Source organism: Triticum urartu, chromosome 6A (genome assembly GCF_056163025.1).
Source record: "Triticum urartu cultivar PI428250 chromosome 6A, HENAU_Tu73, whole genome shotgun sequence".
NCBI classification, from domain to species: Eukaryota; Viridiplantae; Streptophyta; class Magnoliopsida; order Poales; family Poaceae; genus Triticum; species Triticum urartu.
Genome location: NC_141878.1, coordinates 556,513,302 through 556,585,390, shown reverse-complemented (window position 1 = coordinate 556,585,390; position 72,089 = coordinate 556,513,302). Strand labels below are relative to the sequence as shown.

At 45.7% G+C, this 72,089-nt stretch overlaps 2 protein-coding genes across 2 annotated transcripts; both read right to left on the bottom strand.

Moving 5' to 3' along the window:
* Positions 1 to 29,808: 29,808 nt before the first annotated feature.
* On the bottom strand, positions 29,809 to 33,111 carry LOC147966297 (uncharacterized). The gene has a single exon (XM_087528788.1). The coding sequence runs from the start codon at positions 32,135 to 32,137 to the stop codon at positions 31,535 to 31,537; it is 603 nt and encodes a 200-aa protein (XP_087384914.1). The 5' UTR covers positions 32,138 to 33,111; the 3' UTR covers positions 29,809 to 31,534.
* A 152-nt stretch (positions 33,112 to 33,263) lies between these two features.
* LOC147966296 (uncharacterized) lies at positions 33,264 to 36,955 on the bottom strand. Its single transcript, XM_087528789.1, has one exon. It carries the CDS (start codon positions 34,764 to 34,766, stop codon positions 33,477 to 33,479), a length of 1,290 nt encoding a protein of 429 aa, XP_087384915.1. The 5' UTR covers positions 34,767 to 36,955; the 3' UTR covers positions 33,264 to 33,476.
* Positions 36,956 to 72,089: the final 35,134 nt, after the last annotated feature.

Here is a 72,089-nt window from a genome sequence, read left to right as displayed (position 1 = left end):
ATAATTTCTCTTCTGGTCCAAAATTGCACTTTGTACAGCAAGTGTATTTTTCCTTGATCCTTTGGCCCTGATTTTTCTTGAGCCTCTTGACCCTCCTAAGAAAACCTTAACCCCAAGAGATCAGCCCTAATGGCCATCTAGAAGATATCCAAATGTAGTAGCCAACTTTCTGTCCAGAAGCTTGCCAAGATGGCTGGGTCACATCTGGCCGGCCTGGCGATGAGTCCTCAGCTTTCCTAGACCTATCACTACATGGACTTTATCCCAGACAAGGTTTTCCGGTCGTGGGTGATACGTCTCCAACGTATCTATAATTTTTGATTGCTCCATGCTATATTATCTACTGTTTTGGACTATATTGGGCTTTACTTTTCCACTTCTATATTATTTTTGGGACTAACCTTTTAACCGGAGGCCCAGCCCAGAATTGCTGTTTTTTGCCTATTTCAGTGTTTGGAAGAAACGGAATATCAAACGGAGTCCAAACGGAATGAAACCTTCGGGAACGTGATTTTTCTCACCGAACGTGATCCAGGAGACTTGGACCGTACTCCAAGAGAGCCAAGAGGCGGTCACGAGGGTGGGGGGTGCGCCCCCCTGCCTCGTGGGCCCCTCAGAGCTCCACTGACGTACTCCTTGTCTAGTAGTAGTAGTAGATGCTTAAAGCATTACTCTGTTTTTAACTTAATACTCTAGATGCATGCTGGATAGCGGTCGATGAGTGAAGTAATAGTAGTAGATGCAGGCAGGACTCGGTCTACTTGTCTCGGACGTGATTCCTATATACATGATCATACCTAGATATTCTCATAACTATGCTCAATTCTATCAATTGCTCAATAGTAATTTGTTCACCCACCGTAGAATACTTATGCTCTTGAGAGAAGCCACTAGTGAACCCTATGGCCCCCGGGTCTATTATCATCATATCAATCTCCATCACTTTATTATTGCTTTGCTTTTTTACTTTGCCTTTTACTTTTCACTTTGCATCTCTATATCAAAAATACCAAAAATACTATCTATCAGATCTCACTCTCATAAGTGACCGTGAAGGGATTGACAACCCCTAATCGCATTGGTTGCATTGAGCTATTGTTTTTGTGTAGGTACGAGGGACTTGCGTGTAGCCTCCTACTGGATTGATACCTTGGTTCTCAAAAACTGAGGGAAATACTTACGCTACTCTGCTGCATCATCCTCTCCTCTTCGGGGAAATCCAACGCAAGCTCAAGAGGTAGCAAGAAGAATTTCTGGCACCGTTGCCGGGGAGTCTGCACAAAAGTCAGCATACCAAGTACCCATCACAATCCCTATCTCTCGCATTACATTAGTTGCCATTTGCCTCTCGTTTTCCTCTCCCCCACTTCACCCTTGCCGTTTTATTCGCCCTCTCTTTCCCAACCTCCTTCTCCTTTTCCGTTTGCCTTTTTCTCGTTTGCCTTGTCATCATGGCTAATCTTATTTCTTCTCTGTTATCTCCCGAGAATGAAGTCCTATATTTTAAACAAAGGGAGGGAGAAAATCTGAAAGACGCTTGGTATAGAATTTGCAATGCTCAAAATAGATCTACCAGGAAGCAATCTACTTCAGTTCTTCTTTGCAATTTTTATGTAGGTGCTAGTCCTTGGTATTGATATATCCTTGGTACCATTACCGGGGTACCGGGGGGAATTTCTTGGGTAGCCATACTTTTGATTCTTATAATGCTATGATAGATTTATTTGGCTCACCACCTCTTTTGGTTAATGGAACTATGTTAACTTTGGAGCATGTTACGCAAAGGCTTGAAATTGTTGAAAACAAAGTTGCTACCATTGAGTCCATCGAAAATCTAGATAAAAAGATCAATAATCAAATTACTCAATATGGATCTAAGGTAGGAATGACTTTGAAAAATATTAAGGAGAAGGAACATATGGTTAATGAGAAAATAAATCTAGATTCCACTAGAATCGATAAACTTGAGGGTATCATTGCCAACTTGGGAACCACCTTTTCTCCCGTAAAGAATACTCCTAGTCCTCCCACTAAAATTGCCAAGCTTATGTATGTTCCTAAGAATCACTAGTAGAAAAGGGGGCAAAGGTCCAGGCCGGGTCAGCCCATTAGTCCCGGTTCAGTCTAGAACCGGGACCAATGGGGGCATTGGACCCGGTTCGTGAGCCCAGGGGGCCGGCCGGGCCACGTGGGCCATTGGTCCCGATTCGTCTGGACCTTTGGTCCTGGTTGGTGGGACGAACCGGGACCAATGGGCCTCGCTCCTGGCCCACCACCATTGGTCCCGGTTGGTAGCATGAACCGGGACCAAAGGCTCCCCTTTAGTCCAGGTTCATGCCAGCAACCGGGACCAGTGGTGGTGCCTATATATACCCCCCTCGCGCAAGAGCAGAGCACACTGCTCTGTTTTTTCTGGCCGAGGGGGAGAGGGCTTGGTGGTGCTCTAGCTCACCTCCTATGCACACAAGGTGTTCGATGGAATGCCCGAGCCACACTACTTAAGCTTTCTCCTCTCCAAGCCCGACCTCCAAGCTCCATTTTCCTCAATATTTGTCTAGGTTTAGCGGTCCGTCACGCCATGTCCCCGTCTTCACCACCGTCGATCACCCGTGTCGAGCTCATCATCGGCACCACCGTGGTGAGCCTCTTGTTCTTATCTTCTTTCTAAAAGGAAAAAATATTCTTACTTGTATGTTTACATAGATACTTGTATTATTTTCTTACTTTTATTATTGCATCTTATATAGTGCGATGGTTTTGGTATCCGCCCCCGTCAGCCCTCATCCTGTCTATGATTCGGATGTGGTATATATTATCTTTATAACTATTGGTTCATTTATTGTTTATGAAAATTATGCCGACCAACGTGACATAGATTTTATTTATCTAGGATGTATGTGAATCGGAAATTCCAACCGACCCTATTGTCGAGAGGTTAAATTTAGTTGAAGAAGAAAACAATTTCTTGAAGGAAAAAATAAAAAAAATTGAGGAGGAGAAGATGATATTGGAGTTGCATGTTGCGGATGTCGTCGATGATCACAAGATCAAGATGGATGCAATGCGCTTGAAGATTAGAAAATATGCCATTCATACCGAGGCTTGGTATCATTATGCCGTTGGATCAATTTTTACCTTGGTTGCGATTATGATCGCCTTTGTTTTCGCATTTAAATGTTTTACATAGTTTCAATGTATGGTTTAATTAATTAGATGCTCTGGAGAGCTATATGTTGTTAGATGAGAACTATGTATGTACTTTGGTTTTAATGTGATGATGAACTTCTATTAATTTGGACACTTAATTATATATAATGCACGCAGATGAACCGGCAATGGATGTACGGTGACAGACACACCTCCGAGTACACTAAGGGCGTGCATGAATTTCTCGATGCGGCTGAGGCAAACAAGAAGAATGGTTTTATGTGTTGTCCATGCACTAAATGTGGAAATACGATGTCTTACTCTAACCGGAAAATCCTGTTGGGGAACATAGTAATTTCAAAAAAATTCCTACGCACACGCAAGATCATGGTGATGCATAGCAACGAGGGGAGAGTGTGATCTACGTACCCTTGTAGACCGACAGCGGAAGCGTTAGCACAACGCGGTTGATGTAGTCGTACGTCTTCACGGCCCGACCGATCAAGCACCGAAACTACGGCACCTCCGAGTTTTAGCACATGTTCAGCTCGATGACGATCCCCGGACTCCGATCCAGCAAAGTGTCGGGGAAGAGTTCCGTCAGCACGACGGCGTAGTGACGATCTTGACGCACTACCATCGCAGGGCTTCACCTAAGCACTGCTACAATATTATCGAGGATTATGGTGGCAGGGGGCGCCGCACACGGCTAAGAATATGATCACGTGGATCAACTTGTGTTCCTCTGGGGTGCCCCTGCCTCCGTATATAAAGGCTCAAGGGGGGGGTGGCCGGCCTAGGAGAGGCGCGCCAGGAGGAGTCCCCCCCCCCAATCCTAGTTGGAATAGGATTCGCGAGGTGGAAGAGAGAGAGAGAGAGAGAGAAGGAGGGGGGCGTCGGCCCCCTCTCTCCTTGTCCTATTCGGACTAGGGGGAGGGGCGCGCGGCCCAGCCCTGGCCGCCTCTCCTCTTCTTCCACTAAGGCCCACTAAGGCCCATATAGCTCCCGGGGGGTTCCGGTAACCTCCCGGTACTCCGGTAAAATCCCGGTTTCACCCGGAACACTTCCGATATCCAAACATAGGCTTCCAATATATCAATCTTTATGTCTCGACCATTTAGAGACTCCTCGTCAAGTCCGTGATCACATCCGGGAGTCCGAACAACCTTCGGTACATCAAAACGTATAAACTCATAATATAACTGTCATCGAAACCTTAAGCGTGCGAACCCTATGGGTTCGAGAACAATGTAGACATGACCGAGACATGTCTCCGGTCAATAACCAATAGCGGGACCTGGATGCCCATATTGGCTCCTACATATTCTACGAAGATCTTTATCGGTCAGACCGCATAACAACATACGTTGTTCCCTTTGTCATCGGTATGTTACTTGCCCGAGATTCGATCGTCGGTATCCAATGCCTAGTTCAATCTTGTTACCGGCAAGTCTCTTTACTCGTTCCGTAATACATCATCTCGCAACTAACTCATTAGTTGCAATGCTTGCAAGGCTTATGTGATGTGCATCACCGAGAGGGCCCAGAGATACCTCTCCGACAATCGAAGTGACAAATCCTAATCTCGAAATACGCCAACCCAACATTTACCTTTGGAGACACCTGTAGAGCTCCTTTCTAATCACCCAGTTACGTTGTGACGTTTGGTAGCACACAAAGTGTTCCTTCGGCAAACGGGAGTTGCATAATCTCATAGTCGTAGGAACATGTATAAGTCATGAAGAAAGCAATAGCAACATACTAAACGATCGGGTGCTAAGCTAATGGAATGGGTCATGTCAATCACATCATTCTTCTAATGATGTGATCCCGTTAATCAAATAGCAACTCTTTTGTTCATGGTTAGGAAACATGACCATCTTCGATAAACTAGCTAGTCAAGTAGAGGCATACTAGTGACACTCTGTTTGTCTATGTATTCACACATGTATTATGTTTCCGGTTAATACAATTCTAGCATGAATAATAAACATTTATCATGATATAAGGAAATAAATAATAACTTTATTATTGTCTCTAGGGCATATTTCCTTCAGTCTCCCACTTGCACTAGAGTCAATAATCTAGTTCACATCGCCATGTGATTGAACACTAATAGTTCACATCACCATGTGTTTAACACCCATAGTTCACATTGTCATGTGACCTGTACTCAAAGGGTTTACTAGAGTCAGTAATCTAGTTCACATCGTTTATGTGATTAACACCCAAATAGTACTAAGGTGTGATCATGTTTTGCTTGTGAGATAATTTTAGTCAACGGGTCTGTCACATACAGATTCGTAAGTATTTTGCGAATTCTATGTCTACAATGCTCTGCACGGAGCTACTCTAGCTAATTGCTCCCACTTTAAATATGTATCTAGATCGAGACTTAGAGTCATCCAGATCTGTGTCAAAACTTGCATCGACGTAACTTTTTACGACGAACCTTTTTGTCACCTCCATAATTGAGAAATATTTCCTTATTCCACTAAGGATAATTTTGACCGCTGTCCAGTGATCTACTCTTAGATCACTATTGTACTCCCTTGCTTAACACAGTGTAGGGTATACAATAGATCTGGTACACAGCATGGCATACTTTATAGAACCTATGGCTGAGGCATAGGGAATGACTTTCATTCTCTTTCTATCTTCTGCCGTGGTCGGGCTTTGAGTCTTACTCAATTTCACACCTTGTAACACAGCCAAGAACTCTTTCTTTGACCGTTCCAATTTTTGAACTACTTCAAAATATTGTCAAGGTATGTACTCATTGAAAAAAAACTTATCAAGCGTCTTGATCTATCTCTATAGATCTTGATGCTTAATATGTAAGCAGCTTCATCGAGGTCTTTCTTTGAAAAACTTCTTTCAAAACACTCCTTTATGCTTTGCAGAATAATTCTACATTATTTCCGATCAACAATATGTCATTCACATATACTTATCAGAAATGTTGTAGTGCTCCCACTCACTTTCTTGTAAATACAGGCTTCATTGCAAGTCTGTATAAAGCTATATGCTTTGATCATCTCATCAAAGCGTATATTCCAACTCCGAGATGCTTGCACCAGTCCATAGATGGATCGCTGGAGCTTGCACATTTTGTTAGCACCTTTAGGATTGACAAAACCTTCTGGTTGTATCATATACAACTCTTCTTTAATAAATCCATTAAGGAATGCAGTTTTGTTTATCCATTTGCCGGATTTCATAAAATGCGGCAATTGCTAACATGATTCGGACAAACTTAAGCATAGATACGAGTGAGAAACTCTCATCGTAGTCAACACCTTGAACTTGTCGAAAACCTTTTTGCGACAATTCTAGCTTTGTAGATAGTAACACTACTATCAGCGTCCGTCTTCCTCTTGAAGATCCATTTAGTCTCAATGACTTGTCGAACATCGGGCAAGTCAACCAAAGTCCATACTTTGTTCTCATACATGGATCTCATCTCAGATTTCATGGCCTCAAGCCATTTCGCGGAATCTGGGCTCATCATCGCTTCCTCATAGTTTGTAGGCTCGTCATGGTCAAGTACCATGACTTCCAGAACAGGATTACCGTACCACTCTGGTGCGGATCTCACTCTGGTTTACCTACGAGGTTTGGTAGTAACTTGATCTAAAGTTACATGATCATCATCATTAGCTTCCTCACTAATTGGTGTAGTAGTCACAGGAACAGATTTCTGTGATGAACTAATTTCCAATAAGGGAGCAGGTACAGCTACCTCATCAAGTTCTACTTTCCTCCCACTCACTTCTTTCGAGAGAAATTCCTTCTCTAGAAAGGATCCATTCAAAGCAACGAATATCTTGCCTTCGGATCTGTGATAGAAGGTGTACCCAACATTTTCTTTTGGGTATCCTATGAAGACGCACTTCTCCGATTTGGGTTTGAGCTTATCAGGTTGAAACTTTTTCACATAAGCATTGCAACCTCAAACTTTTAAGAAACGACAACTTTGGTTTCTTGCCAAACCATAGTTCAGATTTTGTCGTTTCAACGGATTTAGATGGTGCCCTATTTAACGTGAATGCAGCTGTCTCTAATGCATAACCCCAAAACGATAGTGGTAGATCGGTAAGAGACATCATAGATCGCACCATATCTAATAAAGTACGGTTATGACGTTCGGACACACCATTACATTGTGGTGTTCCAGGTGGCGTGAGTAGTGAAACTATTTCACATTGTTTTTAACTGAAGGCCAAACTCGTAACTCAAATACTCTTCTCTATGATCTGATCGTAGAAACTTTATTTTCTTGTTACGATGATTTTTCACTTCACTCTGAAATTCTTTGAACTTTTCAAATGTTTTAGACTTATGTTTCATCAAGTAGATATACTCATATCTGCTTAAATCATCTGTGAAGATCAGAAAATAATGATACCTATCACGAGCCTCAATATTCATTGGACCACATACATCAGTATGCATGATTTCCAACAAATTTGTTGCTCGCTCCATTGTTCCGAAGAACAGAGTCTTAGTCATCTTGCCCATGAGGCATGGTTCGCAAGCATCAACTGATTCATAATCAAGTGATTCCAAAAGCCCATCAGCATGGAGTTTCTTCATGCGCTTTACACCAATATGACCTAAACAGCAGTGCCACAAATAAGTTGCACTATCATTATTAACTTTGCATCTTTTGGTTTCAATATTATGATTATGTGTATCACTACGATCGAGATCCAACGAACTATTTTCATTGGGTGTGTAACCATATAAGGTTTTATTCATGTAAACAGAACAACAATTTATTCTCGTACTTAAATGAATAACCATATTACAATAAACATGATCAGATCATATTCATGCTCAATGCAAACACCAAATAACACTTATTTAAGTTCAACACTAATCCCGAAAGTATAGGGAGTGTGTGATGATGATCATATCAATCTTGGAACTACTTCCAACACACATCGTCACTTCACCCTTAACTAGTATCTGTTCATTCTGCAACTCCCGTTTTGAGTTACTACTCTTAGCAACTGAACCAGTATCAAATACCAAGGGGTTGCTATGAGCACTAGTAAAATACACATCAATAATTTGTATATCAAATATACCTTTGTTCACTTTGCCATCCTTCTTATCCGCCAAATACTTGGGGTAGTACCGCTTCCAGTGACCAGTTCCTTTGCAGTAGAAGCACTTAGTATCAGGCTTAGGTCCAGACTTGGGCTTCTTCACTTGAGCAGCAATTCGCTTGCAGTTCTTCTTGAAGTTCCCTTTCTTCCCTTTGCCCTTTTCTTGAAACTAGTGGTCTTGTCAACCATCAACACTTCATGTTTTTCTTGATTTCTACCTTCGTTGATTTCAGCATCACGAAGAGCTTGGGAGTTGTTTCCGTTATCCCTTGCATATTATAGTTCATCACAAAGTTCTACTAACTTGGTGATGGTGACTAGAGAATTCTGTCAATCACTATCTTATCTGGAAGATTAACTCCCACTTGATTCAAGCGATTGTAGTACCCAGACAATCTGAGCACATGCTCACTAGTTGAGCGATTCTCCTCCATCTTTTAGCTATAGAACTTGTTGGAGACTTCATATCTCTCAACTCGGGTATTTGCTTGAAATATTAACTTCAACTCCTGGAACATCTCATATGGTCCATGACGTTCAAAACGTCTTTGAAGTCCCGATTCTAAGCCATTAAGCATGGTGCACTAAACTATCAAGTAGTCATCATATTGAGCTAGCCAAACGTTCATAACGTCTGCATCTGCTCCTGCAATAGGTCTGTCACCTAGCGGTGCATCAAGGACATAATTCTTCTGTGCAGCAATGATGATAAACCTCAGATCACGGATCCAATCCGCATCATTGCTACTAACATCTTTCAATACAATTTTCTCTAGGAACATATCAAAATAAACACAGGGAAGCAACAACGCGAGCTATTGATCTACAACATGATTTACAAAATACTACTAGGACTAAGTTCATGATAAATTTAAGTTCAATTTAATCATATTACTTAAGAACTCCCACTTAGATAGACATCCCTCTAATCCTCTAAGTGATCACGTGATCCAAATCAACTATACCATGTCCGATCATCACGTGAGATGGAGTAGTTTCATTGGTGAACATCACTATGTTGATCATATCTACTATATGATTCACGCTCGACCTTTCGGTCTCCGTGTTCCGAGGCCATATCTGCATATGCTTGGCTCGTTAAGTATAACCTGAGTATGCCGCGTGTGCAACTGTTTTGCACCCGTTGTATTTGAACGTAGAGCCCAAGGTTGTCAGAATCGCGATTCTGTTATACGATTCTACGACTTTACGATCCAAACTAACCCCTACGATTCTACGATTTTAGTTCTTAGAATCTACGATTCTACGATTCTGATAGTGAAGATTCTACAATTTGCGATCCTACCATCGAAGCTCCGATCCGATTCAAAATCGCGATTCTGACAACCTTGGTAGAGCCTATCACACCCGATCATCACGTGGTGTCTCAGCACGAAGAACTTTCGCAACGGTGCATACTCAGGGAGAACACTTCTTGATAATTAGTGAGAGATCATCTTAAAATGCTACCGTCAATCAAAGCAAGATAAGATGCATAAAAGATAAACATCACATGCAATCAATATAAGTGATATGATATGGCCATCATCATCTTGTGCTTGTGATCTCCATCTTCGAAGCACCGTCGTGATCACCATCGTCACCGGCGCGCCACCTTGATCACCATGGTAGCATCGTTGTCGTCTCGCCAATCTTATGCTTCCACGACTATCACTACCGCTTAGTGAGAAAGTAAAGCATTACAGCGCAATTGCATTGCATACAATAAAGCGACAACCATATGGCTCCTGCCAGTTGCCGATAACTTGGTTACAAAACATGATCATCTCATACAATAAAATTTAGCACCATGTCTTGACCATATCACATCACAACATGCCCTGCAAAAACAAGTTAGACGTCCTCTACTTTGTTGTTGCAAGTTTTACGTGGCTGCTACGGGCTTAAGCAAGAACCAATCTTACCTACGCATCAAAACCACAACGATAGTTTGTCAAGTTGGTGCTGTTTTAACCTTCGCAAGGACCGGGCGTATCCACACTCGGTTCAACTAAAGTTGGAGAAACTGTCACCCGCTAGCCACCTTTGTGCAAAGCACGTCGGGAGAACCGGTCTCGCGTAAGCGTACGCGTAATGTCGGTCCGGGCCGCTTCGTCCAACAATACCGCCGAACCAAAGTATGACATGCTGGTAAGTAGTATGACTTATATCGCCCACAACTCACTTGTGTTCTACTCGTGCATATAACATCAACACATAAAACCTAGGCTCGGATGCCACTGTTGGGGAACGTAGTAATTTCAAAAAAAATCCTACGCACACGCAAGATCATGGTGATGCATAGCAACGAGGGGAGAGTGTGATCTACGTACCCTTGTAGACCGACAGCGGAAGCGTTAGCACAACGCGGTTGATGTAGTTGTACGTCTTCACGGCCCGACCGATCAAGCACCGAAACTACGGCACCTCCGAGTTTTAGCACACGTTCAGCTCGATGACGATCCCCGGACTCCGATCCAGCAAAGTGACGGGGAAGAGTTCCGTCAGCACGACGGCATGGTGACGATCTTGATGCACTACCGTCGCAGGGCTTCGCCTAAGCACCGCTACGATATTATCGAGGATTATGGTGGCAGGGGGCGCCGCACACGGCTAAGAATAAGATCACGTGGATCAACTTGTGTTCCTCTGGGGTGCCCCTGCCTCCGTATATAAAGGCTCAAGGGGGGGTGCGGCCGGCCTAGGAGAGGTGCGCCAGGAGGAGTCCTACTCCCTCCGGGAGTAGGACTCCCCCCCCCAATCCTAGTTGGAATAGGATTCGCGAGGTGGAAAAGAGAGAGAGAGAGAGAGAAGGAGGGGGGCGCCGGCCCCCTCTCTCCTTGTCCTATTCGGACTAGGGGGAGGGGGGCGCAGCCCAGCCCTGGCCGCCTCTCCTCTTCTTCCACTAAGGCCCACTAAGGCCCATATAGCTCCCGGGGGGTTCCGGTAACCTCCCGGTACTCCGGTAAAATCCCGATTTCACCCGGAACACTTCCGATATCCAAACATAGGCTTCCAATATATCAATCTTTATGTCTCGACCATTTCGAGACTCCTCGTCAAGTCCGTGATCACATCCGGGACTCCGAACAACCTTCGGTACAACAAAACGTATAAACTCATAATATAACTGTCATCGAAACCTTAAGCGTGCGGACCCTACGGGTTCGAGAACAATGTAGACATGACCGAGACATGTCTCCGGTCAATAACCAATAGCGGGACCTGGATGCCCATATTGGCTCCTAAATATTCTACGAAGATCTTTATCGGTCAGACCGCATAACAACATACGTTGTTCCCTTTGTCATCGGTATGTTACTTGCCCGAGATTCGATCGTCGGTATCCAATACCTAGTTCAATCTCGTTAGCGGCAAGTCTCTTTACTCGTTCCGTAATACATCATCTCGCAACTAACTCATTAGTTGCAATGCTTGCAAGGCTTATGTGATGTGCATTACCGAGAGGGCCCAGAGATACCTCTCCGACAATCGGAGTGACAAATCCTAATCTCGAAATACGCCAACCCAACATTTACCTTTGGAGACACCTGTAGAGCTCCTTTATAATCACCCAGTTACGTTGTGACGTTTGGTAGCACACAAAGTGTTCCTCCGGCAAATTGGAGTTGCATAATCTCATAGTCATAGGAACATGTATAAGTCATGAAGAAAGCAATAGCAACATACTAAACGATCGGGTGCTAAGCTAATGGAATGGGTCATGTCAATCACATCATTCTTCTAATGATGTGATTCCGTTAATCAAATAGCAACTCTTTTGTTCATGGTTAGGAAACATAACCATCTTCGATTAACGAGCTAGTCAAGTAGAGGCATACTAATGACACTCTGTTTGTCTATGTATTCACACATGTATTATGTTTCCGGTTAATACAATTCTAGCAAGAATAATAAACATTTATCATGATATAAGGAAATAAATAATAACTTTATTATTGCCTCTAGGGCATATTTCCTTCAAATCCTTCACACCCACCTGCTTTACAAGGGTTTCATGCTACACTATAATGTTTGGACGAGGCACGGAGAAATAGGGGTTATGATGGAAGACGACGAATAAGAAGAGTACGATGACAACTATGTGCCCCCTGAATACGGTGATGCTGCAACGGGGGCAGCTAGTGAAGATCAAGAGGAACCAGACGATGTGCCCAATGATGCTGCAACGGGGGGAGCTGGTGAAGATCAAGAGGAACCAGACGATGTGCTCGATGATGATGATCTCCGCCGGGTCATTGTCGATGCAATGCAAAAGTCAAAAGGAGAAGCTGAAGTACGATCGCATGTTAGAGGATCAGAAAAAAGGGTTGTACCCCAATTGCGAAGATGGCAACACAAAGCTCGGTACCGTACTGGAATTGCTGCAGTGGAAAGCAGAGAATGATGTGCCTGACAAAGGATTTGAGAAGCTACTGAAAATATTGAAGAAGAAGCTTCCAAAGGATAACAAATTGCCCGACAGTACATATGCAGCAAAGAAGGTCGTATGCCCTCTAGGATTGGAGGTGGAGAAGATACATGCATACCCTAATGACTGCATCCTATACCGCGGTGCATACAAGGATCTGAACGCATGCCCGGTATGCAGTGCATTGCGGTATAAGATCAGACGAGATGACCCTGGTGATGTTCACGGCGAGCCCCACAGGAAGAGGGTTCCTGCGAAGGTGATGTGGTATGCTCCTATAATACCACGGTTGAAACGTCTGTTCAGAAACGGGGAGCATGCCAAGTCGATGTGATGGCACAGTGAGGACCGTAAGAAAGACGGGAACTTGAGAGCACCCGCTGACGGGTCGCAGTGGAGAAAAATCGAGAGAAAGTACTGGGATGAGTTTGCAAAGGACCCAAGGAATGTATGGTTTGCTTTAAGCGCGGATGGCATTAATCCTTTCGGGGAGCAGAGCAGCAATCACAGCACCTAGCCTGTGACTCTATGTATGTATAACCTTCCTCCTTGGATGTGCATGAAGCGGAAGTTCATTATGATGCCAGTTCTCATCCAAGGCCCTAAGCAACCCGGCAACGACATTGATGTGTACCTAAGGCCATTAGTTGAAGAACTTTTACAGCTGTGGAATGGAAACGGTGTACGTACGTGGGATGAGCACAAACAAGAGGAATTTAACCTAAAGGCGTTGCTGTTCGTGACCATCAACGATTGGCCCGCTCTCAGTAACCTTTCAGGACAGACAAACAAAGGATACCACGCATGCACACACTGTTTAGATGACACTGAAAGTATATACCTGGAAAAATGCAGGAAGAATGTGTACCTGGGCCATCGTCGATTTCTTCTGACCAACCATCAATGTCGAAAGAAAGGCAAGCATTTCAAAGGCGAGGCAGATCACTGGAAGAAGCCCGCCATGCGTACCGGTGATCACGTACTTGCTATGGTCAATGATTTACACGTAATCTTTGGAAAGGGTCCCGGCGCACTAGCTGTTCCGAATGACGCTGAGGGGCACGCATCCATGTGGAAGAAGAAATCTATATTTTGGGACCTACCCTACTGGAAAGACCTGGAGGTCCGCTCTTCAATCGACGTGATGCACGTGACGAAGAACCTTTGCGTGAACCTGCTAGGCTTCTTGGGCGTGTATGGAAAGACAAAAGATACACCTGAGGCACGGGAGTACCTGCAACGTTTGCACGAAAAAGATGGCATGCCTCCGAAGCAGTATGAAGATCCTGCCAGCTACGCTCTTACGAAATAAGAGAAAGAAATCTTCTTTGAATGCCTGCTCAGTATGAAGGTCCCGACTGGCTTCTCGTCGAATATAAAGGGAATAATAAATATGCCAGAGAAAAAGTTCCAGAAGCTAAAGTCTCATGACTGCCACGTGATTATGACGCAACTGCTTCCGGTTGCATTGAGGGGGCTTCTACCGGAAAACGTCCGATTAGCCATTGTGAAGCTATGTGCATTCCTCAATGCAATCTCTCAGAAGGTGATCGATCTAGAAAACGTACCAAGGCTAAGGAGTGATGTGGCGCAATGTCTTGTCAGTTTCGAGCTGGTGTTCCCACCATCCTTCTTCAATATCATGACGCATGTCCTAGTTCATCTAGTCGACAAGATTGTCATTCTGGGGCCCGTATTTCTACACAATATGTTCCCCTTTGAGAGGTTGGTGCCCCAGAATGACAATCTCGTCGACTAGATGAACTAGGACATGCGTCATGATATTGAAGAAGGATGGTGGGAACACCAGCTCGAAACTGACAAGACATTGCGCCACATCACTCTTTAGCCTTGGTACGTTTTCTGGATCGATCACCTTCTGAGAGATTGCATTGAGGAATGCACATAGCTTCACAATGGCTAATCGAACGTTTTTCGGTAGAAGCCCCCTCAATGCAACCGGAAGCAGTTGCGTCATAATCACGTGGCAGTCATGAGACTTTAGGTTCTGGAACTTTTTCTCTGGCATATTTATTATTCCCTTTATATTCGACGAGAAGCCAGTCGGGACCTTCATACTGAGCAGGCATTCAAGGAAGATTTCTTTCTCTTCTTTCGTAAGAGCGTAGCTGGCAGGACCTTCATACTGCTTCGGAGGCATGCCGTCTTTTTCGTGCAAACGTTGCAGGTCCTCCCGTTCCTCAGGTGTATCTTTTGTCTTTCCATACACGCCCAAGAAGCCTAGCAGGTTCACGCAAAGGTTCTTCGTCATGTGCATCACGTCGATTGAAGAGCGGACCTCTAGGTCTTTCCAATAGGGTAGGTCCCAAAATATAGATTTCTTCTTCCACATGGGTGCGTGCCCCTCAGCGTCATTCGGAACAGCTAGTGCACCGGGACCCTTTCCAAAGATTACGTGTAAATCATTGACCATAGCAAGTACGTGATCACCGGTACGCATGGCGGGCTTCTTCCGGTGATCTGCCTCGCCTTTGAAATGCTTGCCTTTCTTTCGACATTGATGGTTGGTCGGAAGAAATCGACGATGGCCCAGGTACACATTCTTCCTGCATTTGTCCAGGTATATACTTTCAGTGTCATCTAAACAGTGTGTGCATGCGTGGTATCCTTTGTTTGTCTGTCCTGAAAGGTTACTGAGAGCGGGCCAATCGTTGATGGTCACGAACAGCAACGCCTTTAGGTTAAATTCCTCTTGTCTGTGCTCATCCCACGTACGTACACCGTTTCCATTCCACAGCTGTAAAAGTTCTTCAACTAATGGCCTTAGGTACACATCAATGTCGTTGCCGGGTTGCTTAGGGCCTTGGATGAGAACTGGCATCATAATGAACTTCCGCTTCATGCACATCCAAGGAGGAAGGTTATACATACATAGAGTCACAGGCTAGGTGCTGTGATTGCTGCTCTGCTCCCCGAAAGGATTAATGCCATCCGCGCTTAAAGCAAACCATACGTTCCTTGGGTCCTTTGCAAACTCATCCCAGTGCTTTCTCACGATTTTTCTCCACTGCGACCTGTCAGCGGGTGCTCTCAACTTCCCATCTTTCTTACGGTCCTCACTGTGCCATCGCATCGACTTGGCATGCTTTCCGTTTCTGAAAAGACGTTTCAACCGTGGTATTATAGGAGCATACCACATCACCTTCGCAGGAACCCTCTTCCTATGGGGCTCGCCGTGAACATCACCAGGGTCATCTCGTCTGATCTTATACCGCAATGCACCGCATACCGGGCATGCGTTCAGATCCTTGTATGGACCGCGGTATAGGATGCAGTCATTAGGGCATGCATGTATCTTCTCCACCTCCAATCCTAGAGGGCATACGACCTTCTTTGTTGCGTATGTACTGTCGGGCAATTCGTTATCCTTTGGAAGCTTCTTCTTCAATATTTTCAGTAGTTTCTCAAATCCTTTGTCAGGCACAGCATTCTCTGCCTTCCACTGTAGCAATTCCAGTACGGTACCGAGCTTTGTGTTGCCATATTCGCAATTGGGGTACAACCCTTTCTTGTGATCCTCTAACATGCGATCGAACTTCAGCTTCTCCTTTTGACTTCCGCATTGCGTCCTTGCATCGACAATGACCCGGCGGAGATCATCATCATCGGGCACATCGTCTGGTTCCTCTTGATCTTCAGCAGCTTCACCCGTTGCAGCATCATTGGGCACATCGTCTGGTTCCTCTTGATCTTCACCAGCTCCCCCCGTTGCAGCATCACGGTATTCAGGGGGCACATAGTTGTCATCGTACTCTTCTTCTTCGTAAACAAAGGCGATCGTAATCGCAACCAAGGTAACAATTGATCCAACGGCATAATGATACCAAGCCTCGGTATGAATGGCATATTTTCTAATCTTTCTAATCTTCAAGCGCATTGCATCCATCTTGATCTTTTGATCATCGACGACATCCGCAACATGCAACTCCAATATCATCTTCTCCTCCTCAATTTTTTTTATTTTTTCCTTCAATAAATTGTTTTCTTCTTCAACTAAATTTAACCTCTTGACAATAGGGTCGGTTGGAATTTCCGGTTCACATACATCCTAGATAAATAAAATCTATGTCATGTTGGTCCGCATAATTTTCATAAACAATAAATGAACCAATAGTTATAAAGATAATATATATACCACATCTGAATCATAGACAGGACGAGGGCCGACGGGGGCGGATACCAAAACCATCGCACTATATAAGATGCAATAATAAAAGTAAGAAAATGATACAAGTATCTATCTAAACATACAAGTAAGAATATTTTTCCTTTCATAAAGAAGATAAGAACAAGAGGCTCACCACGGTGGTGTCGGTGATGAGATTGGCGTGGGTGATCGACGGCGGTGAAGACGGGGGTGGGGCGTGACGGACCGCTAAATCTAGACAAATCTCGAGGAAAATGGAGCTTTGAGGTCGAGCTTCGAGAGGAGAAAGCTTAACTAGTGTGGCTCGGGCATTTCATCGAACACCTCATGTGCATAGGAGGTGAGCTAGAGCACCACAAACCCCTCCCCTCGCCGGCCAGAGAAAAACAGAGCACTGGAGTGCTCTACTCGCGGCGAGGGTATATATAGGCACCTCATTGGTCTCGGTTCGTGGCATGAACCGGGACTAAAGGGCAGCCTTTGGTCCCGGTTCAGGCCACCAACCGGGACCAATGGTGGTGGGCCAGGAGCCAGGCCCATTGGTCCCGGTTCGTCCCACCAACCGGTACCAAAAGGTCCAGACGAACCGGGACCAATGGCCCACGTGGCCCGGCCGGCCCCCTGGGCTCACGAACCGGGTCCAATGCCCCCATTGGTCCCGGTTCTGGACTAAACCGGGACTAATGGGCTGACCCGGCCTAGACCATTGCCCCCTTTTCTACTAGTGACCCCCTGTTGACCAGTCAAACGTTGACTGATCAACTAGGACCCCTGGTTCACCTGTCAGCCACTGGTACACTTTTGTGTACCCGGTGCTGGGTGCCCCTAGCAATTTTAGTCTTTATTTTCGAATAAATAATAATTTTAGAATATTGCTAAAACTTCAGAAAATCATGTAAAATAATCCGTAACCCGGATGAAAATACTGTGTACATGAAAGTTGCTCAGAACGACGAGACGAATTCAAATATGTAGTCCGTTCTTCCGCCACACGTCCCTAGAATAGCGAACATGCAACAATCCACCTTCGGTTCATATGTCCGAAAACGTCAACACGGGGAATATTTTCCCGGATGTTTCCCCCCTTCGCCAGTAGCACCTAGTACCGTGTTAGAGCACACCCAGCACTATTATATGTCATGACATGCATCGTCATGCATCTGTTTGCATTGTATTCATTTTTTCTTCCCCCTCTTCTCTTCGGTAGACTACGAGACTGACGCCGCTGCTGCCTTGATCGACTACGGTGTTGACGACCCCTCCTTCTTGCCAGAGCAACCAGGCAAGTAAACCCCCTTTGATCAACCAGATATCGCCCACTCTCTTCTCTCTTATTCTTGCATTAGGTTCGCTACTGTTGTTGATTCAATAGCTCCTATTCTGTTGCATAGCCTGTCACTGTTGCTACAGTTGTTGATACCTTTACCTGCTATCCTAATGCTTAGTATAGGTTGCTAGTATGACATCAGTGGCCCTACACTCTTGTCCGTCTGCCATGTTATACTACTGGGCCGTGATCACTCGGGAGGTGATCACGGGTATATACTATACTATTACATACTTATGTTGATGATTCGGAGATGGGGGCTAAAGGGGCAGGTGGTTCCACCCAGGTAGTGGTGGGTCTGGGTCCCCGGCAGCCCCCAGATTGTTACTTTGTGGCGGAGCAACAGGGCAGGTTGCGACCACCTAGGAGACAGGTGAGCCTGGTCCCTGGTTACTTCAAAATAACACGCTTAACGAGATCTTGGTATTTGATCCGAGTCTGGCTACGAGCCTATACGCACTAACCAACTACGCGGGAACAGTTATGGGCACTCGACGTCGCGGTATCAGCCGAAGCCTTTGAGCGGCGCGCACCGAGTTGGACCGTGTAATGCAACATCCTTTGTAATGGAGGTTGCTAGGTCTGCTCACCGGCCGCGTAAGCAACGTGCAGTTGTGCAACGGGCGTTGGGCTCAGACCCCTGCGCGCTTAGGATTTAGACCGGCGTGCTGACCTCTCTGCTGTATGTAGGTAGGGCTGCGACGTGTTGATCTTCCGAGGCCGGGCATGACCCAGGAAAGTGTGTCCGACCAGAGGGATCAAGCATGTTGGGTAATGTGGTGCACCCCTGCAGGGAAGTTTATCTATTTGAATAGCTGTGTCCCTCGGTAAAGGACAACCCAGAGTTATACTTCGACCTTATGACAACTAGAACCGGATACTTAATAAAACACACCTCTTACAATTTCCAGATACAATCCGGCGATCATTTTCCCATAGGGCGACGAGGGGAGGATCGCCGGGTAGGATTATGCTATGCGGTGTTCCTTGATGCTGCTCTTGCTACTCTCTTCTACATGCTTCAAGATGGAGGCTGCCAGAAGCGTAGTCTTCGATAGACTAGCTATCCCCCTCTTATTCTGGCATTCCGCAGTTCAGTCCACAGATACTACCCGTTTCATTGTTACCAATGCATATGTGGTGTAGATCCTTACTTGCGAGTACTTTGGATGAGTACTCACGGTTGCTTTGCTCCCTCTTTTCCCCCTTTCCATTCTTCTCGGACGTCGCAACCACATGTTGGAGCCCAGGAGCCAGACGCCACTGTCGACGATGACCCCTACTACACCGAGGGTGCCTACTACTACGTGTAGGCCGCCGACGACCAGGAGTAGTTTAGGAAGATCCCAGGCCGGCGGCATGCGCCTTTTTCGATCTGTATCCCAGTTTGTGCTAGCCATCTTATGGCACCTTGTTTAACTTATGTCTATACTCAGATATTGTTGCTTCCGCTGACTCGTTTGTGTTCGAGCCCTCGAGGCCCTGGCTTGTAATATAAAACTTGTATTATTTTAATTTGTGTTTAGAGTTGTGTTGTGATATCTTCCCGTGAGTCCCTGATCTTGGTCGTACATATTTGCGTGTATGATTAGTGTACGGTCAAATCGGGGGCGCCACAGGTACAACACACTACACGAACGCAAGGAGGCGTGAACATGGCACCCGGAGCAGAGAGATAGGGGATGCTCGGCCCAAAGAGAGGAAACTACACAGCTAAGCGCACGAAGCCCCAGACAAGTGAGTCAAACCAAATAAGCAAGACATCCAAGTTTGATTTTAGACAAATCTAATATGCTAAGTGAAATGAAACAGAGGTAGTATTTCATGTATATACATGACCATGGTTCAAGAGTAAACATTGGCAATTGACCTGCCACCCAAAATTTGGCAGCTATAGGGATCTCAAAAGATGAAAATGAAATTATGTGGACCTTTCAATAAAAATAGTGGTATATGTGAGGGGTTGAAAAGATGGCGAGTGAAATCCAAAATTTTGAATCTCAAAATATGAAAATGAGAACTACGAGGACCTTTCTGTAAAACCAGTATAACTCGTGAGGGGCTAAAAACAAGAGTAAAAATTGGTTGTTGACCTGCCACCCAAAATTTGGCAGGCATAAGGATCTCAAAAGATGGAAATAAAATTATGCAGACCTTTTAATAAAAAAAATACTAGTATACGTGAGGAGCTGAAAATATGGTGCGTGAAAATCATAAAATTTTGGATCTCAAAATAAGAACTATGAGGACCTTTCTACAAAATCAGTATAACTCGTGAGGTGCAAAAAACAAAAGTAAAAATTGGCTATTGACCTGCCACCCAAAATATGGCAGCGGCTAGGATCTCAAAAGATGGAAAATGAAACTATGTGGACCTTTTAATAAAAATTGTAGTATACATAAAATTTTGGATCTCAAAATAAAAACAATGAGGACATTCCATAAAATCAGTATAGCTTGAGGGGCAAAAAAAACTGTCATCCTTTTTCTTGACAACCAATGTTGTGCAATCATCAAGGTACCACATATATTAAGCATCTTTATCGGGTGTCCCCGAAGGGACAGTACAAGTAGCAGCGCGCGGCTTATAAACCGGTCCTGCTCTACCTCGCTAGCCGATGTGGGACTAAACGAACTAGCCTTTTGTCCCTGGCCAGAAGAAGTGAAGCGGTCATCTCCGTCCTTCCCGTACACCCAGGATTAGCTGAGACAGCGCCGTATCACCACGCACGCCCCTGATCTGGACGGCACAGCCGAGTCCGTGGCGGCGTGGTCCTTCTCCCCAGGTCACTGGATCCAGCCGAGATTCATCCTGGATGCATCGTCCAGCCGCTGCCCTCGATGCCTCCGCTGCGTCTCTCTCCGTGGCCCAGCCGCTGCCCTCGAGTCACCGTCCGACAGCCTCGACACCTACCGGCAGTAAGAGCCCATTTTTTCTCCCGCGTCCCCCCTCAAATTATCTCCTTCTCTCCGCGGAATCACAGGCTGAGCCATTGTTGGTGGATTTTATTTTTGTCAGGTCGGACGGGCGCGCAGCCGCACCTGTTAACATCCAATTTCACAAGAAGGTGCTCTTGCAGGTAAGCACGATGGTTCTCCGATCTGCTGTACTTTCACTCAATTTTGTTTGGACGGTGGGTAATTCCTTTCATCTAGTCTTCAATAAACCAGATCAGTTTATACACGCAGGGGACTTTCTGGACTGGCGCTATGCCGCTCTAACCTTCTCTCCTCCTCTGTTCCAACTCCCCTCCTCCTCGTTCCCCCAATCTTTCCCTCGCCCTCTGATCTCTCTCTAATCCCTTGTCACATCTTCTTTCTTGTGGATCCTTTCTTATCAGCTGTCCTGCTTTGGCCCTCCCGGTCACTTGTGGTTCTGGAGGGGCGGGTTTCTAGCATAAAAAGAGAGCTTGCTCGTCCGGATGCGGACGAGCCTGGGGAAAAGAGTGTTAATCAGGTCACTCAGCTCTCTTCTCGAGCGATTGCGCCAGATCCTGGGATTGAGCTCACCATGCAAGCGCTGTCCATCAGCGAACCGGCGATTGTTTATATTCAGGCTGAACAGAGGCTTGAGGAGGGTCAGGATGCAGATTTCAATTTTCTCATGAAGCTTGCTTCTACAAGAGGTCCAATCAGAGTTCTTTCGGTTTAGGCTGTGCAGCACTCTATGGCTAGAGCATGGATGCTGTTATGTTTGTGATTACTCCTCAGCCTTGGAGCATGGGTTCGGATAACTTTCTGCTTGAATTATGGGTACTGCTATTATCAAGGCACCGCTTTGACTTTCTGCTTGAATATACCTTGATAATAGCTGTACCCATAATTCAAAGATATATATGTGTGTGCTCTCAGTTGGCACCTCGCTGCTACGACCAGTTACTTGAGATTGCGGAAGCCAGCGCCGGCCCGGATGGTCACCTCGATGTACCCATAATTCAAAGGTATATTCAAGCAGAAAGTCAAAGTGGTGCCTTTATGGGTACAGTGCTGCTGCCAGTCACAGTTAATCCAGAGACAGCCGCTGTTCGAAGCGACAACACGGGAGTAGCACAAGTTGAAACATTGCAGGCTCTAGGACAGCAGAGCGGTGCTATTTCGGACCCGGTGCAGATGGGCGGTGCTAAACAATCTGGGCCATTTTCTTAGGAGTTGCTGGGCCCTCTGTGAATATATTGAAGCAGTGATTTAGGCCAGATTTGGAATAAGAGGGATACCTAATCCTATCGAAGAATACGCTTCTAGCAGCCTTCATCTTGAAACATGTAGAAGAGAGTAGCAAGAGCAGCATCAAGGAACACCGCATAGCATAATCCTACCCGGCGATCCTCCCATCATCACCCTGTGGAAAAGCAATTACCGGGTTGTATCCGGAAATTGTAAGAGGTGTGTTTTATTAAGTATCCAGCTCTAGTTGTCATAAGGTCAAAGTACAACTCTGGGCCGTCCTTTTACCGAGGAACACGACTATTGAAATAGATAAACTTTCCTGCAGGGGTGCACCACATTACCCAACACGCTTGATCCCTCTGGCCGGACACACTTTCCTGGGTCATGCCTGGCCTCGGAAGATCAACACGTCGCAGCCCTACCTACACACAACAAAGAGGTTAGCTATGACGCCCCCGATTCAATCGTACACTAATCATGCACGCAAACGTGTACGATCAAGATCAGGGACTCATGGGAAGATATCACAACACAACTCTAAAACACAAATAAGTCATACAAGCATCATAATGCAAGCCATGGGCCTCGAGGGCTCGAATACAAGTGCTCGATCATAGACGAGTCATCGGAAATAACAATATCTGAGTACAGATATAAGTTAAACAAGTTTTCCTTAAGAAGGCTAGCACAAACTGGGATGCAAATTGAAAGAGGCGTAGACCTCCTGCCTGGGATCCTCCTAAACTACTCCTGGTCGTCGTCGGCAGCCTGCACGTAGAATTAGGCACCTCGGCTGTAATTTTTGAGGTGGTAAACGACCTCTGATGGAAATGAGCCCAAAAGCAGTCTTGACCTTCTCAACGAGACGAATAACTTTCATGTTGAATGTTTTTTGATCAGAGGTCATCTTGAGGGTCAAATCGGTCGCCCAAAATAGGCTATTATTCGTCCTGACAAGGCTGTATTCTGATGGCTCTAACTTTTGCGTACCAACTCGGATTGGGATGATTTTATATGAAAATCGACCGTTTTGACGAGACGAAGACAATTCGTGTAGAAACTTTTCTCATATGAGGTCGTCTTGGAGTCTTAATTGGCCGAACAATACTTTGAAAACAAAATCTTAATACTTTGAGCATAGTTTCGGCCCTTGAGATGAGGTCGGATGGCGATGGCCCAAACTTCAAAGATGTTCACGTTGACAATACGAAACTTTTTCTAGTAGATCACTTCTCCATTTGAGACCATATTAGTTAAGTTCTTGACCGTGCCAAAATCTGGTGTCAACACTTGCCCCTCTGTTTTTGGCAAAACTTGTGTGCCGAAAAATAACTTGCACAAAGTTTGTTCTAAGTGCGATGTCAACACTTCATCGGCATCCGTACGTGCTTAGGACGATATGTATATATCGGCCATTTAGATTAGAAACAAAAGTGAAGCTAATCGAACATATAATGATTTGGTAATACCCCTTCATGATGTAAGAAATTATATTGCATCCATGGATTAAAATAAGCCCATTGAGGGTAACCAATCATACTTGATGACGAATTCCATGGCATAGCCATCAACGGCATAGTTGAAGAATATGAATAATGTGTGGACCGAAGATGTTGAAACCTTCGGCTTGGCCCTTCATAGTTTTCACTCTTTTCCTTCTTCATCTTTGCCGCATGTCATGTAATGGATGCTTTCACATAATTCTTATTTTGAGTGGTTCCTTTAGAAACCCATGCCATGTTTCTTTCTTCAAGTTTTTGTGCACTAAGTTTTTGTAATTTCTTTTTTTGCCGATATGATAAGCCGAGTGAGCACCCCGGCTGTGATTTTGTTTGAAGTAATGGAAATTATTTTTTTACCTTGCGCACTCTCAACTTCTTCTCTTCAGATTTGACACTTGATTGACTTTCCTCATTGCCTTTTGTAGCCAATGTCAACACTTTAATTGGCTCTTTGTTATTTGAGATCAAATCTGAAGTAACAGACTTATGACCATCTCTTTTCATGCGGTAAACTTGCTTGACCACCTCTTTCTTCTTCCATGAGCTCTGGACTGATTCCTTATGATTGAAACGGTCTTTGACGTGTGATTTTTCAAATGTTGATCTTCTTGAAACTGCATAGTATTGGTGAGATGGTCTAAAATAAGATGGAGAATGTGCCCTTGTATTATACATGTCCCATGATGGATATGGATTAACATGAGCATAAGGAGGTATCCATGACATTGGCATTAGTGGCCCAAAGTAAGGACATGAATATGCTGCATAGAGATTTTAGGGGGTGATCTTGATGCTTCTAAACTACTTGACCGATAAGCACTTTTCTCTTCACTCTTTTTTTTGATATTTATCTAATAATTCAGCAAAGGTTATTTTCGATCTCTTACCCTTGCGCTTATTTCGGTCTTTGTTTTTTTTGTTTGCTTTCATTGATCATAGGATTTGCATGTTGCCCCCCAGTCCTTGGCGTCTTTACTGTAACTTCAATAGAACTCATGCCTTCAAGAATATTTTCATTGTGCTCTTGAACAACTTCTTTACTTGAAATCTTGATCTCATCACCTGCAATTTTTACCTTCTCTTTAATGGATTGGCTTGAAGCAGCCGATGCAAAAAGTTTTTGCCATCAGGACCAATTGGAATAGACTGGTCATCTGTTGGTGTTTCAATAAATTTCAATCGTCCTTTATCAATGACCGATTTAACTATTTGACAAAACATGTTGCAATCCTCGAAATTATGCTTGGACAAATCATGCAACTTGCAATACATTCGTCCCTGGATGGATGGCTTGACATAGTGATCAAGAATTCTAATGTAATTATTTTTCAGCAACAAATCAAATATTTGATCACACATGCTTGAGTTGAAGTTATACTTCTTGTTTTCTAGCCGATCTTGGTGTACGAACGGCTTTGGAGGTAAGCAAACGAATGGTACAGATTTGGAATCTCCCCATTCGGCTATGCATTGTGTTTTCCACTCTAAATTCGATGTCTTTGGATAAGATATTATATTAGCATCGGATTTCTCAAAAGAATTTAACATTGGCTTTAAATTTTTGAAACGAAAATAGTTAGAACACACGTGTCTCAATTGAGACCAAGTGAAAGCCAATTATGAAACAAGCAAAGCTACCCCCTTAGAGATAAGTTTTCAGTAAAGCAATGGGGAAGCCTTTGGCTGCAATAATAAGTCACTATCGGTCTTTATGAATGGGACAATAGGTTGACCGATATACTTTGTAACAATTTTGTTGCTCACAAGTAAATTATCCTTGGTCATTGGTCCTTCAAAATTACTTATAAGATTTTTTCTAATAGATGCATCAACAATAAAGTTGTGACCAAATCTGAAAATAGGTAAATCACTTGGTAGACATACCTCTTCATACACATTGGGAGAGCATGATGGTTGTATCACTTGAATAATACTATGTTCCACTTTTGAATAACTGTCCAATGCCTTGGCATCCTCTTTTTCTTCGATAGATTCGGTACACATACTATTTGATTCGGCTTTTTCAATAACCGGATTTTCTTTGTTACCTGAATCAATACTTTTCTCCTTTTGAATTTGCAAGCCTTATCGCTCTTGTCTTATTTTAGCCCACATCTCAGTTTGGCGAGCTTTAAACTTTTTCATCTCAATTTGCATCCACTCCTCATGAAATTGCCCCCCAATGCTTTGAGACTCTTTCAGCAATGAGGTGCCGAAACTTTGCAATTGTTTAGGGGGGACATTGGTTGCTACAGAACTAGGCGAATGCATCATTTGCACAACTCTTGCTTTTACAGTAGCAAAGTCATGAGGCTTCCCGCCATCTATTAGTTCCTGGCGAATAGCGTTGCACAAATCCCAAGAGAATGTAAGCTTTTTCTCAATTACCCAATCTGGATATGGTTGCCCCCCGATGCTTTTAGACTCTTTTGTCAATGAGATGTTGCCGAAATTCTGTAATTGTGTTGGGGGGACATGATATGCCACGGTAGTAGGTGAAGGCATTTGTGCTCCTGTAGAAGTTTCACTTATTCGGCCATGACCATGAAGGTGCGGAGCCGAATTATGGACATCAACAGTTGCATATGGTGCCAGAAAATTAGTAGCATGAGGTGTAGCATATGATGTTTGAGGGTATTGGTTGAATAACTAGTAGTAGCATGTCCAATTCCCCTATCCACCGACACGTTTGGATTAACATACTGCAAGTTATTTGCCGATGAATAAAAAGTTGAAACACCTTGTTGCATACTATTGGAAGTTCCTACATGGTGTGTCTCGACTTGATTAAACAAACTCATCATGTTGTTCATCGGCATATAGATTTATGGGGTTGCCGATGCATGGGAGTTGGGATACATATCTTGCATGTTGCTAAAATTATATGAAGTTGAAGCATGAAGATTATTCTGAATCGGCTGTTGCGAATAATTAGATGCATAATTGATAAAACTAGGGCTAGCCGATACATTATGCTCATTAAGCGATCTGGCAACAACATATGCATTATTTGCATCTACATAAGTGAATTGGGTATTCATATTACCTTTGTAGATTACAAACCCTAGATGACGATCTCTTTGTAACAAGAACGGGCTGGAGACCGTTCAAAGTTTCATCCCCAGCGGAGTCGCCAAAAAGTGTGTTCGCACATGAACACGTCACCATGTACGCTCGACGCCGGGGGTGATGCACCGCAGTTCACATCAAAGGAGACCTGCCAAAAGCGCGGTATGCAAGCAATCCGGTGGGTGCTTTTGAAGACCCGAAACCCCACGCACCCGGGAGGGAGCCCGTCAGGGCGCGCAGCGGCTATGGGCTGCCCTAGGTCGACCTGATCGCCCCTAGGGCCTCGAGGTTCGCCGCCCTGCAACAAGAAGAACAGACGAAAAACGAGGAAGAAAAAGAACTAGGGTTAAGGAGAAAAGATAAAAGATAAAAAGTGGTAGATGATTTGATCGTTGTGTGTTGTTCAATCGGCCGTCACCCCTTAGGTATATAAGAGGTGGCTAGACTTCCCGTGCAAGGAAAAGGCTTGGATTCATGTCCAAAACCCTAGTCAAATTCGGATTGATTTTGTCTGAACTTTCCAAAACTGTTCGGTTTAAACTGGCTGCACCTTGCGAGTAACTTTTGAGGTGGTAAACGACCTTGGATGGAAACGATCCCAAAAGCAATCTTGACCGTTTCGACGAGACGAATAACTTCCATGTTGATTGTTTTTTGATCAAAGGTCATCTTGAAGGTCAAATCGGTTGCGCAAAACAGGCTATTACCCGCGCTACCCATTTGACAGGGTGTCTGGTGGGGCGCGCCATTTTTTGCGTCCTGACAGGGTTATATTCCGATGGCCCTGTCAGGACGCAAAAAACGTTCCCATTTTCAAAATTTGTTGGCCAATTTCCAAAAAATGTTTATGCTTTCAATTTTTTTGGGAGTTTCAAAAAATGTTTCCATTTAAAGAATTGTTTGAAATTCAAAAAATATGTTCGTGTTTCAATTTTTGTTCGGGAGTTTCAAAAAATGTTCGCTTTTTAATAAAAAGTTTGAATTTTCAAAAAAAATTCTAGGTCTCGAAAAATGTTCCCAATTTCAAAAAATGTACGGAATTTCAAAAAATCTTCAGAAATTTCGAAATTGTTTGCGTTCTAAAAATATATTCTTTCTATAAAAAAAGCTTAAAATTTTTAAAGCACTAAAACTCGGTTGCTACAGGACACTGGACATACAAAGGCCGTCTGCTACAGTAGCCTACTTTCTGCAGTGGCCCCGGCAAACAGTCGATGAATCGCATAGGGCATAGCTGACCTGGGCCGACCCATTTAAGGCAGCGAGGCGTGAAAATAAAAGAAAAACTACGCCCCTGGTGGGAGTCGATCCCACAAACAGCGGCAAACACGACCACGCAGCTAACCAGTGCGACGAGGAAACTCGGCTAAGAAACGAAAGCCACACTATATCTTTATCTTTACCTAATCTTTGCACGGGGAAACTCTGTGTTTTAGTATTCAACCCGCAGTCCTTTATTAAGTGAGAAAAACGTTTCGTTCAGGTTGTTTTTCTAAACGCCCCCTGTAGTTTCCAATATTCAACCCTCGGTCCACAAGCAAAAAATAGAGCACGGGCTCTCCCTCACCTCCCGATCCCAGCCGCCAGGAGGCGACCGACCCCGGCGACGCTCGATCCGTTGCCGCGACGCGCGCCGGTCGGCGCCGGCGAGCACAGCACCCTGCACCACCGTTAAGCCTCAGATCCTCCTCTCCTCCACGCGCGCCCGAGCTCGTCACTGTGCGCCGCCCGGGAGGGCTCGCGGTTCGATGCAGAACGGCAGCGGACGGAGCTTGCAGGGCCCGGATCTGCCGGGGGGGGGGGGGGGGGGGGGGGGGTGCCGGTGACGCGGAGGAAGGCCGGAGCGCGCTTCCCGGTCGGCTCCATGGTGGCTCCTGGGCAGAAATCCATGGCGCTCCTGGGCAGAAAGGAGATAGGGAGGTGAGGGAGAAAGAAGGGACAGTGATGAGCTCCACACAGAAAAGGTTAGACACCTGGTATAAGCCTATCATTTCCTGAATCTTTCAATTCTGACGCTTAAATTGTTTGTCCTGATGTGTTTTCAGAATCTCATACTGCAAAGATTGATGGTCAGATCAAGTGTATTAATGAAATGTGCAACATGATGTCTCTTGATCTTAAGAAGACATTATATGAAGTTCATCCCAGCTTTGTTGAATTGGAAAGAATCAAATCCATGAGTATAAGTGATAGCACACTTGATAGGCTTGCAGGAAAAGTTCATGCACTAAATCAAGAAAAGAAACAGAGGCTCCGGAAGGTACTGGTGTTTGCTGTTCATGTTTGTCATTTAACAAAAGTATGGGTCTGTGTGTATCTTTAGCGTATTCACCTTAGTCTATATGTTTTACTGTTGACCTCCAGTATGGGCCTGTCATTGTGTTTGAGTAGTTGACCTGATAATATGATTCAGCTTAGCAAATCATATCATGATTTATTTTTCCTGAACTGTCGAATATGTTGTCTTGCTTGTAACTCTTATGATTCAATGTACCTGTACATTTAATAAAAGCAGGAGCATGTATCTATCTTACTTCAATGCTTTCACCTTGGCATATATTGTTTTACTATTTGACCTCCAGTATGCCAGTCATTGAATTTGAGACTTGACATTATAATGCGATTCAGCTTAGCAAAGCATATCATGAATTTTTCTAAACCTTTTGTAGTTCGATTTATTTGGTTTATGCCATTCCATTATGATTTACATACACTATACATGACATGGTTTGCCATCCTAATTCAGTTTTATTCCTGACCAGTGTATGGTTTACTGACTTGTGCATTTTAGCATGCTTTCCTTTCAACTTCTGCTAAATATTGTTCCATATTTCTTTGTATCAAAGATCCATATTGTTGAAATTTGCATTATCTATTGCAGCTACAAGATCATGGAAGCACACTCATTGAGTTATGGAGTCTAATAGACACACCATTAGATGAACAGAAATGCTTTGATCATGTTACTTCTTTGATTTCAGTCTCACAAAATACAGCGATGCCCAAGGATGCCTTGCACATGACCTTATTAAGAAGGTTAGAGTTGATTCTTGATTGTCTATTTATTTACTTATTTTCTTTCTATTTTCATCAAGCTAATTTCTTTAAATTATAGTAAATGTCATGTGAAATTCCTTTCCCCCGTTGTTTGGGTAGAGGTTGAGGTCAAGAGACTGAAGCATTTGAAAGCTCGCAAAATGGAAGAGCTTGTCTTAAAGAAAATGACTGAGCTTGAAGAAATCTACAAAAGTGTTCACATGTATATTGACAGCAATCATGAGTGGCAGATTCTCACTGAACTTATTGATTCTGGTTCACTTCTTTCCCATGCTTTTCATCCTGAAGATACATAACTGAAGTTATTATATACAGTTTTGTTTCCATTAAGAACTACCCGATGCATGATTTAACTGGTGCTCCTTAGTTATATAAGGTTGCTGTTTCTGTCTCATCTTAAAATTCTGTGAATTTCTTAGTCAAATGCAATGGTAGGTTCTGCAACTGTCTTTCAACTTTGTGCCTTCTAAGTATCAGCTTGAATATTTAGGCAGATCAATTTGGATACAAAAATTGAATAAGCTCTTATGAAAACTAAAAGGGAAAAAATATTGCAACTTTGCAAGTCATTGCGTCTCTCCTTCAGAGGACGATTGCGCATTCATGCTCTAGGATTTTTTTTTACTGAGCTCAAGGTTGTGAACTATATATTTCCATTTCTTTGGTAGTGATATTTGGTTAAACTGGAGGTCCTAGCTATAGAACATCAACAGTGTAAAGTATATGCATTGCTAGAGGGGGAGGGGGGATTTGGATACAAAAATTGAATAAAAGCTCTTATGAAAAATAAAAGGGAAAAAATATTGCAAGTCATTGCGTCTCTCCTTCAGAGGACGATTGCGCATTCATGCTCTAGGATTTTTGTTACTGAGCTCAAGGTTGTGAACTATTTATTTCCATTTATTTGGTAGTGATATTTGGTTAAACTGGAGATCCTAGCTATAGAACATCAACAGTGTAAAGTATATGCATTGCTGCTCCGAGGTTCTGTAGATACATCTTTGCTGATTTTTCATCTTTATCATGTATGCTTCAATTCTTGCATGCCAAATAAACATAAGTTCATGTTTTATTGTTTAGTTGTCTCATGTTCGCTCTTCATTATTCTATATCAAAGTGATGTCGTTCAATGCGTTTGTCCCTTTCTGATGTTGTTAGGGGCTAGGGTTCTGCCCGATCTTGGCCGTAGGCAGTAGGGGAAGGGGGGGGCTAGGCGTGGCGATGAGCGGCCGCGCCGGCGGCTGGGCGCCGTCGCGGGAGAGGAGAAGGGCGGCAGCTAGGGCTGTTGGCGGCTAGGGTTTCCGGCTCCTCAGGGATCCGGGCAATAGGAGATAATATTCTTCTTATTGCTTGATCTGAAAAGAGTCTTACAACTTATATTTATAACCTAGATAACTTGCACACGAATTAACCTAAGATAACTTGTGGGCTAAGATTGCCCGATGGGACTTCCATATGACCGGCTGGCCATAACACTTCTCCCCGCCTGCACAAACAGCTCGTCCTCGAGCTGTAAGGTGGGGAAGCGCTTGCTTGAACTCTTCGAGGGAATCAACCAGCGTCAAACACCTTCTTGACATCTGGGGCGGCCAGGTCGGTGGCGACGGCGTCCTCCGGACTGTAGTCTGCCACCTCCAGGTAGAAGAGTCGCGGGCAGGCGTGGCCGGGCTTGTAGGGTTCGTCGCAGTTGAAGCACAACCCTTGGCGGCGACGCTCGAGTATCTCAGGTGGGGTGAGCCGGCGGAACGGGCGCCCCGCGGTCGCGGCGAGGGGTGCCGCAGAAGCCTGCACGGGCCGACCCTGCGCGGAATCCGGTCCGGGTAGCGACCCAGCAGTCTGGGACGGTGATTCCTGCTGGATGGCCACCGCGCGGCGCTCGAACGTGCGGGCGTAATACATGGCCGACTGGAGATCCTGGGGTCCCCGAAGTTCCACGTCCACGCGTATATGGTTCGGCAGACCGCCCACAAATAACTTGGCGCGCTGAGTTGCGGAGACGCCCGGCGCGTGGCACGCCAGGGCCTGGAAGCGGTCGGCGTAGTCCTGCACCGCAGATGTGAAAGGTAAGCGACCGAGGGCCGCCAGTCGGCTCCCGCGGATAGGAGGCCCGAACCGAAGGAGACAGAGCTCCCGGAAGCGCTCCCATGGTGGCATGCCGCCCTCGTCCTGCTCGAGGGCGTAGTACCAGGTCTGCGCTGTGCCTCGAAGATGATAGGACGCGAGCCAGGTGCGATCCGAAGCGAGCGTTCGCTGCCCTCGAAAGAACTGCTCGCACTGGTTGAGCCAGTTGAGGGGGTCCTCCGTGCCCTCGTAGGTGGCGAAGTCCAGTTTGGCGAAGCGAGGGGGTGTCGGCCTGCCGTGCCCGGGGGCGGCCGCAGTCGCCGCCGGCGCGTATGCTGGGTCTGGAAGCGCCGGGGCGTAGTTCGCCGAGCTGGAGGGGTGATCAAACCGCAGGGAGGGCGTCGGGTGTTCCGGCGCCGTGGAGTAGACCGGGCCCGGAGACGAGCCGGTCGCCCAAGCGGGGATCGGCGATGGTGACGGTGGAAACTGCACCCGGTGCAGGGGCCGACCCGTAGCCCTAGGCGCGGGTGGTGGTACTGTCGATGGCGGCGGCGCCTGGTGGAGCTGCTGCCCCGGCGCCTGCGGCGTGGGGGCCGGCGGTGACGCCGGAAGAAGCTGCTGGGTCTGGCCCTGCTCCGAGGCGCCGGTGCCCAGGTTAGGGCTGGGTGGGGCCGGTGGAGGACCGTGCTCCGAGGCCGCTGGACGGTAGGGCGCGACGGAGGACGGCGCGGCCGGCGCGGTCTAGGGGGGCCACTGCGGCTCCGTGGTGGCGAGAAGTGGCGGGGCTGCCGGCGCGATCTGCGGCGGCCACTGCGCCCAAGGCGGCGGTGCGGCCGCTGGGGCGGGGAGCGCCGGGTGGCCTCCGGTGATGGCCCCCGGTGCCGAGTACCACGGAAGTGCCTGCTGACCCGCGGCCATGGCTGGATGGAGTCCGGTGATGGCCCCCGGTGCCGAGTACCACGGAAGCGCCTGCTGACCCGCGGCCATGGCTGGATGGAGTGGTGGGGGCGGCCCGTACGGACCTGCCAGGTAGAGGCGGGGCTCTGATACCAAATTGTTATGGCGCTGCTAGAAGGAGGGCGCAAGAAGGCCGGCCGGGGGCCTTTTGCCCACGGCCGGGCAAGATGGAAGGATTTCCTTCTTAATTCTTGCTTGATTAGATTGATACATCTCCTCTCTTTATATAGAGAGGTTTACTTGACTCCCAAGCAAGGCTTACTTGACCCCTAAGAAAGCGACTCTTATCTCTAATTAACCCTAAGACTAACGGGCCCATTAGGCCCATTACGTACTCTAACACTACACCCCACCTGGACATGCAGCTTGTCCTCAAGCTGCAGCCTAACCAACTTATAACCATGACTCGACGCAACCCAAACCTAACACCTAAAAACAAGCCTTTTACATCTCGGCTTGTTTTATTATTCTCAACCTAAAATGGACTAGGACGCTTTATTTTGGACCCCTTAACAAAAAGTGGACACCATCCGCACGTCGGACATGCACGTGTACAGCCACCTGGATCCCATGGACACCATCTGGACAAAAGGAGTGCATGTGTAGGACCACCTGGAAGTGGTCGCAAGAGTGACCAGCAGAGGCGCCCTTGCGGCGCCCGGTGACGGAATGCAGTGGTGCTACGTGGTGCGTTGTTGTCGGTGACACCATGCCTTCTTCCTGCCGGACGGCTGTTGGTCTGCACCGCACAGGGAAGAGTGGTGGGCTTGCGATGGAGAATGACAAGGAGGGGTGCGCCCCCCCAACCGCCAATGTCGCAGACTTGGAGGTCGCTGCCCGTGGGGAAAACAGCATGCCCAAGATCCCCGACGCAGTGGACGAGATCGAGGTCCTTTGCGCAGCGAAGCGCAACTGGGAGGAGCGGCAGCTGCAGACCACGCAACTCCCGCACACGCCGACGCGCTAGGAGGCCGCGTGCAGCAGCCTGCAGCCTCACCGTCGCCGACACGTGGCGGGTAGTGATCCAAGCTGGAAGCGGTGACGGCGACGGCGGAAGCTTGATCTGCTGGATGGGGACGCCCTGGGGAAGCGGTGATGGCGACGGCGGGAACTTGATCTGGTGGATCGGGACTCCCGTCGGCGCGGTCGATGCGGGGCCGGAGCTGGCCGGTGATGGCTGCTGCAGTTGCAGCGGCTGCTGCGGCGGAGCGCCGGGCGCGGCGGAGGTCGCCAGGAGCGGTGGCTGCCACTGCAGCCAGGGCGGGGCGGTGGATGGCAGCTGCTGCAGCGGCCCGATGAGCGCGGCGGAGGCCACATGGTGCGGCGGCTGCCACGGCAGCCAGGACGGGGCGGTGGTGGCGGTGGATGGCAGTTGCAGCGGCTGCTGCAGCAGCCCGACGAGCGCGGCGGAGGCCGCCTGGTGCGGCGGCTGCCATGACAGCCAGGACGGGGCGATGGATGGCAGCTGCAGCGGCTGCTGCAGTAGCCCGGCGAGCGCGGCGGGGGCCGCTTGGTGCGGCGGCTGCCACGGCAGCCACGGCGGTGCGGTGGCGGTGATGGGAGGCGCAGCCGGGTGCGGCCCATAGGACCCGGCCAAGAATAGGTGGATCTCCTGGACCGCCTGTGTTAGGTCCCGCAGCGCCCCGGACACCTCCGGGGTGAGGACGACGGGGGCGGGCGCGACGGAGGATCCCGGCGCGGGCAGGAGCGGGGCGACGGTCGTGACCGGCAGCGGAAGAGACGGGTTGGGCGGCGGTGAAGACATGATCGAACCGAAGCTAGCTGATACCAAGGTGTTAGGGGCTAGGGTTCTGCCCGGTCTTGGCCGTAGGCAGTAGGGGAAGGAGGGGGCTAGGCGTGGCGATGAGCGGCCGCGCTGGCGGCTGGGCGCCGTCGCGGGAGAGGAGAAGGGCGGCAGCTAGGGCTGTTGGCGGCTAGGGTTTCCGGCTCCTCAGGGAGCCGGGCAATAGGAGATAATATTCTTCTTATTGCTTGATCTGAAAAGAGTCTTACAACTTATATTTATAACCTAGATAACTTGCACACGAATTAACCTAAGATAACTTGTGGGCTAAGATTGTCCGATGGGCCTTCCATATGACCGGCCGGCCATAACAGATGTAGAAATTGATTTCCATGAGGCATGAACTCAAGGTGCAACAATATCATTCTTCCTGGTGTTGCATTAAATATACCTCTTATTTGTTAAAAAAATCCTCTGGATTTGGGATTAGTATATTAGGTAGACATCTTTTGGTTAACGGCAGATTTGAGCGCAGGGTAGAATTCTTGGTTGATTCTAGAATTTCTTTGTAGATTAGCTGGCAGATTAGAACGTCTTTGGCAAGTTCTTTGTTGGTTAGGTCCAGCTCCCTTGGCACTGGACCCAGCAGACGTGTGTGCGTGTGCGGATCTCCCATGCATCCACTGCACCACTTGTTGTTGGGTGGCAGTGGGGTATCCAAGCGTCTGGAAGGCCTATCCGCCATGGCGGCGCAGCTCGGCTTCAAGGAGAACAGTTCCAAGGCCCAACTAACAGGCTACCACAATTCCTAGCCCAATCGCGGACTGTAATTAAATTGCTTTATTGATCAATCTATCAGTTAATCATAGGCTACAATTAACCAGTGTAGTTTGGATGTGCAGCACCAGAGACCATTTGATTGAATTGGTGGTACAGTAATACTAGCCTAATACAATTATCATATCCTTTTGTCCTGTCAAGCATATGGTCTTTTGTCCTGTCAAGCAGATGGTTAATTACTGGACAAGTAGAGCATTGCATTTTCTGTGTGCAATCCACACTGACAAGCCTGCAGAGGCTACTTCAAGTCAAGCGGCTTTAGAATTTCTTTACTATGTGTACTCATGTAGTATTTAGGTTAGAATAGTATCAGATTTGATTGGTCCCTCAGTTCATAACAGACATTGACCGGTTACTTCTTTCTGGCTTTAACTTTGAAGCCTAAATAACCACCTTTTGCTACTTAATTGCGCTTGCAGTCATTTGTGGTTCTCAGTTCATGAATAATATATGTTGACAAGACATAAATTCAGAACTTCTGGCACATATGTACTTTAATATACTTGCACGCTTTAATTTTGTCATTGAAATTGTTTCTTTGTTCTTCCAGGTTTTGGGTAGCCAGTCAAGTCATGTAATACTTTATCGTACCATTCCTTTTGATGTTAGATGTACAACAGTTTTATGCTCAAATAAAGATATATATGCATACAAATTAGTTGCTGGTTATTCCTCCATGATTTAGTTTTCCAGTTAAATGTAGTCTTGCCTCTTGCTCTTGCGCTCGTGTGATTGAAAACTAAGAGTACATGCATATGTGCATACACTCTGCCCCTCCTCTGTTTCCATTACTTTGAGCTACAGGAAAGGGAAATTACAGGTAGATGAAGTAGCATATGGGGGTAGCACTCACCTCTCCCTGTGAGGTTGCATCGAGCTCCAAACTTCAAGTGAGTCTTCACGAGCTTGTGCTGTATCTTGGGGTACCAGCTGACCGCCCCTGCACGCGATGCTATTTGACGGGGAACAACGGCATGGAGCAGCTGCCACAACTTATTTGGCGTGCCGGACGCAAGCGGTGCTACCCGCAATAGCTCTCGCCTTGCCGACGGCGACGGCCTTAGACGGCAGACAGCATCTCACCTTGTGTGAATCGTCTCTGAGCTCGAACTGAGGAGAACATAGACATGGGAGCAGCTGCCACAACTTAGGCCCGGGCTTGGACGCACCGGATGCGGGCCGTGCTACCCGCAAGGGATCCCTACTTGCCGCCGGCGACAGCGATGGCCCCGGCAGCGGACTGGCATCTCACCGTCTCACTTTGTGGGAAACGCCTCATTGAGGTCGAACTGAGGCAGCTAGAGGAGAGTCAATTACACCGGTGGTGCTTGAACTTGCCGCAAACGATCACTTTGGTGCTAGAACTTGTGGCATACATTGAACTGGTGCTGCTGTCAGTGAGGCCTTTTTAATTTTGCAACCCCCCCCCCCCCCCCCCCCCCCAATGAATTTGCATTTTATTTATCTTTCAGCTCTGCGAGAGGTGGGTGTTAGTGAAGTGTGAAATTGACGAAAAATGAAGCTCCCTTGTCTCGAACCCTCGACCATTCCTTGCACAGTAGGACGTAGCCACTACAACTTCTACTATTCACGTAACAAAATGGATAAACAATAATTTAGTGGTGTGACAAAATGGATAAATACACTTAATGTTTTTTTAGACAATCTCGCGAAGCTTTATTTAGATCAAAACGATGTTCATGGGTACAAAAGAGAGATCACCGGGGTGCCCTAACCAAACATGGCGGCCCACCCCTAAATTTGAACAATGCTTCGCTAGATTGTGAGCCTCGAAATTCGAGCTCCTAAATTCATGCACAAAGCTACATCTACTTAAAGAAGAGCTCTGATCTATTATTTCATGTAAGATCGCCCCATAGCTTACCGGGTTCCTTTGCTTAATATCATCTACCACCGTTCTGCAATCCGAAGCTACATGTGCACTTTGTATATTAAGATCTGCAGCAAGTGCCAATGCTTCCCGAATAGCCAGAGCCTCAACAGTCGGAGGATCAAAACTTCCTTTCACCACTAATGCTGATGCTCCCTGAAAGCATCCATTTTGGTCACGACATATCGTTGCTGCTATGCCGCGACTCCGGCTCTGGGGAACTGCAGCGTCGACATTGAGCTTGAACATTCCGTCCGGAGGTTTGAGCCACTGGTTCGGTCTGCTTTGTCGCCGTTCAGGAGGCTTGTTTCCTGTCTCCTCAAGTGTGTCAAGATCCCTCAGATAGGCTTTAATAAACTGATGTGTGGAGTCTGGACTTTCAAAGATACCTTCATATATTGCCTTACGTCTCGCCTTCCATACCGACCAGAGAGTTACAACCAAAGGCACAAAATCCCTTTGTGGTAGTTGATCATGCATTGCAAAGAGCCAATTCTGAGCATTCGTATCTGTGTTCATGCTAACTCTTTCAACCAAAGAAACCTCTGACAAAGACCAAATACATCGTGACATGGTGCAATCAAAAAGAGCGTGCCTCCATGAGTCGGCATAGCCACAGAGCGCACAAAGGTGTGTGGTCGCCATGTTGCGATGATGCAGTACATCCATGGATGGCATGGAATGTTGCGCAAGTCTTCATAAGAACACCCTCAGTTTTGCTGGGACTTTAATGTGCCATAGATCATTCCATGCTTTTCCTCTTGCAGGAAAGTCAGATGCTCCAGCATGTTCCTCTATCCAGTTCTCTCTATGGAATTTTTTGTTCATGACCATCCGGTAGCATGATCTTACTGTGAATCTCCCGCTCCTCTCGGCCTCCCAGGCCCAAAAATCATCAATTACCCTGGTGCACAACGGGATGGACATAATGGCGTCAGCATCAAAAGGTATAAAATTTTGCTCTTATCAGATCTTCTCTCCATGTTGCTGTCGTTGCATCAATCAGTTCAGAGACAAACACCGGAGGATTATCTGATCTAGATATTATGGGGCGCAACGGACCAGCCTTAGGTATCCAGTTTGTCTCCCAAATATTTATAGTACTTCCATCTCTGACTCGCCGAATAAGTCCTTGCCTTAATACATCTCTTTCATCAATCACAGCTCACCAAATTTGCGAGGGGCGGTTCCCCAACTCTGCTTCCAAGAAACCACAAGTTGGGAAGTATGCAGCTTTTAATATTTTTGCACTTAAAGAGTTCGGATCATCCAGAATCCTCCAAGCTTGATGGGCCAACAAAGCAAGGTTGAAAATTTCTATGTCTCTGAAACCCATACCTCCCATGTATTTTGGTTGAGTCATCACATCCCATGCTACCCACGCTGGCTTCCTCCTTCCTTGCTTACTTCCCCACCAAAATTGCCTAATTATTGAGGTAATATTTTCACACAAACCTCGGGGTAACCTGAAACAAGCCATAGAGTAAACTGGGATAGCTTGGGCCACTGACTTGATAAGTACCTCCTTGCCTGCTGTAGACAACAATTTCTCCATCCACCCTCTGACTTTCTCCCATACTCTGTCTCTCAAATATTTGAACCTGCCCATTTTTGATTGACCCACATCAGTAGGCATCCCAAGGTATTTCTCACTCAAAGACTCATTGTGCACGTTCAAAGTTTGTTTTATGTTATCCCTCATCACCTGAGGACAACCCTTGCTGAAAAAAATGGAAGATTTTTCATTATTTATCCATTGCCCCGAGGCTTTGCAATAAGTCTCCAATAGGTTTGACACCGTCACAGCTCCCTCAACACTTAATGTAGCGGAACAAACATGCTTGTGGAGCTGAAATGGACTGTGATGAGTGCGGATGCGGCCCATTTGCACCTGTTTTCTTAGAACTTTTTAAAAGGTATGTAAATTATGATCTCAGTAATAAAAATAACGTTTAATTATTCATGTCGTATAAATATTATACATACAAACTAAATAACTTACGTTTCAGAATTGTTCACGTATTATTTTAAAAATATTAATATATTTAAAATGATATTCATGAATTCTTATTTTTTTGGATAATTAATAACAAATCAAGTATTTTAACATTACAATTCCAAAGTATTTTCTAATCATACAAACATGTCCATAATTATGTGCACATTTTAATAGTTCAATGTTCGTAAAAATAAATATTCATAATTTAAATTTAAAAATTCACATGAATATTCATTCATGGGTAATGTTTAAATTATATAATATTTTTTAATATAAATCACGAGTGAAAATTATACCACATGGATGTTTTTATTCATCATTTTGTATAATTTAAATATAAGTTACAAGTGTATATTTTCTGTATCAATTAAATATTTTACTTCATAAATATTTAAATGTCCGTATTTACCAAACATTTTTATAATACATGTGTCTATATTTAAATAATTTTATTTACTAATCATTAATATGCACATTATTTTTATTACTTATGTTTTACAAAAGTATTAAAAAGTCAGTGCGTGCAAAATGTGCCGCCCTATTTACAGCTCATAGAAGTCCCAGACGCCTCCTCCTTGTACTACATTAAGGACTGTTATCAGTGTTTCTTAATGCAAACATGAATGGCGGAGTTGTTTGGACGGCTAGCTATACAGCAGTTGGTCTTGAGTTCGAGACGCGAAGGCGTTTGATCTATTTTTGTTTTCACATATTGACAGGTGGGGCCCATGTGTCATGGAGTCAAAATGAAATGGCAACTGCCGTGTTGTTAGGGGCTTTCTGTGAGAAATAAAACTTTTTGAGGGTGTTTTCGCAAAAAAAGGCCACAAACCTACTCTACGCCTTCCCGTCATTGACAGTGGGCCCTATGCCATGCTGGCGCGCCAAGTCAGCATCGATTTCGTACCCAAGTATGATTAGCACCATATTTGCACGTCCGAGCCAAGTTGTTGCACCAGTTCATTGTATGCCGCAAGTTCTAGCACCAAAGTGACCGTTTGTGCCAAGTTTAAGCACCACCGGTGTAATTGACTCGCTAGAGGAGTCCAAGAGATAAGGTAAGGGAATGGAAAGAAAAAATAAAATATGCCGTTTCAGTGGTGGGGCTGACTAGAACACGTGTTGGTCGTGTTTAGCCCTGCAGGATAGTGCGTGCTGGGGGTAAAACATGCATAATCCTAACTTGCTTACTCCGTTGCAACTCTTATGACACGAATTACTTGATTACACCTGCCTGCTGGTTCAATTTTGGTATTATATTGGCCCCCGCTTGCTTTGATCTAGATTCACTTTGTTGATATTGAATTGGTCTTAATGTTAACATCAATAATGGTTATTTCGAGTTTCGTATTACTTTAGACATAAGGCCAACTCCACCGTGCGACCCTATCCTGTCCGCCCCCGTCCGTTTGGGGTAAAAGGGACAGACGAGACGGCCCAGCGCGCGGGCGCAAACGGACTTTTGTCCGCTTTCGACCCATCCCCGGCCCAAGTTTGCGTCGGTTTTGGGGTGAAACGGACAGCGCGCGGACGGATGGGACGCGCGCGCTTGTCCTCCCCTGGCCCGCCTGTCGGTGGGAGAAACCACCCCCCCACCACGCCCATTTGGCGCCATTTCCCCCAAACCCTCCCACGTCCCTTCCGCCGCCCCCTCTCCCCCGTCCATGGCTGACGCCCCGCCGAGTTCCGGCGGCCTGGCCGTCGACCCGCCCGCAAAGGTGAAGAAGAAGGCGTCAAGGAAGCCGCGGTTGGAGTGCACGCCGGAGGAGATCGCCAAGTTGGACGCGGATTCGGCGAAGAGGAGGGAACGGCGAGCGGTCGTCAAGGTCAATGCCGCCGCGGCCAAGTTCGCCGCCCAGCGCGAGGAACTGGAGGCCGCACGGCGCAAGGCCGCTGCCGACGAGAAGGAGGACCTCGTCAACAAAGCGCACGCCATCCTCATGCTTGGCATGGGCCGTCCGGCGGGGTTCCATGCAGCGGCCGTCGGCCCGGCGAGCACAGGCTCATCGGTCGCCCGGCCTACGCACTGCCAGTCGCCGACGTCGCGTGCCGTGCCCATGTTGCCCGGCTTTCCTCCGCCAAGGCACGACGGCCAGACCCGTTTCTCGGCGTCGCCGGACGTGGGCTTGTTCGCGCCGTCCACACCGCGCCCCGCGGCCGTCATCGACCTCAACGTCATGCCTGGGTCCAGCAGCAGCGGGCGGCCGTCCGTCGAGATGCAAAGAAAGCAGGCGCGGGCACCGTTCACGGGCACCATGCCGGCCCCCGCGTCTTGTTTGACGGAATGACAACCCCAACGCCAACGGTCGACGACCCCTTCTACAACCAGTACATGGAGGACGTGATCTTCCAGGGTGTGCATGGCCGTGCCTACGACCCCGATGAGACCCAAAGTCAGGATGGCCGCGCCCAGTACGTCCCCGATGAAGAGGCCGACGACCGTGCTGACTACGACCATGGTGACTTGTTGGGAACGTAGTAATTTCAAAAAATTCCTACGCACACGCAAGATCATGGTGATGCATAGCAACGAGAGGGGAGAGTGAGATCTACGTACCCTTGTAGATCGACAACGGAAGCGTTTGGTTGATGTAGTCATACATCTCCACGGCCCGACCGATCAAGCACCGAAACTACGGCACCTCCGAGTTCTAGCACACGTTCAGCTCGATGACGATCCCCGGACTCCGATCCAGCAAAGTGTCGGGGAAGAGTTCCGTCAACACGACGGCGTGGTGACGATCTTGATGTACTACTGTCGCAGGGCTTCGTCTAAGCACCGCTACAATATTATCGAGGACTATGGTGGCAGGGGGCGCCGCACACGGCTAAGAATATGATCACGTGGATCAACTTGTGTTCCTCTGGGGTGCCCCTGCCTCCGTATATAAAGGCTCAAGGGGGGGTGTGTGGCCGTCCTAGGAGAGGCGCGCCAGGAGGAGTCCTACTCCCTCCGGGAGTAGGACTCCCCCCCCAATCCTAGTTGGAATAGGATTCGCGAGGTGGAAAAGAGAGAGAGAGAAGGAGGGGGGCGCCGGCCCCCTCTCTCCTTGTCCTATTCGGACTAGGGGGGAGGGGCGCGCGGCCCAGCCCTGGCCGCCTCTCCTCTTCTTCCACTAAGGCCCATATAGCTCCCGGGGGGTTCCGGTAACCTCCCGGTACTCCGGTAAAATCCCGATTTCACCCGGAACACTTCCGATATCCAAACATAGGCTTCCAATATATCAATCTTTATGTTTCGACCATTTCGAGACTCCTCGTAAAGTCCGTGATCACATCCGGGACTCCGAACAACCTTCGGTACATCAAAACGTATAAACTCATAATATAACTGTCATCGAAACCTTAAGCGTGCGGACCCTACGGGTTCGAGAACAATGTAGACATGACCGAGACATGTCTCTGGTCAATAACCAATAGAGGGACCTGGATGCCCATATTGGCTCCTACATATTCTACGAAGATCTTTATCGGTCAGACCGCATAACAACATACGTTGTTCCCTTTGTCATCGGTATGTTACTTGCCCGAGATTCGATCGTCGGTATCTCAATACCTAGTTCAATCTCGTTACTGGCAAGTCTCTTTACTCATTTCGTAATACATCATCTCGCAACTAACTCATTAGTTGCAATGCTTGCAAGGCTTATGTGATGTGTATTACCGAGAGGGCCCAGAGATACCTCTCCGACAATCGGAGTGACAAATCCTAATCTCGAAATACGCCAACCCAACATGTACCTTTGGAGACACCTGTAGAGCACCTTTATAATCACCCATTTACGTTGTGACGTTTGGTAGCACACAAAGTGTTCCTCCGGCAAACGGGAGTTGCATAATCTCATAGTCATAGGAACATGTATAAGTCATGAAGAAAGCAATAGCAACATACTAAACGATCGGGTGCTAAGCTAATGGAATGGGTCATGTCAATCAGATCATTCACCTAATGATGTGATCTCGTTAATCAAATAAAAACTCCTTGTTCATGGTTAGGAAACATAACCATCTTTGATTAACGAGCTAGTCAAGTAGAGGCATACTAGTGATACTCTGTTTGTCTATGTATTCACACATGTATTATGTTTCTGGTTAATACAATTCTAGCATGAATAATAAACATTTATCATGATATAAGGAAATAAATAATAACTTTATTATTGCCTCTAGGGCATATTTCCTTCAGTCTCCCACTTGCACTAGAGTCAATAATCTAGATTACACGGTAATGATTCTAACACCCATGGAGCCTTGGTGCTGATCATGTTTTGCTCGTGGAAGAGGCTTAGTCAACGGGTCTGCAACATTCAGATCCGTATGTATCTTGCAAATCTCTGTGTCTCCCACCTGGACTAGATCCCGGATGGAATTGAAGCGTTTCTTGATGTGCTTGGTTCTCTTGTGAAATCTGGATTCCTTTGCCAAGGCAATTGCACCAGTATTGTCACAGAAGATTTTCATTGGACCTGATGCACTAGGTATGACACCTAGATCGGATATGAACTCCTTCATCCAGACTCCTTCGTTTGCTGCTTCCAAAGCAGCTATGTACTCCGCTTCACATGTAGATCCCGCCACGACGCTCTGTTTAGAACTGCACCAACTGACAGCTCCACCGTTTAATGTAAACACGTATCCGGTTTGCGATTTAGAATCGTCCGGATCAGTGTCAAAGCTTGCATCAACGTAACCGTCTACAATGAGCTCTTTGTCACCTCCATATACGAGAAACATATCCTTAGTCCTTTTCAGGTATTTCAGGATGTTCTTGACCGCTGTCCAGTGATCCACTCCTGGATTACTTTGGTACCTCCCTGCTAGACTTATAGCAAGGCACACATCAGGTTTGGTACACAGCATTGCATACATGATAGAGCCTATGGCTGAAGCATAGGGAACATCTTTCATTTTCTCTCTATCTTCTGCAGTGGTCGGGCATTGAGTCTGACTCAACTTCACACCTTGTAACACAGGCAAGAACCCTTTCTTTGCTTGATCCATTTTGAACTTCTTCAAAATCTTGTCAAGGTATGTGCTTTGTGAAAGTCCAATTAAGCGTCTTGATCTATCTCTATAGATCTTTATGCCTAATATGTAAGCAGCTTCACCGAGGTCTTTCATTGAAAAACTCTTATTCAAGTATCCCTTTATGTTATCCAGAAATTCTATATCATTTCCAATCAGTAATATGTCATCCACATATAATATCAGAAATGCTACAGAGCTCCCACTCACTTTCTTGTAAATACAGGCTTCTCCGAAAGTCTGTATAAAACCAAATGCTTTGATCACACTATCAAAGCATTTATTCCAACTCCGAGAGGCTTGCACCAGTCCATAAATGGATCGCTGGAGCTTGCACACTTTGTTAGCTCCCTTTGGATCGACAAAACCTTCCAGTTGCATCATATACAACTCTTCTTCCAGAAATCCATTCAGGAATGCAGTTTTGACATCCATCTGCCAAATTTCATAATCATAAAATGCGGCAATTGCTAACATGATTCGGATAGACTTAAGCATCGCTACGAGTGAGAAGGTCTCATCGTAGTCAACCCCTTGAACTTGTCGAAAACCTTTTGCGACAAGTCGAGCTTTGTAGACAGTAATATTACCGTCAGCGTCAGTCTTCTTCTTGAAGATCCATTTATTCTCAATTGCTTGCCGATCATCGGGCAAGTCAACCAAAGTCCATACTTTGTTCTCATACATGGATCCCATCTCAGATTTCATGGCTTCAAGCCATTTTGCGGAATCTGGGCTCACCATCGCTTCTTCATAGTTCGTAGGTTCATCATGATCTAGCAGCATGATTTCCAGAACAGGATTACCGTACCACTCTGGCGCGGATCTCACTCTGGTTGATCTACGAGGTTCAGTAGTATCTTGTCCTGAAGTTTCATGATCATTATCATTAGCTTCCTCACTAATTGGTGTAGGTGTCACAGAAACAGTTTTCTGTGATGTACTACTTTCCAATAAGGGAGCAGGTACAGTTACCTCATCAAGTTCTACTTTCCTCCCACTCAAATCTTTCGAGAGAAACTCCTTCTCTAGAAAGTTTCCGAATTTAGCAACAAAAGTCTTGCCTTCGGATCTGTGATAGAAGGTGTATCCAATAGTTTCCTTTGGATATCCAATGAAGACACATTTCTCCGATTTGGGTTCGAGCTTATCAGGTTGAAGCTTTTTCACATAAGCATCGCAGCCCCAAACTTTCAGAAACGACAACTTTGATTTCTTGCCAAACCATAGTTCATAAGGCGTCGTCTCAACGGATTTTGATGATGCCCTATTTAACGTGAATGCGGCCGTCTCTAAAGCATAACCCTAAAACGATAGCGGTAAATCAATAAGAGACATCATAGATCGCACCATATCTAGTAAAGTACGATTACGACGTTCGGACACACCATTACGCTGTGGTGTTCCGGGTGGCGTGAGTTGCGAAACTATTCCGCATTGTTTCAAATGTACACCAAACTCGTAACTCAAATATTCTCCTCCATGATCAGATCGTAGAAACTTTATTTTCTTGTTACGATGATTTTCAACTTCACTCTGAAATTCTTTGAACTTTTCAAATGTTTCAGACTTATGTTTCATTAAGTAGATATACCCATATCTGCTTAAGTCATCTGTGAAGGTGAGAAAATAACGATATCCGCCACGAGCCTCAATATTCATTGGACCACATACATCTGTATGTATGATTTCCAACAAATCTGTTGCTCTCTCCATAGTACCGGAGAACGGTGTTTTAGTCATCTTGCCCATGAGGCACGGTTCGCAAGTACCAAGTGATTCATAATCAAGTGGTTCCAAAATTCCATCAGTATGGAGTTTCTTCATGCGCTTTACACCGATATGACCTAAACGGCAGTGCCACAAATAAGTTGCACCATCATTATCAACTCTGCATCTTTTGGCTTCAACATTATGAATATGTGTGTCACTACTATCAAGATTCAATAAGAATAGACCACTCTTCAAGGGTGCATGACCATAAAAGATATTACTCATATAAATAGAACAACCATTATTCTCTGATTTAAATGAATAACCGTCTCGCATTAAACAAGATCCAGATATAATTTTCATGCTCAACGCTGGCACCAAATAACAATTATTTAGGTCTAATACTATCCTGAAGGTAGATGTAGAGGTAGTGTGCCGACCGTGATCACATCGACTTTGGAACCGTTTCCCACGCGCATCGTCACCTCGTCCTTAGCCAATCTTCGCTTAATCCGTAGTCCCTGTTTGAAGTTGCAAATATTAGCAACAGAACCAGTATCAAATACCCAGGTGCTACTGCGAGCATTAGTAAGGTACACATCAATAACATGTATATCACATATACCTTTGTTCACCTTGCCATCCTTCTTATCCGCCAAATACTTGGGGCAGTTCCGCTTCCAGTGACCAGTCTGCTTGCAGTAGAAGCACTCAGTTTCAGGCTTAGGTCCAGACTTGGGTTTCTTCTCTTGAGCAGCAACTTGCTTGCTGTTCTTCTTGAAGTTCCCCTTCTTCTTCCCTTTGCCCTTTTTCTTGAAACTAGTGGTCTTGTTGACCATCAACACTTGATGCTCCTTTTTGATTTCTACCTCCGCAGCTTTCAGCATTGCGAAGAGCTCGGGAATAGTCTTATTCATCCCTTGCATATTATAGTTCATCACGAAGCTCTTGTAGCTTGGTGGCAGTGATTGGAGAATTCTGTCAATGACGCAATCATTTGGAAGATTAACTCCCATCTGAATCAAGTGATTATTATACCCAGACATTTTGAGTATATGCTCACTGACAGAACTCTTCTCGTCCATCTTGCAGCTATAGAACTTATTGGAGACTTCATATCTCTCAATCAGGGCATTTGCTTGAAATATTAACTTCAACTCCTGGAACATCTCATATGCTCCATGATGTTCAAAACGTTGTTGAAGTCCCGATTCTAAGCCGTAAAACATGGCACACTGAACTATCGAGTAGTCATCAGCTTTGCTCTGCCAGACGTTCATAACATCTGGTGTTGCTCCAGCAGCAGGCCTGGCACCCAGCGGTGCTTCCAGGACGTAATTCTTCTGTGCAGCAATGAGGATAATCCTCAAGTTACGGACCCAGTCCGTGTAATTGCTACCATCATCTTTCAACTTTGCTTTCTCAAGAAACGCATTAAAATTCAACGGAACAACAGCACGGGCCATCTATCTACAATCAAACATACATAAGCAAGATACTATTAGGTACTAAGTTCATGATAAATTTAAGTTCAATTAATCAAATTACTTAAAGAACTCCCACTTAGATAGACATCCCTCTAATCCTCTAAGTGATCACGTGATCCAAATCAACTAAACCATGTCCGATCATCACGTGAGATGGAGTAGTTTCATTGGTGAACATCACTATGTTGATCATATCTACTATATGATTCACGCTCGACCTTTCGGTCTCCGTATTCCGAGGCCATATCTGCATATGCTTGGCTCGTCAAGTATAACCTGAGTATTCCGCGTGTGCAACTGTTTTTCACCCGTTGTATTTGAACGTAGAGCCTATCACACCCGATCATCACGTGGTGTCTCAGCACGAAGAACTTTCGCAACGGTGCATACTCAGGGAGAAAACTTCTTGATAATTTTAGTGAGAGATCATCTTATAATGCTACCGTCAATCAAAGCAAGATAAGATGCATAAAAGATAAACATCACATGCAATCAATATAAGTGATATGATATGGCCATCATCATCTTGTGCCTGTGATCTCCATCTCCGAAGCACCGTCATGATCACCATCGTCACCGGCGCGACACCTTGATCTCCATCGTAGCATCGTTGTCGTCTTGCCAATCTTATGCTTCCACGACTATCGCTACCGCTTAGTGATAAAGTAAAGCATTACAACGCGATTGCATTGCATACAATAAAGCGACAACCATATGGCTCCTGCCAGTTGCCGATAACTCGGTTACAAAACATGATCATCTCATACAATAAAATTCAGCATCATGTTTTGACCATATTACATCACAACATGCCCTGCAAAAACAAGTTAGACGTCCTCTACTTTGTTGTTGCAAGTTTTACGTGGCTGCTACGGGCTTAAGCAAGAACCAATCTTACCTACGCATCAAAACCACAACGATAGTTTGTCAAGTTGGTGCTGTTTTAACCTTCGCAAGGACCGGGCGTAGCTACACTTGGTTCAACTAAAGTTGGAGAAACTGTCACCCGCAAGCCACCTATGTGCAAAGCACGTCAGGAGAACCAGTCTCGCGTAAGCGTACGCGTAATGTCGGTCCGGACCGCTTCGTCCAATAATACCGCCGAACCAAAGTACGACATGCTGGTAAGCAGTATGACTTATATCGCCCACAACTCACTTGTGTTCTACTCGTGCATATAACATCAACACATAAAACCTAGGCTCGGATGCCACTGTTGGGGAACGTAGTAATTTCAAAAAATTTCCTACGCACACGCAAGATCATGGTGATGCATAGCATCGAGAGGGGAGAGTGAGATCTACGTACCCTTGTAGATCGACAACGGAAGCGTTTGGTTGATGTAGTCGTACGTCTCCACGGCCCGACCGATCAAGCACCGAAACTACGGCACCTCCGAGTTCTAGCACACGTTCAGCTCGATGACGATCCCCGGACTCTGATCCAGCAAAGTGTCGGGGAAGAGTTCCGTCAACACGACGGCGTGGTGACGATCTTGATGTACTACTGTCGCAGGGCTTCGCCTAAGCACCGCTACAATATTATCAAGGACTATGGTGGCAGGGGGCGCCGCACACGGCTAAGAATATGATCACGTGGATCAACTTGTGTTCCTCTGGGGTGCCCCTGCCTCCGTATATAAAGGCTCAAGGGGGGGGTGCGGCCGGCCTAGGAGAGGCGCGCCAGGAGGAGTCCTACTCCCTCCGGGAGTAGGACTCCCCCCCCCCAATCCTAGTTGGAATAGGATTCGCGAGGTGGAAAAGAGAGAGAGAGAAGGAGGGGGGCGCCGGCCCCCTCTCTCCTTGTCCTATTCGGACTAGGGGGGAGGGGCGCGCGGCCCAGCCCTGGCCGCCTCTCCTCTTCTTCCACTAAGGCCCATATAGCTCCCGGGGGGTTCCGGTAACCTCCCGGTACTCCGGTAAAATCCCGATTTCACCCGGAACACTTCCGATATCCAAACATAGGCTTCCAATATATCAATCTTTATGTCTCGACCATTTCGAGACTCCTCGTCAAGTCCGTGATCACATCCGGGACTCCGAACAACCTTCGGTACATCAAAACGTATAAACTCATAATATAACTGTCATCGAAACCTTAAGCGTGCGGACCCTACGGGTTCGAGAACAATGTATACATGACCGAGACATGTCTCCGGGCAATAACCAATAGCGGGACCTGGATGCCCATATTGGCTCCTACATATTCTAAGAAGATCTTTATCGGTCAGACCGCATAACAACATACGTTGTTCCCTTTGTCATCGGTATGTTACTTGCCCGAGATTTGATCATCGGTATCCAATACCTAGTTCAATCTCGTTACCGGCAAGTCTCTTTACTCGTTCCGTAATACATCATCCCGCAACTAACTCATTAGTTGCAATGCTTGCAAGGCTTAAGTGATGTGCATTACCGAGAGGGTCCAGAGATACCTCTCCGACATTCGGAGTGAAAAATCCTAATCTTGAAATACGCTAACCCAACATGTACCTTTGGAGACACCTGTAGAGCTCCTTTATAATCACCCAGTTACGTTGTGACGTTTGGTAGCACACAAAGTGTTCCTCCGGCACACGGGAGTTACATAATCTCATAGTCATAGGAACATGTATAAGTCATGAAGAAAGCAATAGCAACATACTAAACGATCGGGTGCTAAGCTAATGGAATGGGTCATGTCAATCAGATCATTCAACCAATGATGTGATCCAGTTAATCAAATAACAACTCTTTGTCCATGGTTAGGAAACATAACCATCTTTGATTAACGAGCTAGTCAAGTAGAGGCATACTAGTGACACTCTGTTTGTCTATGTATTCACACATGTATTATGTTTCCAGTTAATACAATTCTAGCATGAATAATAAACTTTTATCATGATATAAGGAAATAAATAATAACTTTATTATTGCCTCTAGGGCATATTTCCTTCATGACTCGTGGCATGAAGACGATGACATCTATGTCGAAGGTGACGGTGATGAAGACGAAGGCAATGATGTTGATATTAGTGGCGAGCCACTGTTCATCGACGAGCTCACCCAAAGAGCGGAAGCACAAAAGAAGCGGAAGAGCATTCACACGGGTTCATATACACAAGACGAGGACAAGTTGATTTGCCAAGCATGGATGGAGATTAGCCAAGATCCGAGGACCGGCGCGCAACAAAATGGCATTGTTTTTTTGGACGAGAGTCCACAAAACATTCCATGAAAGGAAGATGTTTGAGCCCTACCAAATTACAAGCAACGGTGGCATCGGCTCGATTCAAAAAAGATGGTTGTTCATCCAACAAGAGTGCAACAAGTATTGCACTGCATTTGAGAGCGTTAAAGCACGGCCCGTGAGTGGTCTCGGCGTTGGGGACATGGTATGCTCTTCTCTTTCTAGCCCTTTCCTTGCTACGGCCATGAGATTTCGGCCGTGTATATGTTTGCATGTCCACTTGTTGTTGATCATGTGGTGTAGGCATTTCAATCTTTGGAGGCATTCAAGGCCCGGCACAATGACAAGCCATTCACTCTTACGCATTGTTGGACGATCATCAACAATTGCCCTAAGTTCAAGGATCAATACCGTGAACTTCAAAGGAAGAGAGGCAAGAAGACGGCCAAGTTCGCCGGAGGTGGGGATGGCGAGGCGTTGAAGAGGCCGTGGGGCAAGACCAACTCCAAGGTGGACGACATACGTGACGCCTCATCCAGGGCCTTGCATGGCATGATGTCACAAAAGGATGTGAGGGACGAGAAGAAGCGGCAAAGTAAGGACGAGCAAATGAAGCAATACCTAGACCTCCAAAGACAGAAGCTTGAGATGGAGGAGGCGGCCAAGAAGAGGAAGATAGACATGGAGGAGGCGGCCCGGCAAAGGCAGCTCGACATGGAAGAGGCCGCCCGACAAAGGCAGCTCGACATCGAGGCCGACAACGTCAAGGCCAGGCAGAGGCAGCTCGACATCGAGGCCACCAATGCCGCCACCAAAGTGAAGGAGGTGGCCCTTGCGATCATGAGCGTGGACTTGTCGAAGATGAGCGACAAGACGAGGGCCTGGTTTGAGGCCAGGCAGAAGAAGATGCTCGAGCCGAAGGCCTGAACTAGGTCGTCCGATCGGCGTGGCCGTTCTTTTTGGAGGCTGGCATGGGTGCCGCCCGCCCGCTGGGCCGCTGGCAGTGTGCCGGCGAGAAAACATTCATTTTGGAGACCGGCTGTGTTGCCGGCGAGGACAACTATTCATTTTGGAGGCTGGCTGTGTTGCCGGCCGCTGGCCGATGCCGGCGATGGACGTGTAGGCCGCTGGCTTTGTTGCCGGCGTGATGAACTGGGATCGTGAACTAGGGCTTGGCATTTGAAACGTTTCTTTTTTTAAATAGACGCGGACAGGATAGGGCAAAAGGATGCGGCCGCGCGCTGGGCGCACGGCCACCGCATCCCAGGACACGCCCGGACACGACCCCAAATCCCTACCTAAAGGGACAGAAACCGGACAAAACGGACGTCCGTTTGGGATCGCGCGGTGGAATTAGCCTAATATGCTTCAACTACGGCATTTTGTATTTTCCTTTTAAATTTATATGGAACATCGGAAACCCAGCCATGGCGGCAGTGGCGTAGTACTTCACCTAACTCCCCAACGCCATGTCTCAGCAGAACAAGGCGGATGGATCCGTGATCCACATGTTGATAAAAGGAGAGACAAAAAATAAGAGGAATGTTGCCACTTGTCATGACAGAGATGTGACATTTCTCATCTTTTGTCCTTATGAAAACATGTGTATGAACGGTCTTAATTTGTATTTCATCCATTCCACACGTGATGGTGATATACATGGGCTTTCTTAAATAGACTTAATTTTTAGACACGGCCTTCTCACTGTCGGGCGGCACCATCCTGCTGCTGAGTGTGGTCGTGGTGGTGTGCGTCATCAGCACCGCAATAATAATCGGTGATTCAGAATCAAAATCGTATCAAAACAGAAGATAGTGTCTTAGACAAGAAATGTCTATGACGTGATTATTTTTCACCCGTTGCAACGTATGGACATATTTACTAGTAATAGATAAAATTGGGTTTCTGGTCCGGGCATGTTTATATACTAGTAATAGATAAAGGGATTGTGCTAACGACCAGTCGACTGGTCGTTAGCAGCAGATCCGCACGATCTATTCCTGTACGATCCACTTCTCCCGATACGAACGACATGCAGCCAAGCGTATACGCCAGACGAACAATTTTTGAGCCCGCGTGACTCTCCTGTGCTAATTAGCTCCAATTAATTTAATTAAGTATGCATGTATGTGAGACAAAAATGGTGATGTCAGCAAAGATTCCAACAAAATTTAAAATTCAAAATGTTTTGTAGCTTGAACCGTTGCTCCGATCAAAAAACCGTTTTCACATAAAAGATTCGTCGCGGCAAGACCTTCGAAACTAGATCCCACGTTGATATGTTCCGACGATTTTTTTTCGAGAAAACAGTTACCACGCATCTGCTATGCAAGTTACCATGTCAGTTGTGCATAAGTTATCATGTTATTTTTTAGATAGCTTACCAGGCTTGCTGCCTGGTAGTTATCATGTTGTTTACAAAGGAATTACAGGGACATAAAAATAGTTTCTCAAACCTTCGCTTCACATGCACATGCCTGAATGCATTAGGGGGAAATGGATGTCATCTTAGATGCTTCCCTATTTTCAAACTTTAAAAGGTTTCTATAGCGTGAACTGTCTGTCCGATCAAAAAAATCATTTTCACGCAGTAAAAACCATCGCGATGAGATCTACTCCCTCCGTTCCAAATTACTCGTCGAAGAAATGGATGTATCTAGAACTAAAATATATCTAGATACATCCATACATGCGACAAGTAATTCGGAACGGAGGGAGTAGTAAACTAGATCACGTGTTGATATGTTCTGACGATTTTTTCCGTGCAAATAGTTACTAGGCATGGGCTAAGTAAGCTATCGGCTCTGATGTATGTATATTATCATGCTCTTTATACGTGAGTTACCATGGTACATTGTCAACTTGTTTTTTGGGGACAAAAATTACCGTGTTGCTTGTGCGTGTGTTATCATGCACACAGTCCGTATATTACCACGTTATTTACACATAAGTTGTCAAAGTATGTTTTCGAACAACTTCCTCCCCCTCCCCCTTCCTCCGGTTCAAATTTACAATGGTGTTTTGTACGCGAGTTATCAAGTTTACAACGTGTATATTATATTGTGCTATTTACATATGGAGGTTATCGGGAGGGGCCTATATTTTCAAACAACTTCCTCCCATCCCCCACCCTCAGGTCAAAATTACTGTGGTGTTTGCGCATGAGTTATCATGTATACGATGCTTATAGTACCACGCTATTTACAACCCTCAGTTCAAAGTTACCATGGTGTTTATGCCTGAGTTATCAGCTCTGTTGTGCGTATGTTACCACCTATTTATACAGAATTTACCGTGGGTATGTGTTTTGCCCCGGTCTAAAGTTACCATGGTGTTTGTGCATAAATCAAGTGTGCAATTCGTATATTACCATACTATTTACGTTGAAATTACCAAGGCATTCTTTCAACAACTATCCCCCCCTCCGGGTTAAGAAGTTACCATGATATTTATACCTGAGTTATCAGGTCTACTATGCATATACTCCCTCCGTTTCTTTTTACTCCGCATATAAGATTTGGTCAAAGTCAAACTACACCAAGTTTGATCAAATTTATTTTAAAAAATATGAATATCTACAATATTAAAACTATATAATATGAAAGTACGTTTCATGGTGTATGTGATAATATTAATTTCATATTGTGAATGTTTATATTTTTTAATATAAAGTTAGTCAAACTTTACAAAGCTTGACTTTGACCAAACCTTATATGCGGACTAAAAAGAAACGGAGGGAGTATTACCATTCTATTTCCAAAGAAATTATCAGGGGTGTGGTTTCAACAACAATTTTTTCTCTGGGCCTAGGTTACCACGTGTCTATGTGTAATTTACCATGTCCGCATTGTGTATATTATCATGCTATTTAGGCAGAAGTACCATGTTGTTAATACTCGTGGGTTATCAGGTCAATGGTGTGTATAGGTTATCAGATTCACCTTCATTTTCCCCGGGTTTACGATCATTTTGAAAAAAATACCTTACTAGAAAAAATTACCACGGTTTTTACATAGGTTATCAGGTTTACGATGTGCATATTACTTTGTTATTAATACATGAGTTATCACCTCTGTGATTCGTAAAGTTGCCATGCTATCATAGGGCCTACAGATCAAAAACTAGCTACTAATTATGCATGCAAGTTTAGGCATTAACTCCTTCAATGGTCAGGTGATCGTTAATTTTGCATGTAGTTTATTGTCGATGATTTATTCTTCTGGCTCCTCAAATCACGCATTGATATGCTTTTACATGCACCCCCATATCAATTCACCTACTCACGTGCATGTGTGCATGCAATAACTCCAAAGAAAAATCGAACGAGTTAAAATAAGAGGGCTTAAAAATTCTGGAGAATGAAAGTAGATAAAAAAGCTAACCTGCTCCTAGGCATGTGAAAGAGCCAGACGAGATGGTTGGCTGCCTGTGCTGTAGCTAGTGGGTCGACGAACAATCGGCAGGAAATTAGCTTTGTCGATAGATAAAATTGGGTTTCTGGTCGTACGTCGTCTCTAGCGATTTTGCAACAACGTCCTTGTGTTTTTTAGTATTCAACCCACAGTCCTGTTTTACATGGATAAATGAGAAAACTTTTCATTCTTTTACAAAATGGACCCTATAATTTGTAGTATTCAACCCACGGTGCAGAACGGTGGTGGGACTAGAGCTTGCATGGTCGGATCCATGCGTAGCATGGGCGAGGGAGGCAGATCCAGAGGCGGGGTTGCCGGTGATGACAAGCAAGGCCGGAGCGCGGCTTGCCGGGCAGTCGCGGCTCCTGGGCAGAAAGAAGTCAGGGAGGTGAGGGAGAGAACAAGGGAGAAAGGAGGGGCGGGGCGGCGACAGGAGGTCGAACGAGGCGGGGGCGCGGTGCAGAGTGCAGCCGCGGCGGTTGTGGCCACGGGCATCATGGGGACGGAGGCGAGCGGCTCGGCCATGGAATTTTATACATCGAAGGCCTTGCTGCATCAAGTCAACATGCAAAGGATGGGACAGAACAAATAAATTAATCCCGCAAGTGAAAAGAGGGATTCAAGGAACAAATAAACTCTCCAATAATAGGAGATTACAAACCGAATCATCGGATGCTTCCATCAAAAATCCCAATTTACAATTGAGTCAGGTGGCAAAACTTGCTAATACAAAATAAAGGGGAGGACGGGCGCCAGCGGCCGACAAACTCGGAGGCGGCGACGACGCGAGGACATCCGGTTGTGGTAGCGGCCGCGAGGCTCCCTGCATGCTCCCTGCCAAGGAAAAGAAAGAACTTAGACACTACAAGAAATATGTCAACTTATGACCACCACTATTGGTCACTGAATGGTCACAAATTTCCATTTATGACCTTTTTGTGACCAAAAACATAAGGTCAAAAGCTGGGCGTCGTAAACTGACTATGGCGACCTTTCTTCTGGAATGGTCGCAAATGTTTATGACCAAAATATGTCCACTGTGGCGTTTTGGTCACTAGCAACCTCTCCAGGCCACGTAGGCATCCAGCGTGGCAAACTGATGTGGCACAAGATTCAGCCTGGTCCAATTCAGTTTTCTACATGGGCCTAGCCCAACAATTCGGCCTATTTGTGTTTTTTTCTCATATTAATTTTGGCTAGGTAGATGGGCCAAGCCCAACAATTAAGCCTTCTCATTTTTGGGCCGTGGCCTTTTCTGCTAGAAAGTTTTAGTTTTTTGTAATATAAAAAAGGTCCACTAGTCAAATGGGTCCCAGATGTCAGGTTCAGGTATGTGGGTCCCAGCTAGCAAGTTCATATTCTTCATATTTCAATTTAACAGTAAATAAATAACCAGTATTTAAATTGGCACAAACAAAACACACACATAATACTCCAAATATTATCAGCCAGATTCAGTACAGAGCTCCTATTGTACAAATAACATATACTTTACAAGCTCTAACATATACAAGCTCTACACGTGATACATTTACAAGCTCTATACATCTACAAGCTCTACAAGCTCTACAAGCTGCCCTGGTGTTAACCCTGTAGCTCTACAAGTGTCTTCAATCTTCTTCAACATGGAGCTCCTTCGGTAGCGAGCACAAACTGGGCACCTGCATCATCACAGGAAGGCAATTTTAGATCATAAAAACGAATGTTCCAAGCACAGTTTAGAGAAAAGAACCAAGTAAATTTGCCCTCAATCATACAAACAAAGTTTAGAGAAAACCAAACATGAACAAGCACTTATTATGCAGTTTTTAAAGTTTTTTATACATTTATTTTCTATTAGCAAAACTGAATATGCTACTTCCTGATTCTTGGTTGCATAGTCCAGCTAGCTACACCAGTTTGCTCTCATGCAAAAATTAGAAAGAAAAAAAGAACAACAAATAAATCAACACCGACTTCTCTAACACGTACAGCAACTTGCTGATATAACTTTCTCCTAATTGCATTCTCATATATATGACGGAGCCAACATGTGATGTTACTATTCGGTTAAGATTTGGGCCTTCCAACTTTACTGGTCATACATACATATACAGAATTGAGCATGAATCATTGGTCTTAGTTGTATTCCAATATGTACTCAACATATTCCAATAAGACAGAAATGCACACACATGGATTCACAATTAGACTATGCCTCTCTCTCACTCATTTGCAAGAAACGTTCTCTCCCTCTCTCTACTGATGACCATCAACACAATTCTGTAGGGTTGTAAACTGATTTTTGAGAGAATAGACAGTCAATTTGTGTGCTGATTGGACCTAGTTTTAAAGAAACAAAAAGGATTGGCAGCATAGGGAGAGGGAGATGGACGTGCTACCTATTGTTGCAGTGGTGCGTCGTGGTGGCCTACTTGAGCTCCTCCTCCTAATGCTGCTCACTAACCTGCAGGACAAACAAGGCCATAGGTGAGCTACAGCAAAGGCATTTCCTGATGATTTATTGAGTTCATGGCCACCTACAGAAATATTAGAGGGGCATGATAAGGAGTTGTAAAATACGAAGAGCCGCCTAGACCTATACCGAATAGTAATGCATATATTCAGGAATGTGAAGTTCAACAATTGTTCGAAAAAACAAGGAAAAATACTTCTTGATGTTTCAAGTGCAGCAGAATATATGCAAGTCCCAAGCATCCAGATGACTACTGTAGTCGATTGATAGCAGTATATGTATACAAAAACAAACACTGCTTGACAATTTAGGTAATTAAACATTAAAGAACTCATTACATATGCTTTTCTTCATCCAGCATGATAACATGTTACTGCCATGCTATTGTGATTAAAACAGTAAGATTTCATCAAGCCTATGTCAAGCATAACAGGAACATATTATAAAATACAGAATAGTAGTGCAGTGCCTTCAAGTGTTGAATGACTCATGGTACAGTAATAATCACAATAAACTATCAGTACATGTGTGGCTAGTTGCAAGGTGTCTACCATCAGACACATCATCATCACACATCATCATCACAGTAGGAGTAATCTAGTGTAGACAAATACCATGAGAGGATTGTTCACTTAATGGTAAATTGAGGGATTCAGTGCTAAGTCAAACGAAACCAAACCACGCAATTGCGAGCACCAGCCAAGCAATTCAACGAAGCAACGAGCAAGGTACTCTGGAACACTGGGAGGAGCGGTGGACGACAAAACCAATGGCGCATGCATGGCTCTCTGGGGCGCAGAGCCAGCAGTTGCGTCCCTTCTGGGGTCCATGGCGCTATGTCAATTGTTGTTGCGGTTCATATCATTGACGCTTCATTTCTGTTTGCAAGCAGCGCCGTCAGCGGGCAGGAGGGGAAACGTGAGCCTGACCTGAAGTAAACAGGCATACGAATGTATGTCAGATGCAGCCAAAAAACAAACAAGATGATTAATCATTGGCAACGAACAGTTGAAACTACACAAGCCTTCCATTTCCTTGTATGGCATGTTTGTTTAGGTTCCATACAGACATAGAAAGCATATATCAATCAAACTATACAAGTAGTAAAAATAAGAGCGTGTGCAAGCAAGCAAGCAAGCAAGAGATAATGTTCTGCTGAAAAAATAGAGTATTGGCAAAGAATAGAGCATACAAGCTACACAAGTCTGTATACACTAGATTAGGAAATGAATGAAGAGGGGACACCTGAAACTATACAAGTCTGTTTGTAATTTATACACCTGAAACTATACAAGACTAGATTAGGTAGTGTTCCACTGTTTGTTTCCATTTGCTTGGTAGGAATAGATAGATACATACATAAATAGAAAAAGAGCAGCACAGGTATCAAGTGAAAAAAAATCAGTGGGTGGATTGATGTGTTCCACATGTGTTCAACCGTGGTAAAACTCCCTATGCCGATCGATTGCGTACAGGTTCTGTGAGGCAATTGGAATAACATTTTCAGATGCATCTAGCTCCTTGATTGAGTGGGGAACCCTGATTAGTTTGTTCCCCATTATACTTCCTTCTGAGGAATCCCAACTGTTATCCAAATTGAGTTGTGACAGAGTTGTATACAATACTACTAGGAAAATAGTAGTACAAGCAAGTAGTGTGTGTAATCCAAGGACAGCGCGAGTACTATAGTCAATCAGTCATATGGAGCTGGAACAACAGGGACAAAGCGAGCAGGGGAACAAAATTCGCCGCCTCGGCGATGAGAGGAGGAGGGGAGGCAGACCTGGGAGAGCGGGTTGGTGGAGAACTCCGAGATGGAGAGGAACTCGTCCTCGGAGACGAATCCCTTGGCGCTGTGGTGGGCAACTTCACCTGGAGGGAGCACTCTGCACGCGCAGGAAGGAAGTTAAGCAAGTCAGACACCATGAAAGATGAGGCAAAAAACTGACTGAATCGAGGCCGATTTGAGAACTTGCTTGCCGAGGATGAGGAGGTCGGGGTCTCCTGGAGCGCGAGGGCGCGGAGGATCTTGGCGACGGCGAGCGGGAGGACGCGGGCGAAGGCGTCGGTGATCACGCGGTAGGGCCGCGTGAGGGCGCCCCAGCACAACATCTCGGCCTAGTTCTGCAGCAGCAGCTTGACGCGCTCCACCGGCGCCGCCCCCGTCTTGGCCAACACCGTCGCCGCGCCGCCTGCGCCGCCCTGGCGGACGACCTGGCGGATGTAGTCGCCCCTGTCGAGGATGTAGTCGTCCCCATCATCCCTTTCGAGGATGGAGCGCTCGGACCCACCAGATGGAGCGCTGGGACCTACCAGGACGTCAGTTGCACACGCACGACCGTCGCAGTAGGAGGCGGCGCACGGCCGCGAAGAGCGCCTAGTGGGAGAGCGGCGGGAGATCCATCGTCGGGCGGGCGGCCAACCGGAGAGCCGGCGCGGAGCTGACCAAACGAAACCCTAGCGCGTCGGTCGACCTGCTCGACTCGATCTGGGGCATAGGGTAGGGAGAGATGGTGAGGGAAGGGAGGGACGAGGTCGGCGGCGGTGGTGAGGAGGGCTGCGAGGTCGGCAGTGGGTGGGAGCGGCGGGTAAAGGACTGGATCGGGGAAAGGAGGCCGGGGAGAGGACTGTATCGAGGGAGGAGGTGGCGGCGGCTGCGAGGAGAGGAGTCACGCGAGGGAGAGAGAGAGCGCTCGCGGGGGAGAAGGACGTGGGGGAGGCCATGGACGGCGGGGAGCTCGTCCGGAGAGGGGTGGAGGTGGCGATCTAGAAAGGAGGAGGTGGCGGCTGTGATCTGGAAGGGAGGAGGAGTGGTGTGCGGGGGAGAGAGGGGCTAGGGTTCGCTGCACGGGGGAGAGGGGAGAGGATCTGAGGGGGGGGGGAGAAAGAAAGAAAGAATGGAGGCGGGGGGGTGGGTGGAAAATGTCCATGAGGACAGACCTAGGGTTTCGGCTCGGGTGGGTTTGGGCCGTTGGATCCGGAAGCATCCGACGGTGGTTGATGCGTGATCCGCGTGATATGCTCATGGTCCAATCAGAACGCGGCAAACCATTTGATGACCTTATGACCAATATAAATTGGTCGTGATCGATTCAAGATAAAATTCATTCCATTTTTCAATGCTCAAAATGAGTATTTTTGTGAAAGTCCTATCAAATATTTGTTCAAATGATTCCATATTTCGCACAAGTTTGCATCTTGGAATGACAAACAATATTGACAAAGGGAGTTTTCATTTTCTTTGGACGAAAAAACCATTTTCCATTTTTTGAGTGCCCAAAAGGAGGTTTTTTTGTGAAGAACCTATAATATATTTGTTGCAAAATTGGACCGAATCATTTTTATAAAATACTAGGCCATATTTCATGCGCAATTGACCAAATGGTTGGGTGTAAAAAGTTTTGATCCACCTCTCGTGAAAAAGACAAATTTTCGCCGATTCAGCTGGAAGCGGGTCAAATTTGAACTGCAGCTGCCTCATAGTTTGCTATTTATTTTTTCCAAAAATCATTTCTAGTTACATAAGTACCTACTTAATCAGAGAAACACCAAAAAAATTCCAAGATTCAACCACTAGCTAGGAACGGTCATTCCCGCCGTTTTGACCGCATTTTGAAACGGGCATAAAAAATTCAAAAAAAATCAAAAAATTGGGAAACCTTCGCATTGTGTCATTATATGTGACCAAGTTCCCAGGAAAAATAACAAACTTGTAATACGGCAATTATTTTAAAAAAGTGTTCTCAGAAACGAGCTATCACGTATGGAGATCAATGGCTTTCAAGCCAAATGATCAATCTTATGGCCACATTCGTGGCATAGTTTGTTCAAATGATCTCATATTGTGCACAAGGGTGCATATTGGAATGGCAAACAATGTTGCCTAAGGAAGTTTTCATTTTCTTTGGACGAAAAAACCATTTTTCATTTTCCGAGTGCCCAAAAGGAGGTTTTTTTGTGAAGGACCTCCCAAATAATTGTTGCAAAATTAGACCGAATCAATTTTCTAAAATACTAGGACATATTTAATGCACAATTAACAAAATGGTTGGGTGCAAAAAGTTTTGATCCACCTCTCGTGAAAAAGACAAATTTCCGCCGATTCAGTTGGAAGCGGGTCAAATTTGAACTGCAGCTGCCTCATAGTTTGATATTTATTTTTTCCAACAATCATTTCTAGTTACATAAGTACCTACTTAATCAGAGAAACACCAAAAAAATTCCAAGATTCAACCACTAGCTAGGAACGGTCATTCCCGCCGTTTTGACCGCATTTTGAAACGGGCATAAAAAATTCAAAAAAAATCAAAAAATTGGGAAACCTTCGCATTGTGTCATTATATGTGGCCAAGTTCCCAGGAAAAATAACAAACTTGTAATACGGCAATTATTTTAAAAAAGTGTTCTCAGAAACGAGCTATCACGTATGGAGATCAATGGCTTTCAAGCCAAACGCTCAATCTCATGGCCACATTCGTGGCATAGTTTGTTCAAATGATCTCATATTGTGCACAAGGGTGCATATTGGAATGGCAAACAATGTTGCCTAAGGAAGTTTTCATTTTCTTTGGACAGAAAATTCATTTTCCATTTTTCGAGTGCCCGAAATGAGGTTTTTTTGTGAAGGACCTACCATATATTTGTTGCAAAATTGTACCAAATCATTTTTATAAAATATTAGGACATATTTAATGCACAATTGACAAAATGGTTGGGTACCAAAAGTTTTGATCCACCTCTGGTGAAAAAGAAAAATTCCCGCCGATTCAGTTGGAAGCGGGTCAAATTTGAACTGTAGCTGCCTCGTAGTTTGCTCTTTATTTTTTCCAAAAATCATTTCTAGGTACATAAGTATATATTTAATCAGAGAAACATCAAATTTTTTTTTTTCAAGATTCAACCACTAGCTAGGAACGGTCAAGCCCGCCGTTTTGACCGCATTTTGAAACGGGCATAAAAAATTCAAAAAAAATCAAAAAATTGGAAAACCTTCACATTGCGTCATTATATGTAACCAAGTTACCAGGAAAAATAATAAACTTGTAATACGGTAATTATTTTAGAAAAGTGTTCTCATAAATGAGCTATCATGTGTGAAGATTCATGGATTTCAACCCAAACGCTCAATCTCATGGTCACATTCATGGCATAGTTTGTTCAAATGATCTCATTTTGTGCACAATCGTGCATCTTGGAATTCCAAACAATGTTGCCTAAGGGAGTTTTCATTTTCTTTGCACGGAAAATACATTTTCCATTTTCCGAGTGCCCGAAATGAGGTTTTTTTGTGAAGGACCTACCATATATTTGTTGCAAAATTGGACCAAATCATTTCTATAAAATATTAGGACATATTTAATGCACAATTGACAAAATGGTTGGGTGTAAAAAGTTTTGATCCTCCTCTCGTGAAAAAGACAAATTTCCGTCGATTCAGTTGGAAGCGGGTCAAATTTGAACTGCAGCTGCCTCATAGTTTGCTATTTATTTTTTCCAAAAATCATTTCTAGTTACATAAGTACCTATTTAATCAGAGAAACATCAAAAAAATCCCAAGATTCAACCACTAGCTAGGAACGGTCATTCTCGCCGTTTTGACCGCATTTTGAAACTTGCATAAAAAATTCAAAAAGAATCAAAAAAATTGGGAAACCTTCGCATTGTGTCATTATTTGTGGCCAAGTTCCCAGGAAAAATAACAAACTTGTAATATGGCAATTATTTTAAAAAAGTGTTCTCAGAAACGAGCTATCACGTGTGGAGATCAATGGCTTTCAAGCCAAATGATCAATCTTATGGCCACATTCATGGCATAGTTTGTTCAAATGATCTCGTATTGTGCACAAGGGTGCATATTGGAATGGCAAACAATGTTGCCTAAGGAAGTTTTCATTTTCGTTGGACGAAAAAACCATTTTTCATTTTTCGAGTGCCCGAAAGGAGGTTTTTTTGTGAAGGAACTACCAAATAATTGTTACAAAATTGGACCAAATTATTTTTATACAATACTAGGCCATATTTAATGCACAATTGACAAAATGGTTGGGTGTAAAATTTTTTGATCCACCTCTCGTGAAAAAGACAAATTTCCGCCGATTCAGTTGGAAGCGGGTCAAATTTGAACTGCAGCTGCCTCATAGTTTGCTATTTATTTTTTCCAAAAATCATTTCTAGTTACATAAGGACCTATTTAATCATAAATACATGGTTTGGTGGCGATACGTCGAGGTTTGGGCGGTGGCCGAGGGCCCCAACTCTAGAGCGCGTAAACTCGCATGCCCGTCGCGTGGTCACCCCGTGACCGTAATGTTGCCATGTGTTCGGGCGGCCTAGGCATGTCTAGTGGGTTGGGCACTCCCCAGGTTGGTGCTAGGAAGAAAATTACAACATAAGATTCTCACGAGGAGACCGATCGATGCTCAAATATGAATTAGCAGCCAAGTGTTTGATTTGCGGTACGGGAAATGCACATGGCCAATGGGCGTGAGTTTTGGCTGAGGATGATCATCTACTAAGGAGAATGTCTTCACAAATTTTTAGCTCAAAAGGAGGATCCTAGGTGGTACTTGCTTTGCAAAGTACCACGCTGGACAAAAATATGAATGTTGAAGCTGGGCTCAAAATAATGAATGGAGTGAGCTGAAATTTTGTGGAGGATGGTTATTTGGGCATAGGAAAGCATTGTAGAAAATTGATACCATTTGGACATGCCAAAGTAGTAGTTCCTTCACAATGCTCTTCTATGGACAGAAACTTGGGAAAACTAGTGAGAGAGATTGGATAAATGAAATGAGCTCAAAATTGGTGTAGGTAAGTAACTTTGGTATGGTCATGCGCTGGTCAATTTTCAGATCATTTGGGTAAGCCTAGCTAGTACTTACTTCACAAAGCTTCTCTCGAGGTAGAAACTTTGGAAATTTCCCGAGAAAGATTTACTAGGAAAATTGAGCTGAATATTACCATGTGGCAATGGTTTGGGTATGGAAGAGTGTCCGAAAAGTTTGAGGGTAATAGGAGGGGTCTATACAACACTTGCTTTGCAACGTGCCAATTTGGCCATAAAATATAAATTGAACCTGGGCTCACATAGATGATTTGACTGAGCTGCAATTTGGAGGAGGGTGATAATTTGGGCATATGAAGGAACTGTATACATTTCATGTCATTTAGAGATATAAAAAAGGTACTTCCTTCACAATGCTTCTAGGTGGACAAAAACTTTGAAAATTTGCCGAGGAAGATTTGCTAGGCAAATGGAGCTGAATTTTGTCATGCGGTAATGATTTGGATAGGAAAGAGTGCCCAAAAATTCCGAGGGCAATCAAGAATATATAAATAGCACTTCCTTCATAAAGTGTTATTGTGAACAAAATAGGAAAATGAATATTGTTGAATTAGTTTTGAACTAGGCAAGGAAGGATTTTTACATATTTGATGAAGATATGCCCCAAAGAATTTATGAGATTTTTTTGGGAATTTTGGGAATGATAGAAATATAGGTTGCTTCACAACCTAGGGCAAAAACTGCCACATGGACATGACACATAGGCAAAACTAATGAGATGGCGCCTAGTCATCACAACCCACCACAATCTACAAGGCTATGACCATCTATATTGGTCATTAACAACTAGAAATAAGGCAGCGGACTAGCACTTTTTGCTTTGTGACCATTTCGTGTAAGGAAATTACGACCTTTCTGACCAAAATGGTCGCAATGGTTTAGGGTTTGGAGCCCCCTGAAGAGCTTTTGACCAATTGGTCTAAAATGGTCATAAATTTATGACCAATTCTTCGAGGGTCACTGACAGAAGGTCATGAGTTGACATATTTCTTGTAGTGAGAGGAAGAAGGAGAAAGCAAGGCAACGTGTGCGAGGACGGGGAAGGGGTGGATCGGGCGCTGAGCGCGCGCGCGTGGAGGACGGAGGAGGGGAGGCGGCTCAGTGGTGGCCTCGATACCGATCTGGATCAAGCTGCGGGGGGCCTTAGAAACAGTGGCAGAGTTGAGGGAGTGTGCTGCGTGGTAGTAGTTCTCTACTTGACAAAGAGATGGGGGAGAAAAAGATGGGACATCGGTGAGCGACTGAGACGAGGAGGAGGATGAGAACAGCGGTGGTTGGGGCCAGACGACAGAGGCCGCCCGCTCGAGACGACTGGTTTGTCTACAGCTGGATATGGTTGGCCTTACGAGGGACACCCAAGCGGGCTGCAGTAGACACAAGACACGTATAGGATTAGGGAAACGTTTCTATCCGGCGCACCGGCTAAACTTTCGGCCGGCCGCGGCTGACTAGACGCGGTCCCACGGCACCCACGCTTTGAAAGCGACATTGGTTGGATTCAACCTTATCTAATAGCTTGAGGCCCACACATCGCTGGTTGTTTTCTTATCTTCTTCCTCTTTTTTCTCTAACCACCATTTTTCTTCCTATAGGTCTCTGCTCCGCACCTCTCTCACCATCTCTCTCAATTTTCCACGCCGCCATGGCAGTCATCTTCCCTGTCCTTTGGTCGTCGCAAAATGCAGCAACTGGCCGGGGCTAAAAGCTGCAACCCCCAGCCGGAGGTGCTGGAACCGACTGGGTGAAAAGCTACAACCCCCAATCGGAGGTGCTGGAAACGGCCATCTGGGAAGCTGCAACGGGGCCACGGCGACCGGGAAGCTGCAACCGACTGAGTGAGAAGCTACAACCTCCAATCGAAGTTGCTGGAAACGATCGTTTGGGAAGCTGCAGCGGGGCCATGGTGACCCTTGCTACGACTCGTGCAACCGGCGGTAACCCATGCTACAACCGTGCCCTGCCGGAGCTTCAACCAGCGGCGACACGTGCTACGATCGTGTTGGCGAAAGCTGCAACCAAAGGCAACAGAGGTACAACCAGCGATTACCGTGCTATGACCGTATTGGCAAAAGCTGCAAACGGGCATGGCGGAGCTGCAACCAGCCATCGGGTTTGCTACAACCGTTTCCGGCGACTCATCAACGGAGACCTGACGACCACAAAAGATGCTAAGATAGGCACCACGGGATGCTACAACGGGCCGCCGGGTTTGCTACAACTGTGCCTAACGAACCTACGACGGCCACAACGAAGTTGGAAGGGATGGCAATGACCTCGTGCTGCGACGGATGCATCCATGGCCGCGATGACGACGGTGCGCTCATGCCCACGACGACGATGACCTATTTGTGATGCGCAGCCACGACCAGTGGAAGGGCGAGCACAGGTGGCACTAGCGGCCGGCGAGCGCGGGACGACGGTGGCCTCGCACCTACGACGATGGCTACCTATTGTGGTGTGCCGCCGTGACCAGCCAAGGTTGCCTGTGGGAGGCCGGCAAACACGAGCGGCCGAGGACGAGCGGGGCGCTGCTCTCTCTATCGTTTTTTCTCCGCTAAATGTTGTGTGACGTGGGAAATCTCCCTGGTCTGAGATAGACTAAAGACTAGCCAAATCAAATAGTTGGAATAAATTAATCGTGTGGCTAGGACGCGACCGGCCGAGTGTTTAGGCCGGCGTGCCGGCGCCTAGAGCGGAAACGTTCCCTGCCAACAGACCGGCTGAAACTTCGGCCGGATGGGCGCTGATCGTTAGATTAGGCCTGATCTAAGAGACCCAAACCACGCTCGGCTCCTATGCACGCGTCCTTCTGCGGGCCCCCAAGAGAAAAGCGGCGGCAACCTTATCCTTCCCTCGTTCCCATCCTCTTCTCGGCCGCTCAATCTCTCCCTTACCCCTCTCTCTGTGTTTTTTCTCCACCACACATCAGGGGAAGTGAGGAACTGCGGCAGCGTGCTCGAGCTGTGGCACTGCGGAGCTGCGGCGGCAGCCATGAGGTGGGGGGAGTGGGGTTGCTGTGAGCCTGGACTGCCACCTTGCCAGCCAGTGTCGGCGGCGACCGGCCGTGCTGGAGCGGTGGAGCCGTCAGGTGACGAAGATGGCATGCATGGAGGCGAAAAATGCTGGGACCGGCGTTTTCCACTGCTGGAAACAGCGAAGAAAAAAGCTATGACGGGGCGTCCAAAAATGCTACGATGCCACGGATGGCGAGCTACAACCGGCGGTGAAAAATGTTGGAACCGACAACCTCCACTGCTGGAAACGGCCAAAAAAAATGCTACGACGGGCGACGACGATTTTCTACCACGGCACGCATGGTGAGCTACATCCGGCAATGAAAAATGCTAGAACCGTCGACCTCCATTGCTGGAACTGGTGTCGCGGTGTGCTGCGACGCCGTGCGACGGCAGCTTGTTGGGACCCATGCATTTTTCAACGGCGATGAAAATTGCTGGAACCGTGTATCTTTTTTTGCTGGAACCAGCATCTCCGCGTGTTGGAACCAGCATTTCCGGGAGCTACAGGGGATTGGCGGGCGCGGTAAGGATGCTGGACTGGAGCCATGTTTTGCTGCATCCGGCAAGTGAAATTGATGGAACCAGCTGTTAAACTTATCATCCCGTAGGATATACTTAACAGATCGTAAGCCAGGCGTTAGATCACCTAATAGCACAGATCAGAGAGATGGATTAGGTTCTTACCACCAATGGAAGCAGCCATTGGTGTCGATGGTGCGAAGTCCCGTGCCTGCTCGATGCAGGCTTGATGCAGGCTCGGTGAAGATGCTCGCTGCAGGTAGCGGCGTCCCTCCGGGCGCCACCGGCACTGCCCTGGGACAGGGGCAGAGCTTGGAGATGATCTTCCCGTCGTGCAGCGCTCCCCCAGATCGGTTAGGGTTTAGGGATGTGGGGAGCAGGAGTAAACCGTACGAGAACTAGTCTGACGTAGGTGCCGGCTGCTCCCCCATCTTTTTATGTGCGCTGGCGACAGGGGACCAAAACCATAGTTGGTTAGGGTGCCCCCGATCAGGGCGCGTAAGTTGAGATCGAGGGGTATGAACGTTGGTTCATGGCCTCCCTGTTTCTCTCTTTAACGTAACTTTATTTCTGGTCTTTTATTTTTGTTTTGGACCATTGGGCCTCTAGATCAATACCAACATTCTCCCCCTTGATCGTTAGGCTCAATGACTTTTGTCCATTCTCCATAGGAATAATATACCAGAGTAAGGTGTTAAAATAGCCGATGAAAAGCCATTGAACCTCAATACTCATAGCGCGCATCCTATTTCAAAGTGGAACACATTTTACTTATTGGGAGTGGTTTATATTAGCGGTCCCATAATTCCAGAATCAAGAGGCTTCCAATAATCCCATGTCGGCTACATGCTCACGAAATATATTGGGTGGTAAGCCTTTAGTAAGCGGATCCGCAAGCATACATGTCGTACTGATATGCTTAACATTAATAGTTTGATCCTAGATTCTATGTTGAACAACATGGTACTTTAGGTCAATGTGCCTGGCAGCAGCACTTGACTTGTTGTTATTCGCATAGAAAACTACGGGTTCATTATCGCAGTACAATGTCAGTGGTTTGGAAATGCTGTCAACCACTTTAAGTCGAGGAATGAAATTCTTTAGGAATACAGCCTGCCCGGTGGCCTCAAAACATGATAGATATTCTGCCATCATCGTAGATGAGGCAACTATCTTTTGCTTGGAGCTTTTCCACGATATGGCTCCTCCAGCGAGTGTGAATATATAACCTGACGTGGATTTCATACTATCCACACACCCGGCAAGATCAGAGTCTGAATAACCAATAACTTCCAGGTTATCGGACTTTCTATATGTAAGCATGAAACTTTTAGTACCTTGCATACAACGCAAGACTTTCTTTGCGGCCTTCCAGTGGTCCGGTCCTGGATTAGATTGAAATCTGCCAAGCATCCCGGTTACAAAAGCTAAGTCAGGGCATGTACATACTTGAGCATACATGATGCTTCAGACAGCTGAAGCATAAGGAACCAACTTCATCTGATCAATTTCATTTTGGTTCCTCGGACATTAGAATGTCCCAAACTTATCGCCCTTAACTATGGGGGCAGGTGAGGAAGAGCACTTATGCATATAGAATTTATTTAGTACTCTCTCAAAGTATGCCTTTTGCGATAGTCCTAATGTTCCTTTGGACCTATCTCAATGAATCTCGATGCTAAGGACATACGAGGCTTCACCGAGATCCTTCATGTCAAATTTTGAGGACAGAAATCTCTTGGTCTCATGCAGCATATCTTTATCGCTGCAAGCCAATAGAATATCATCCACATATAGGACAAAAAATGTGAACCTACTGCCTTTAAATTTAACATATATGCAGTTGTCCACTTCATTCTCTTTAAAACCAAAAGTTCTAATAATCTCGTCGAACTTTAGGTACCACTGCCTTGAAGCTTGCCTCAAGCCATATATGGATTTCTTTAAACGACATGCCATGTGTTCTTTTACTTCCATGACAAAACCTTCAGGTTGAGTCATGTAAACTTCTTCTTTTAAGTCACCATTCAGAAATGCCGTCTTGACATCCATTTGATGCAGCTCCAAATCATAATGAGCTACAAGTGCCATGACAATTCTGAAAGAATCTTTGGATGACACAGGTGAGAAGGTCTCCTTATAATCGATTCCTTCTCTCTGCGTAAAACCCTTTGCTACAAGTCTCACTTTGAACCTTTCGACGTTCCCTTTGGAATCATATTTGGTTTTGTAGACCCACTTGCAGCCTACCCTATTGGCTCCATCAGGAACTTCTACTAAGTCCCAAACATCATTCGAGCTCATAGATTTCAATTCGTCTTCCATGGCTACCAACCATTTGGACGAGTCTGCACTTTTAGTGGCTTCTTTATATGAGGTCGGATCTTGTGCCTTCCCTATGTCATTCTCATCCTCACACATGAAAGTGACATAATCGCTAGAGCTGGCCTTTTTCTTTTCCCGTTGTGATCTTCTCGTAGGCTCATTAGTATGTGCATTTTCTCTTGCCCGAGAAGGTTGAGGATTAACATTGGGTTGAGGCTCATCATTTGGCCGAGGATCCTCATCAGGCTGAGGATCTTCATTATGCTGAGGCTCCTCGTCGGTTTGAGGATCCACTTCAGGTTCGGGATCACCAGTAGATGTCTCGTGCATATTAGGCATAGGGATAAAGTTCTGTTGGATAGTCGGGGATGGAACGTACACCCGCTTCTCCTCAAGATCAATCGCCCTAACCTCAGTGACTTCATTATCCTCAAAAAACACCGCTTGCCTGGTTTCCACTACCTTGGTGGTATGACCTGGGCAATAAAAGCGATATCCTTTTCCTCTATGAGGATACCCAATGAAAAAACAACTAACTGTCTTTGGGTCCAATTTCTTAATATGTGGATTGAATACTTTAGCTTCAGCTGGGCAGCCCCACACTCGTAGGTAATTCAAGCTCGGTTTCTTTCCCGCCCACATCTCGTAAGGTGTGCTCGGTGCTGACTTAGTTGGAGCAAGATTTAGGATGTGTGTAGCTGTTTTCAATGCCTCCATCCAAAGGCTTACTGGTAAGTTCGCATGACTAAGCATGCTACGTACCATATCCATAAGAGTGCGGTTGCGACGCTCAGCTACGCCATTTTGCTGAGGTTCACCAGGCATTGAATATTGGGCAATTATTCCATTTTCAGCAAGATATTTTGCGAACGATCCTGGAATTTGCCCATAAGGAGCATGCCTGCCATAATATTCTCCCCCACGGTCAGACCGTACTACTTTGATCTTTAGGTTGAGTTGATTTTCAACCTCGGCTTTATAAATCTTAAATTTGTCCAAAGCTTCGGATCGATCACGTATGGGGTAAATGTAGCCATAGCGAGAGAAATCATCTGTGAAGGTAATGAAAGAATCAAAACCATCCATAGACTTTACGTTAAAAGGTCTGCATATGTCAGTATGAATAAGTTCAAGGACCGATGTGGCTCTAACTGCTCCTTTCTTAATTGTTTTCACATATTTTCCCTTAATACAGTCAATACAATTGCCCGCATCAGAGAAATCTAGCGGATGAAGTATGTCTTCTTTAATCAATCGTTCCATTCCCCCCCTCGAAATGTGGCCCAAGCGACTATGCCACAATTTCGAAGAAGGATTGATACTTCTCCCATTCTTTTTATGATTGCGTTCATTCATATTCATTTCGCAGAGATTCACACACATAGGATAACCGGAAAGATTTAAGATATAAAGTTTGCCTCGTCGGACGGCGAGACCAACATCCTTATTACAATACTTTAAAAAACATTGTTTCTCCCCAAAGGTACAATGAAATCCAAAATCATCTAAACATGAAACTGAAATCAAATTCCTACTCAAAGTAGGCACATAAAGAACGTCCTTGAGCTGAAGTAGGAAACCAGTGTGCAACTTCAAGGTGAGGGAGCCCACGGCTTCGACTTCAGCCTCCTTCCCATTCGCGAGAT

Bases quoted from the DNA above. Each gene is read 5' to 3' on its own strand.
- LOC147966297 (XM_087528788.1), bottom strand. From the start codon at position 32,137: ATGCCACCATGGGAGCGCTTCCGGGAGCTCTGTCTCCTTCGGTTCGGG.
- LOC147966296 (XM_087528789.1), bottom strand. From the start codon at position 34,766: ATGTCTTCACCGCCGCCCAACCCGTCTCTTCCGCTGCCGGTCACGACC.